General features: G+C 45.4%; 1 long non-coding RNA gene and 1 pseudogene across 1 annotated transcript; both read right to left on the bottom strand.

Annotated features, from left to right (window-relative positions):
• Nucleotides 1-7,352: 7,352 nt before the first annotated feature.
• Nucleotides 7,353-10,919, bottom strand: LOC144806223 (uncharacterized; annotated as a pseudogene).
• Nucleotides 10,920-10,950: 31 nt separating this feature from the next.
• LOC144806220 (uncharacterized) lies at nt 10,951-39,154 on the bottom strand. Its single transcript, XR_013605729.1, has 3 exons — nt 39,025-39,154; nt 19,015-19,082; nt 10,951-11,682 (listed from the first exon to the last, which is right to left on the bottom strand). It is a non-coding gene; the product is annotated as an uncharacterized LOC144806220 (long non-coding RNA).
• Between the last annotated feature and the right edge of the window lie 24,801 nt (nt 39,155-63,955).

The following is a 63,955-nucleotide window of genomic DNA, read 5'->3' as shown; positions in this document are numbered from 1 at the left end:
GCAAAGCAATGCGCAGAGACTATTGAAAAGCAATGCGCAGAGACTATTGCAAAGCAATGCACAGAGACTATTGCAAAGCAATGCGCAGAGACTATTACAAAGCAATGCACAGAGGCTATTGCAAAGCAATGCGCAAAGGCTATTGCAAAGCAATGCACAGAGACTATTTTAAAGCAATGCACAGAGACTATTGCAAAGCAATGCACAGACTATTGCAAAGCAATGCACAGAGACTATTGCAAAGCAATGCACAGAGACTATTGCAAAGCAATGCACAGACTATTGCAAAGCAATGCACAGAGACTTTTGCAAAGCAATGCACAGAGACTATTGCAAAGCAATACACAGAGAATATTGCATAGCACTGCACAGACTATTGCAAAGCAATGCACAGAGACTATTGCAAAGCAATGCACACAGACTATTGCAAAGCAATGCACAGAGACTATTGCATAGCAATGCACATAGACTATTGCAAAGCAATGCACAGACTATTGCAAAGCAATGCACAGAGGCTATTGCAAAGCAATGCACAGAGGCTATTGGAAAGCAATGCACAGAGACTATTGCATGGCAATGCACAGACTATGGCAAAGCAATGCACAGAGACTATTGCAAAGCAATGCACCGACTATTGCAAAGCAATGCACAGAGACTATTGCAAAGCAATGCACAGAGGCTATTGCAAAGCAATGCACAGAGACTATTGCAAAGCAATGCACAGAGACTATTGCAAAGCAATGCACAGACTATTGCAAAGCAATGCACAGAGACTATTGCAAAGCAATGCACAGAGGCTATTGCAAATTAATGCACAGAGGCTATTGCAAATTAATGCACAAAGACTATTGCAAAGCAATGCGCAGAGACTATTGCAAAGCAATGCGCAGAGACTATTGCAAAGCAATGCGCAGAGACTATTGCAAAGCAATGCGCAGAGACTATTGCAAAGCAATGCACAGAGACTATTGCAAAGCAATGCACAGACTATTGCAAAGCAATGCACAGAGACTATTGCAAAGCAATGCACAGAGACTATTGCAAAGCAATGCACAGACTATTGCCTAAGGGGGTGACCCTCCGAACTCTTGCCGGGGAGAGGGCGGTGTGCTGCCTTGCCCGCGGGACGACTCAGGGCCCGGAATAAGAGAGACGCGGTGGATTATTCTACCGGGACACGCCCACAAAAGAGGATGGCGGCCATTGCCCTGCATCTGAGGTGAAATCTGACCGCCTCCTGCGATTCGAGTGAACGGCGGGGTGGCCCGAAGAGCGGTTGTTGTTCCTGCTGACCCCCCCACACCTGTTTCGCCCTGCACTCACTGTACTGCTGGATGGGGGACGCCCGTGGGACTGGTGCAGACGCACCCCTTATCGCCTTCCCTTCCCTCCCCCCTTCGCCTACGACATCCTCCTCCATTTTCCGCGGCTGACGTCGACAGTCGCCTCCGAGCTCAGGCTGGGACCCCACGCACTACAATAACACTGTGCTCCGAAGGGGCTAAATGAGGGGGTGCGTCACACGCGGTCCACTGTTGGACTCACTTGCAAGGATCTAACTGCTAAGTACATGGAGAGTGTAAGACTTCAGACAGCGAAGGGGGTGAGGATTTGTACAGGTGCAAGACCAAGAATGGAACGCTGAGAAAGTAGAGAACACCGTGAAGACCCTGGAAGCTTCCTTTGAGGCACTGCTAAGTTTTCAAAGCTGGGCGCTCCAAAGAACATTATGCCACAGGTGGGCCTAGGCACACAGACCGACAAGGAGGCTGGTTGCAGGGGTGAGTGGTGAGTCGGACCGCCGCTGGATCGAACACACGAGTGATTGCGGTGGGGGCGCCTTCCGGATACCGAGAAGCCTGCACGTCGAGAGTAGTGGAACGATGGTGCGGAATAACGCCCCCAAACCTGACCCAGTTTCACGGACGGTGGTGCACTCCTCTGGTTCGGAAGATCCACTGGCCTCCTCAAATGACGGGATTGGGGTCACAGGAAGCCAAACTAGACCTTATCCTTGCTGAAATCAGAGCTTCCAGAGAAGCACTCGAACTGCGGATGGATACGATGTCAGCGGGCCTCTCGCTGCTCAAAGATGACCACAAAAAACTGTCCGAAAAAGTGGCTGAACAAAAGCTTGCGCTGGATGATCTGATTCCCCAGCAGACTGAACATTCTACACGACTAGAGGTCTTGGAACATCAACTTAAAGGTTTGCGGGAGAAGGTGGACGATGCTGAAGGGCGCTCTTGCCGTAACAATGTGCGAATTCTAGGCGTGCCGGAACGCAGTGAAGGGACAAACCCGTCGAAATTTGTGAAAGATTGGCTGCAGTCCATTATGGACCCCGGGGACTTCACTCCGATGTACAGTGTAGAAAAGGCCCACAGAGTGCCCCCAAGGCCGTCGAAACCAGGAGCCCCCCCCCCCGCGTCCACTAATAGCACGACTCCTACACTTCAAAGACTGGGATGCAGTACTGAAAAGTGCACGAGAGAAAACCCCACTAAAGTTTGAGAACAAAACGATTTCCATTTACCCGGATTTTACGCAAGCTGTGCAGAAAGCCCGGGCGTCCTTTTGGGAAGTGAAACGGACATTGCAGGAGCGTAACATGAAGTACTCACTCTTCTTCCCAGCGAGACTCAAAATTATTCATGACCGCAGGACCTTCTTCTTCGACACCCCGGAGGACGCCTCTGAATGGATGGAGGTGACCATGATGCCGCCGCAGACTCAAGGCGACTCAACGAGTGTGCCAAACGTCAGTCAAGCCAGCTCTCACACAGCTGCATCAGATACGGACACTAGTGTGCAATTGTTCCCACGCATCACGGCTCAGATGGCGGAAGATTTATGAACACTGGTGTGACAGATGCAGCTTGGTAAAGTAGCCGTGCGTCAGCCTGATTACTTAAAGGGGGGGAAAAGGTACCGAGCAACACATTGGTAATGGGGTGATACGGAGGTGTGACTTTTGGTGGACAACTGATAGTAGGGGACGTCTGGGCACACCCCCCAGGCGTAGGCACAATGGTGATTTGTTACTACCCCAGTTGGGTACTTTGGTTTGGCCCTTCACAGTTTAAGAGGAGGTGCCTTTTAGTTGGGGAGTTCAGCACAAAGGTAACACTTACACTGTATACCAGCATGATGTTCAAGTTGAACCTTAGAGTAATGTCTTGTAAGAGTAATGTTTTTTGCCATGTCGACCCCTAATAAATACAAAATCTGCACCTGGATGTGAGGGGCCTAGGCTCAGTCCATAAGAGGCATAGAGTTCTATCGCAACTGAACAGGCGCCAAATATCTATAGCGTATATACAGGAAACTCATTTGAATAGAGAGGAGGGTGTTAAGCTACTACGGAAATGGAGAGGCCAGTTATATGCCACAGAATATTCAGCGTTCTCCCGAGGTATGGCCTTCTGGATCAGGAATACTGTCCCTTTCAGGGTCTTGGAGCATAAGGTGGACAAGGAAGGGAGATATGTGTTTATAAGGGGGCTACTGGATGGTTTATGCATAGTCCTGGGCTGTATATATGTGCCCAACTCGGAGCAATCGAAATTCTTACAGGATATTAGTGGAGTAATGTCTGGGTGGGTGGCACATGACTGGGTGGTGGGAGGAGACTGCAATGCAGTCTTAGATATTGCACTTGATAGATCACACCCCCACTACATGCCACTGATAGTAGATGGCAAGCTGCGGCACTAGCGTCTTGGGCTGACGGTTGGGAACTTGTTGATGCGTGGAGGACATTGAATACGACACATAGGGAGTACACGTTTTACTCTCCGCCTCATAAATTACATACTAGAACAGACCGTATATTTTGTTCACGCACACTGTCCGGGTCCATACTGTCGGTGACCCATATGGTCAAAACACTATCAGATCACAATCCGGTGGAACTAACATTACAGTGGGGGAGGCTCCCCACCCCTGTACCAACTTGGCGCTTATCGCCAGGCTTATTGGAGGACTCGGTTCTCCGATCCACTTTACTAGATGCCAGCACCGCATACTTTGCAAAAAATGAGAACACAGCCAGTACCAGACAAATTGAATGGGACGCGTTTAAGGCAACCATACGTGGGGAAGCGATGGGCATGAAGTTTGTGGTCAAGCACCTGGTATTAGACAAATTACGGGCTGTTGAAGGTAGCCTGGCATTGCTTGGGACCGAAACTGTGGGTACGGCTGACAACCTCACTCAACTTCCAGAGGCGCATATTCAACATGCGGAGTTATTAGAGGAACTACGAGTAATAGATTACAGGGAATATACCAACAGACAACACATGCAAGCAGACAGGGCAGGGCCCCTGCTGGCGCGCTTAACACGCAACGCTCCAGAAGGTGCTCCTATAACGGAGGTGAAAGACCAAGACGGATCAATAATACGACCCCAATTAGAAATTAACAACGCATTTAAACATTATTACGCTGACCTATATGGTCCACATGCCACACTGTTGGAACATGAGCTGGAATGCTTCCTTTCAGACTTATACATCCCACAACTGACACCTACACAAAGAACTGAGTTGTCGAAACCCATATCGCTAGCGGAAATCAGACAGGCCATTAAAGGGATGCCAAGGAACAAAACCCCGGGGTCCGACGGCTTGCCGGCTGAATTTTACCTGACATACATTGATATCCTAGCCCCAAGATTACACACGTTGTACAAGGGAGCCCTAGAAGGTAACGCACTGCCAGACACGACATCACAAGCACTGATAGTGTCTCTGATAGTGATCGACCACTATCCTTATTAAACACAGATTATAAAATCCTTAGTAAGCTGCTAGCGAACCGCCTCTCACACTGTGTCGCAGACATAATACACCCAGACCAGTGTGGTTTTGTACCGGGTAGGAGCACCGCGCTGAATTTGCGAAGACTCAGTCAGTTGATGTCACAGGGTGATGGGGTGGGAGACACGGAAGGATGTATTTCCCTGGACCTTAGACAGGCCTTTGACTCCCTGAGATGGGATTACATGTTCGCAGTCCTGGCAAGATTCAGCATACCACCTGAATACATTACATGGGTGAAATTACTATACAAGGGCCCCACAGCACATGTCCGTTCCAACAAGTGTATCTCAGAACAATTTGAAATAGCAAAAGGGACTAGGCAGGGCTGCCCACTGTCGCCCTTGCTCTTCATTATCGCCTTAGAACCCTTACTGCTAAAGGTAAGGACTGTGGAGGTCGACAAGGGGATGACAAGTCTAAACACTCATCATATTATCTCCGGTTACGCGGATGATATCTTATTGTTTCTTAGAGACCTGTCGAGCCCGCTAACACCATTGCCAGAGATATTTAGAGATTTCAGGGGACTGTCGGGTCTCACTATAAATGAAATTAAATCGTATGCTTTCAGCTTTCATGGGTCTCTTGAGGACACACACCTGCAGTTTACACCGCATAGTTTCTGGATTGCGCCCGAGACTTTCAAATATTTGTGTATACAGATTTATAGGCGGGCACAGGATATGCTAGATGGTAACCTAGGTAAAGCCCTTACTACCCTGAAGACACAGGTCCACTTTTGGACCACGTTGCCGCTCTCGGTGGCGGGTAGGGTCACTATCTCAAAAATGGTGGTACTGCCCAGAATGCTCTACTATTTCACAAACATACCGATACTAATACCCATGTCCTTTTTTAAAGCACTAAACACGGTCATAACAGAGTTGGTGTGGGGATCCGGCAGGAGACGAATCAGCCTGGTAAAATTGCAACTGCCGACAGACAGGGGAGGTATGGGAGTACCGGACCTAATTGCTTATAGCTACGCGTGCCAGCTGCAGTGGCTGGCCTACTGGCTAGCGGGCCGCAACCTTCATGAGCTGAATATATCTGATGCTGATAGGGCAAGAGGAGAGATACACCGGTTGCTACTACCGCATGCCAAGGTAATGAACTCTGGCCCACCTTTGCTCAGGCTGGCACTCCAACACTGGAAGGCAGCAGTCAGATACGCTAACAAACACTCTACATACACCCCCACAATACCGCTGCTGGGGATCCCCCTGGGAACTGGTACACTAACGGAACGCAGGCTGAAATTATGGCATGACGCGGGAGTGTTAACTGTCGGGGATTTTTTCTTGGATGGCAGTCTATTATCACACGCAGATTTCACCGGGTTACACCAGACTCCAGGGGCACTGTTTCTCACTCACGCGCAAATTTCACATTACATAACCACGCATTGGGCAAGGGACGGACAGGAACCAGATACGAACACACTACTTACAATGCAATACCTTATGGGGGCGGGTAGTCACCTAACGAAGTGGCTGACCAACGGCATTCGTTTGGGCAGAGCGATATCACTGCAGCCCCTCCGGACCCGCTGGGAAGTGGACGCCGGCAGAGCCCTCGGGGACAAAGAATGGGAAACGGTACTGAAATATCCCAAGAAAATAGCACGCAACCCGAAGTTCAAATTCATTCAGCTAATGGTAGTCCACAGAGCATACCTGACTCCACATAGGCTGCATGCAATGTTCCCGGAGTCAGCGAATACATGCCCCAGATGTACCGCGGAAGACGCGGGCCTTCTGCATATGTTCTGGGACTGTCCCAAGCTCGGGCATTATTGGGTAACAATACATGAGATTTTAAAAGCTGTGGCCCCGAACAGACCTTACACGTCCCTGCTCTTCGGCGTCCTGGGTCTGGGATACAAAGAAAAGAAAAGAAGTGTTGCTACTAGATTTGTGGACCTGGCACTGTTGTTGGCTAAACGTGCAATAGCGATGAGGTGGAAATCACCTAAGCCACCGGACATTGAGAGCTGGCATGGAGAGGTAATGAGATGGGGGAAGGCGGAAGGGGTAGAACTGCAGAGAGAGGAACGCAGCGGTCTTAGGAAAACACACATCTCACTAGACTGGAACACACTACTACTAGAGTTCGACACACGCGCTACGGTGCACTTTGAGTAGGCTTTAGCGATGAACCGGCGAATCAAGGTTTTATGTCTACACCCCGTATCACCGGATACCTAGTTACTGGACAAGCCGTACACGTTCATGGTTCACCCGCAGACCAGGTTGCGGAACCTGATCTAATGATACGAATCATATGCAGTACAAGGGCAGGGGGTCGACAGTTACAACAGTGATAAAGTTATACACTCATGAGGCATTACCAGATATATTGAGAATTGTGTGTTCAGTAAGTGCTGTGGGGGGAGGGGGAAGAGTTTATGAACGTTCTTTGTAGACGAAAGAGACAGGGAGAAAATGGAAAATTGCACTCCTTTATTGCTTCTACTTTACAACATAAGATGATAACATTGTAACGAAATTGGAAACTGGTTGTATGTATATGATTGGAATATTGATACAACAATAAAAACATTTTTTTTTAAAATACTCTCTGCCGACGGAGCTGTGTCCCACTCTACTCTCTGCGGACCGAGCTGTGTACCACTCTACTTTCTGCAGATAGAGCTGCATCCCACTCTACTCTCTACAGATAGAGCTGCATCCCGCTCTACTCTCTGCGGACACTAATCCCACGAGTTAGCTGAAAATACCATTGTTAGTCCCAGTATTGTTCAGTGTTGCTTTTACAGGAAGTGTGATCAGGTGCGATTTAATTTTTTTCTTTGTATCTCTTCTTCACCAAATAAAAAACAAGAATGTTTCTTTTCTTTTAATCCACATTGTGCTCGCCTCCAACTGTGTATCCTGGTGCATCATGTTGCTTTGCTTTGTGTAGTGATATGAACAGTCTCTGGAAACAAACAGTTTTATAATTCTGCAAATACTGTTATCTGTTTTTCTTCTTTACTGCTAGTCTATCAAAAGTCCTTCACACTTTCAGCGCCCTTCTATGTTTTCTCCCTGTGTGTTCGCTGATGACTTTGTAGCTCTGATAATCAATTAAAGCTCTTCCCACATTCATTGCACTTGAATGGTTTTTCTCCTGTGTGAGTTCGCTGAGGATACCTTAATGCTGAAGAGAAGCGGAAAATACTGTCACATTCACTACAATAATAGGGTTTTTCCCCGTGTGTGCTCGCTGATGACTCTGAAGTTGTGATAACCAACTAAAGCACTTTTCACATTCACTGCATTTGAATGGTTTTTCTCCTGTGTGAGTTCGCTGATGGCACCTTCATGCTAAAGAGCTGCGAAAACTGCAGTCACATTCGCTGCAATGATAGGGTTTATTACCCGTGTGTATTTGCTGATGACATTGTAGGTCTGATAACTGTCTAAAGCTCTTCACACATTCACTGCACTTGAATGGTTTTTCCCCCGTGTGTGCTCGCTGATCACTTTGTAGGCTTGATAAATGACTAAAGCACTTTGCACATTCAGTGCACTTGAACTTGATTTTCCCCTGTGTGTGTTCGATTATGTCTTCGAAGGCTTGATAACTGACTAAAGCACTTTGCATATTCACTACACTTGAATGGTTTTTCCCCTGTGTGTGTCTACGCTGGTGTCTTTGAAGGCTTGATAACAGACTAAAGCTCTTCAAACATTCATTGCAATGGTATGGTTTTTCAACTGTGTGTGTTCACTGATGTCTTTGTAGGTCTGATAATCGACTAAAGCTCTTCACACATTCACTGCACTTGAATGGTTTTTCCCCCGTGTGTGTTCGCTGATGGCTTTGAAGCACTGATAATCGACTAAAGCTCTTTAAACATTCACTGCATTTAAATGGCTTTTCCCCTGTGTGTGTTCGCTGATGACACTGAAGTTGTGATAACCGACTAAAGCTCTTTACACATTCACTGCACTTGAATGGTTTTTCTCCTGTGTGAGTTTGCTGATGATTCCTTAATGCTGAAGAGTCTCGAAAACTACTGTCACATTCACTACAATGATAGAGTTTTTCCCCTGTGTGTGTTCGCTGATGACTTTGAAGCACTGATAATCGACTAAAGCTCTTTAAACATTCACTGCACTTGAATGGCTTTTCCCCCGTGTGTGTTCGCTGATGTCTTCGAAGGCATGAAAACTCACTAAAGCACTTTGCACATTCAGTGCACTTGAATGGTTTTTCCCCCGTGTGTGTTCGCTGATGGCTTTGAAGCACTGATAATCGACTAAAGCTCTTTAAACATTCACTGCATTTAAATGGCTTTTCCCCTGTGTGTGTTCGCTGATGACACTGAAGTTGTGATAACCGACTAAAGCTCTTTACACATTCACTGCACTTGAATGGCTTTTCCCCTGTGTGTGTTTGCTGATGACATTGTAGGTCTGATAATCGAATAAAGCTCTTCCCACATTCATTGCACTTGAATCGTTTTTCTCCTGTGTGAGTTTGCTGATGATTCCTTAATGCTGAAGAGTCTCGAAAACTACTGTCACATTCACTACAATGATAGGGTTTTTCCCCTGTGTGTGTTCTCTGATGACTTTGAAGCACTGATAATCGACTAAAGCTCTTTAAACATTCACTGCATTTAAATGGCTTTTCCCCTGTGTGTGTTCGCTGATGACACTGAAGTTGTGATAACCGACTAAAGCTCTTTACACATTCAGTGCACTTGAATGGTTTTTCCCCCGTGTGTGTTCGCTGATGGCTTTGAAGCACTGATAATCGACTAAAGCTCTTTAAACATTCACTGCATTTAAATGGCTTTTCCCCTGTGTGTGCTCGCTGATGACACTGAAGTTGTGATAACCGACTAAAGCTCTTTACACATTCACTGCACTTGAATGGCTTTTCCCCTGTGTGTGTTTGCTGATGACATTGTAGGTGTGATAATCGAATAAAGCTCTTCCCACATTCATTGCACTTGAATCGTTTTTCTCCTGTGTGAGTTTGCTGATGATTCCTTAATGCTGAAGAGTCTCGAAAACTACTGTCACATTCACTACAATGATAGGGTTTTTCCCCTGTGTGTGTTCGCTGATGACTTTGAAGCACTGATAATCGACTAAAGCTCTTTAAACATTCACTGCACTTGAATGGCTTTTCCCCCGTGTGTGTTCGCTGATGTCTTCGAAGGTTTGATAACTCACTAAAGCACTTTGCACATTCAGTGCACTTGAATGGTTTTTCCCCCGTGTGTGTTCGCTGATGGCTTTGAAGCACTGATAATTTACTAAAGTACTTTGCACATTCAGTGCACTTGAATGGTTTTTCCCCCATGTGTGTTCGCAGATGACTTTGAAGCACTGATAATCGCCTAACGCTCTTTCCACATTCACTGCACTTGAATCGTTTTTCTCCTGTGTGAGTTTGCTGATGATTCCTTAATGCTGAAGAGTCTCGAAAACTACTGTCACATTCACTACAATGATAGGGTTTTTCCCCTGTGTGTGTTCGCTGATGACTTTGAAGCACTGATAATCGACTAAAGCTCTTTAAACATTCACTGCACTTGAATGGCTTTCCCCCCGTGTGTGTTCGCTGATGTCTTCGAAGGCTTGATAACTCACTAAAGAACTTTGCACATTCAGTGCACTTGAATGGTTTTTCCCCCGTGTGTGTTCGCTGATGGCTTTGAAGCACTGATAATCGACTAAAGCTCTTTAAACATTCACTGCATTTAAATGGCTTTTCCCCTGTGTGTGTTCGCTGATGAATTTGGAGGTTTAATAACTGACTAAAGCTCTTCACACATTCACTGCACTTGAATGGCTTTTCCCCTGTGTGTGTTCGCTGGTGTCTTTGTAGTTCTGATAAGTTACTAAAGTACTTTGCACATTCAGTGCACTTGAATGGTTTTTCCCCTGTGTGTGTTCGCTGATGAATTTGGAGGTTTGATAAGTGACTAAAGCTCTTTACACATTCACTGTACTTGAAAGGTTTTTGTCCTGTGTACGTGTGCTGATGAAGCTTGAGTAGTGATGACAAACTAAAGCTCTTGCTGCATGTGTATGATTCTTCTTTCTTGGTTAGTGTCTTTGGGTCGGGTATATATTTATCTATATCCCTTGACTGTATTTCCTAATGGGCCAACATGGCTGATAAAGCACTTGTGTTTTTCTCACACACTTTATATGTGTGCGGTATTTTACACATTTGATTTCTGTTTTAACAATAAAATGCAATAGCCACCAAACATTTGCCACACTCCTAATACGTAGAAGGTGTCTTTGTAGGTGATTGTGCCTTTAGATTGGATTATGGCTATGCACGCTTGCGGGTAAAGATGTATCTTCCTTTTGGCTGGTGCAAATTAGGACAGTCTGTTGTATTGTAGATACAAGAACTCCTCTTTCCTTTACCTGTCAATTGTCTGGCTCCGCTCTGTTGTGCTTTTCTCTGGCTGTTGTGAGTTACCCAGAAAGAGTTTACAATTCACCTAGAGCACTAAATGATGGCTTGTCATTATATTAGAATACAGAGCACTGCCGTAATCACATCATACTGATCCCACGATCAAAGCTGGTGTTGGACACGTGTTTATACAGGAGGTTGTTGGTTATTGTTGTTGCCTTAATTTTGTAGAGGTAATTTCTTCGTCTCGTGGCGTGGAGGTGCACAGCTCAGCCTCTTACAATCACCGAACTGCCCTTGATGCTTCATCCGGGATCTGTCTGTTTGTGTGCAGGTTCCTCTGTCGCTGACTGCACTGATGTTTTGCTGAATACTGTAGCTCATTATTTCTTCTATTATTGAAGACTTACAACATTAGCTTCATTATAGATGGTCATTTCATACATTCAAGGATGGTTTTCTGTTGGATGTAAAGATATTTAAAATTACTAGCATCCAATGAGAGTGGAAGAAAAGAACAATAAGTGACACGCACACACTGCACAGAAGTGTAAATAAATCTACCATTATCATTCCATGTACCATTGTCCTACTGATGATGTTTCCACATGGATGTTTTGCCGTCTATCAAAGCAGCTTCTTCGATGAAAATCTTACTCAACAGTTTGTTTTCCACCATACCTACTTACCTATTTACTGTTTCTGACCTTACAATATCTCTGGCAGACATGTTGTGCTGTCTGTTGCTACATAAATAGGAAGTAGATTCAAACTGCAGGAAGAGTGCAGTGTCCTTGCAGTCAGCGGCCAGGCACGAGGACACTCTGGCGCAAACAATGCAATAACACAGGTCAGGTACTAGAAGGATTTTATGCAAACAATGCAATGCAACAATGCAATACAATGGAGAAAGGAGTTGGCCTAATGGCTAGCGCGGTCGACCTCAAATCTGGGGAACCAGGTTCGAGTCTCGGCAAGGACGCGCAACATCCTGTGATTCTGAGCAAATCACTTAATCTCCCCGTGCCTAACAAAAATTAATGTGTCCTCATGTAATGCAACTGGTGTTCGTGTAAAGCGCTCTGATACCCGATACCTTCGGGTCAAGTTTGCGCTATATAAAACTGTTAAAGAAACAAAAATGCAATAACATAGGCCAGGGACTTGGAGAATCTGACGCAAACAATGCAATAAAATGGGCCAAGCACTAGAATAAACGGATGCAAACAATGCAATAACACACGCCAGGCACTAGGAGAATCTTATGCAAACAATGCAATAATAAAAGCCAGGCACGAGGAGAATCTGATGCAAACAGCGCAATAACACAGGCCATGCACTAGGAGAATCTGATGCAAACAATGCAATAACACAGGCCAGGCATGAGGAGAATATGATCCAAACAATGCAATAACACAGGACAGGCACGAGGAGAATCTGATGCAAACAATGCAATAACACAGGACAGGCACGAGGAGAATCTGATGCAAACAATGCAATAACACAGGACAGGCACGAGGAGAATCTGATGCAAACAACGCAATAACACAGGCCAGGCACTCGGGTTGATGCAAACAATGCAATAACACAGGCCCAGCACAAGGATTGATGCAAACAATGCAATAACATAGGCCAGGCACTAGGACTGATATAAACAATGCAATAACGCATGCCAAGCACTAGGAAAATGTGATGCAAACAATGCAATAACACGAGCCAGGCACTAGGGTTGATGCATACAATGCAATAACACAGGTCAGGCACTAGAGGAATCTTATGCAAACAATGCAATAACATGGGCCAGGTACTAGGAGAATCTTATGCAAACAATGTAATAACACAGGCCAGGCACTAGGATTGATGCAAACAATGCAATAACACAGGCCAGGCTCTAGGAAAATGTGATGCAAACAATGCAATAACACAGAAGAATGTTCGCCAAGTTCAATGCGTTTGCCAGGGGCTCCAGGAGAAGATTAAAAAGAATGGGTGAAAGTGCTGAGCCCCCGCTGTCAGCACTGATGCATCTGTGACACCCTTTCTGGCAAACCCTGACACTTGCTCTCTCGGAACCCCCTAACATGACCAATAACATGGCGCCTATCGACTCATCAATCTGTTTATGAGTCCCTCACCCCCACTCCTCAATCATGACTCCAGCTCTATTCCCCGCTCCCCTGGTTCACCCAACTCAGCTTCTCCCTAACACCATAAACCAGAGCAGTTTCAACTGGACTGCTGGCCCCATCACGACCTCCTGTTTCCGCATTACTAATGAGCCCAAACTCACTAAGCTCTCTCAAGAGCTTCATCAACTTATGGTTGAGGTTTAAAGCCTAATATCCCTCACCTCCGAGCTCGCTAATTGTTGGTGTGCCACCAGGCCGATGGGTAAGAATAGACACTCCCTTTAGCAATTCAATTGTCAAGTCAAGTCAAACCAGCTTTATTTGGTGTAAAATATACAACCATAAAGCATACTAGACAGAAGGTACTATATACACATAAATAAAAACAGTTTTCAAATATTTACATCTTTTAAAAAAACAGTATTTCATAACAGGCATTACATCTTTATTCAATATGTGGTACTCTGATAATTATCAGTGCAAAAATCGCATATGTACAAAACAAGCATTTTTGTGCAAAATCCTAACATATAACACAAGGGGAAGAAAAAATGATTCATAAACATATTTGAGATTAGGATGATAGATGATATCAACATAACGGAATATTGACACAACTAAAGGCAGTCATCAGGTTTTTCAGATATTAATGCATCCAGATGTGACAAATCCTTTCTCTCCTAATCGCCCTTTGTATAAAATTAATAACAGAATAAACAGTTTTTATATTATCCATCGTACATAAAAAGTTAAAAGCGTGTTTATAATGATAAAGCCTATTGATTAAAAAAGCGGTTTTATAACAATTCTCTAGAAATCTTTATAAAAGGTACAAAACAGTAAGAAGTGCATAGTGGACTGGGGGGTCTTTCCCTCACACTGGCAGTTTGGTAAAATATAGAGCCATTTTTCCTTATTTGAGAATGCTGTTATATAATGTAGTGTGCCAAATCTTAGCCTTGTTAAGTAGAATCTATGCTGAGTGTTTCTTACCAGAGTTAAATATGTTTGTAATCCCATCACAGAGGGGATCCAATAACAACCACGTTAGACGGAAGTCACCCCGCACTTCCAATGGGATATCAGCAATCTCAACGTCTCCTCATTTGACCTCGAAGACATTTCCCTACCCCCACGCATCCTCCCGACCCATCAGGATGAAAGATACCCAATCGGACAACAATATTTACTCCCTCCTCCTTCAGTCAAATCCACATAGAGATGCTAGGCCCAATCCCAGAGTAGGTAACAATTCCAACTTCAAGCAAATTCCGATCACTCAGGCTGCCTCCGCTGTCGCCATACCCCACCTGAAATGTACGCTACTCAATTGCAGATCGGCATCTAAACACGCAGTGGATATTGCTGACCTTATCCTTACTTATGATCTTGACCTGATAGTCCTGACTGAAACTTGTCTAAATGACTCCTTCACTCCAACGCTCAACATTCTAGCACCGCCCAGCTGCGACATTATCAGATTAGATCGGCCAAACAGACCTGGTGGAGGTAACCCCTGTACTCACTGCAATAATCTCTCTGTGAAGCAAGCACAAACCGTTACTCTCATCTTGTGTGAATACCTAGGCATCAATATCCTGAGTAAAGATAGGCCTCGATACAAACTGCATGCGTTTTACCACCCTCCAGGAGATAACCTCCCATCCATTGAACAAATTATAGAAATCATCAGAAACAACTCCGGTGTATACTGCGCCCAAATCTTCCTTGGTGATTTCAACCTCTACTGGAATGACCCAAATGACCTATCAGTGATTAGCCTAAAAACCTTCCTAGCTGATCTAAACTTGATCCAAATATGCGAAAGTCCTACCCACAAACTGAGAGCGACCTTGGATCTAATTATCTCTAAAGCTAATTCCATTCAACTGGAATCTATCATTCCATGTGATTGGACAGACCACCACTGTATCTCTTTGCTCATCACTGAATCACTGTCCTCAAAAAAGGTTCACATAAAAAAAACGGACCCTGGAAAAGGAACCCTCGAAACATAAACCTGAATGAACTAACATCTATCAGCAATGATATCATTCCACCTCCCGAAGACAAGTCAGATGTCTAGGACCTTACTGATCATTACACTAATTCAATGACAAACATTCTAGACTCTATGGCACCCCTCCAACCAAAAAGAGTGCCCACCAAAGACTCCGAGCCTTGGTACAATGGTAGTCTAAACGCTGAAAGATGCAATCTAAGATTCTACTCCTCGCTTGAACACCTCCAGCAAGTGAGATCTCTAAGAATCATTTACAACAAACACATACATAGCTCAAAAGCAAACGTCTTTAGGAAATAACTAAACAATGCCAGGAATCGACCTAAATAACTGTTTGAACTTGTTAAATTGCAATCTAACAGGCAGCCCCAACCTGCCTTCTGGGTCTAATCAGCAGCCTAACTGCGAAGAACTTGCTGCCTTATTCCTGGGAAAGACGAAAAAAATGGAAAGTGACTTAAAGACTTCATTGGATCTCCTCCCGACACCTTCACACGTCAGCCCCAGCCACCCATGTGGCCTGAGCGTCCTGCACACACCCCAAAAAATATTGCCACGTGGTGTTCATTCAAATCCTTTGAGGAAATGACCATACTACAAATTCTGTCAACTTAGCCCAGGGTCATCAAGGCGCTGCGGATAGGGATCATGATCAGGGGTGTCCATAGATACAGGGCGTACAGATTCGTATTGGTAAAGAGCCAGGTCTTCAAGGCCTTACGGATTGAGGAATGAGTTTCCAGAATCGAAATTGAAAGAGGAAGGGAGTTCAACAAATTGGCCGCAGCCAGCGAAAAGGACCTCCCCCCCCATCTAGATTTCCTGAATCTAGGCACAGTCACCATATTCTTGCTGCAAGATCTTAACTGCTTACCAGGGACATATCTCCGAAACTGTTTTTTAATGTCTTCAGATCCCATATTATAAAAGGCCTTGTGCACCAAACAGAGGGCTTTAAACTCAATTGAGCCTCCCAGCCAATCTAAGGGGAGAGATGGTATCGAAGGCTGCCGTTAGGTACAGAAGGGTCAGTAAGGTGGTTTGACCTGTGTCGACCTGTTGTCGAAAGTTGTTAAAAACAACGTTTAATGCCGTCTCGGTACTGTGCTCACTTCTGAACCCATGTTGCGAGCCATCGAGCAAGTGATGATCCTCCAGATAGGTGCTAAGATGGAGGTTCAGGTGTTTCTCCAAGATTTTAGCTGGGACGGGCAACAGGAAATTGAACTGTAGTTCTTTAGTTCCGCCGGATCCAGAGAGGTTTAACCACGGCCGTCATCCAGGCAGTGGGATACTGGCCAGAAGTAATAATGGCATTAAGAACTACGGTCAAAGGAGGAACAATAGCCTCCATTCCTAGTTTCAGGATCTTCAGGGGACAGGGCTCCATAGGGGAGCCAGATCTAATTCCCCTTAACATCCGCGTCTTCTTGAAGTATAGGGGGAAAGGCGCTCAAGCGGCAATCCTTTGGAGGAGCTACCAGAGAATCTGAAGGACGCTCAGCCTTTGACCCTCCGATATTGGATATCTCCAGGGAGGAATATATGTCCTTGATTTTGTCATAAAAAAGCATGCTTTTTTATCACATAGCTCCTGGGAGACCTCGGTGTTGGCAGAGGCCGAGGGGGCTAAGAGGGAATTAATCACAGTGAAGAGTTCCCTCTGGGATTTGATGTATTCCGTCATCTTGGGATAGTAGATGACCTTTTCCTCATTAATAGCTAGCCTATATTCCTTCAATCTGAGTTTATGCAGGTCCCTTTCGGCTGGGATACGCTCACGGCACCATATTCTTTCCTGCTGTCACCATTCCTGCCTAAGGTTTCTCAACCTTTCGGTGAACCAGGGCACTGAAGGGCGTTTTCAGGCCACATAATGCTCCTTAAGAGGGGCAAGAGAGTCCAGAGCCAGCAAGAGCCAGTTATAAAAATCATCATAGATTGAGTTAACATCCAGGTGGGGGAGACAGCAATAATTGTGAAGCTTAATTAGAAGACCCTCCTTATTTATGCGGCTAAGGTTTCTCTTCATCTCCACCCAGTTCTTAAAATAGGGACCAGGGTGAGATTCTGCAATTTGCAGAAAAAATGGAATGATCAGACCAAGCGAGTGGGATGGGATCCTTCACCTCTATCCTCGGATCGTTAGAGAAGATCCCATCCAGAATGTGTCCACCGTATGAGAGGGGCTCCTCACCAGCTGAGGAATGGAGTCCACAGGAGTCCATAGTTTCCAGGAATACCTGCGTTTCAGAGCACAGAGTTTTCTCCAAATAGAAGTTAAAATCACCCAAAAGAGTGACAGTGGATCTAGCCAAATAAGGCTCAATCCGATTGCTGAAGTCCTGATTAAACATTCCTCTGGGTCCGGGAGGCTGGTAAGTGACCACTCCCACAAAACTATCAGTGGGTAGGATCTTCAAGGAGAAATGTAGGGCCTGATAGGGATCTGAGGGAGTGGTGAGGGCTTCAGAGAAGCACAAGAAGGTGTCTTTATAAAGTACTCCCAACCCCCCCTATCAAGTTTGGACAGAGCATACCCTGAAAGGATGGCCTCCTCCAGGTCAGGCTCTGAGCATTCTCTAGCCCAGGTTTCAGTAATAAATACCCAATCAGGCCTACGGGAGGAGACACAATCATTAAATTCTGCCCTATGTTTAATCAGAGATCAGGAGATACCCTGAAAAGGACTGTTTCATGGGTAAGGGTAGGGCTGACACGTTTCCCCTTGGGTTTTTTAGCTACCCCCAATGGAATGACTGTCTTACAGTTAACACACTCATATAGCCCAATGCTCACAGTTCATCGACCTGCAGTGCACATTGTTCTATCCTTCTCTCTTGAAGCTCCAAGAGCTGTCCTCTCGGGTAAACAAGGGTCTACAATAAAAAGGCCAGCGTCCCTGGCACAAGGCATAAACTTGGCAGAGACTAACACAGACTAACACAGACAGGCGTGCCTTTGGTGCGCCTGCTGCGTGCGTTCACTGCGCGTCCTGATTAAATAGCTGGGCCAGTCAGGAGCAACTAAAGCGCTGCCCATCGATATGAGACAGGAAGTGGAGTAGAGCAGCAAGAGTGAAACACTCACTTCTCTCCATACAATTGGCGAGCCGTGGTGGACCGGGGAATGAGCAAAAGAGCCCCACAAGCCCCCCTCCCCGAGATGAAGAAAGAAGCAGAAGAGTGCCTGGAAAGAATGCAGTAACCCCACACAAGTAAGCAATTATAATAGTTTTTAAAACATTCCCCCCATTAGAACGCACACAATGATTCAATAACATTTTAAAATCACAGTCACTTTCTAAACGCAGTAGCAGCGCAACAGCGTGGCACCTCTAATCAGGGTGAACCACCATCACGTGGTGTAGAGGAGGAGACAAATGTGATAAGGGTAAAGGATATGCTGGGCTAAACTGACCTAAAAAGGAACTGGATCTGCAGTGCACCCCCCCAACATGTTCCAAGAGTGGAATGTGGCTCCATCAGATTATTATCAGAAGTTTGATAACAAGAAGAATAGTGCACAGAGAGAGTCAAATGTTGAAGCTGAAGAGACAAAAACAAAACAGAGATCAAGAAAGGGAAGAGAGAAAGAAGAAACAGGGGAAAAGGAAACATAGAGTTATAGGAATCCTTACCTGACAATTGTTTGTTTTGTTCCCCCAAGGGTGGCAGCCACGCTGCACTGCCTGTCATCCCAGAATACCTTGAAAGAAAGTAAAGAAATCATTTTGCATCAGACGACAATCCCACTTCATCACATTTTACAAATAACCGTCCTGGATTTACAAAACAACCGAGCCCACGGAGAGCCAGAGTCTGACTTCAGCCTCCTTTAAACAGCTATTGCTGTGAATGTTCAACAATTAACCAGCGTGGTCCCGCATGCGGCTGATAACTGTTCAAGTTTCACAGCAACAGCTTTGAAACAAAGGTTTCGGAGTACTGGAGGTGTTTCAATCCCCTCGGTCTCTGGGACACCGTTGTTTTATTGATTAACACATTCTGCCCTCATGGGGCAAACAGTGTAATGCCCCGGTTACTTACCGGTAATCTTCATTACTCCGAGTATAGTCTTCCTCGCCACATGACTTACATAGTGAGCTTCAGCTCCACACCAGAACCCTCCAAAGCAAAAGTTAGCCTCCCATGCCTCCCATCCCCTCCCAAGATGGCCGACCCATTACCACCTGACCTCTATAAGAGGCGGGCCGGCCCAACCATCAGCCTGAAACCACCAAGCACAAACATGAAGCCGATAGCCAGACAGGGAGGGAGGGATGGGAACTCATGTGGCGAGGAAGACTATACTCGGAGTAATGAAGATTACCGGTAAGTAACCGGGGCATTACCTCCTCGTTAGTCTTCCTCGCCACATGACTTACATAGTGAGCACATACCAAAGCCAAGCGGCTTCATGGAACACACAAGGAACAGATCAGAAGGGGATGACCACGAAAGAGGGCAAACCCAACAGACCAGCACGAGTGGAAGGACCACCCAGGAGAGAGGCAACCACGAGTAGGAGAACCAACCCGGGACCGAAGACACCGGGAAGGCCGAAAAACAAACCGGACCCCAGAGACACCAAGAGTCGCCAGGAAACCGCCCCAACCGAAGGAAGGCAGAGAAAGGCACGGGAATGGACCACACGGAACCAAAAAGGCAACAGCAACCAGGGCCAGAACAGAAACGAGCAGGCCCGAACAACACACCAGGGCAGCCCAACAGGCCACACAAAGTGAGAGGGGAGCAAAAGGCCCAAGAGAGGAACCGAATGAACAGAGGACATCCCCACCACAGCGACCCAACAACAAAAAACACCAGTGGAAAGAGACAACCAGGCCGCCCAAAACAGCAACACCGCAAGGGCGACCAGAAAAACTGGGAAGCGGCACCAGAGCCATCCAACAGACAGGCAAGAGCCGGAAGAATGGAAAAGGGAGCCGAAAAAGGACAGAAGGGGGACCAACCCCCGTCAAACAAAGGACCCCCGGAAGGGACCGCGACTCCAAGGAGAGAACCAAGGCAGGCACCCAGGAAAGGAGCCGGAGGAGAACCAACCAGGTAAAGGCGAAAAAAACCGAAACCCCACAGGCCCGCCCACGGCCAGAAGGGAGAAGAAGAGGCAGAAAGAAGCCAAACGGCCAGGAACGGGAACACCTCGCACAGGGACCAAGCAACCGCCCCAGTAAGAAACACAAGAAGGGAGCGAGCCGCCCAAGAGAGCACCCAGGCGGGCAAACAGACAGCCAGCCCACAACCAGGCCCAGCCCAGCGAGACAAAGAAGAACCGATAGGCACAGGAGCGCGGCAGCAACACACCAAAGGCGTGAAGGACAGAAGGGCAGGGCGAAGACGAGCCCGAGCCACGACAAAACACCCAGGAAGCCACCAGAGCCAACAGGACCCGGGACCCCAAAACCAGGGGAAAGAAACGAGGACACACCCACAACGGAAGCGCAGCGTCCCGCCAGGGAATCCCATAGCACCGCCGGAAACAAAAACAGCCAGCAGGCAAAGGGACCCCAGGAAGCGCAAAGCCGGGAGCCCAAACGAGAAGGCCGAAGAGCCAAAAAAAAAAAAAAACGGAGACCCAAAGGAAGCAGACAGGGCCAGACGGACCCAGGAGACTCCCGAACCAGGCACAAAGAGAGGCCCGACCCACAAACCACCGGAGGAGAGGCGATGAGAACATGAGCACCCAGGGCCAGAAAAGCCGCAGCCAAAAACGACCCAGGCAAGGACAGCACCAATGAGCCAAAGAAACAAAAGGGGCGAGCCCCGCACACACCCCGGAGCACGAGGCAGGGGACAAACTCACCACAGGGACCAACAAGCCCCAGCAAGGCAGGGGAAAACCCCAGAGAAGCCAAGGAACGGCAAAACAGAAGCCAGTAGGGAAAAACGACCACAGGGAAACCACCGACCCAGCACAGACCGGGAACCCAAGCACGGCCAGAAGAAGGCACCACCAACACATGGGCAGGAGGAACCCAGCACACCCAGGAGACAGAGCGGGAAGAGTCGGGGGGAAAAGAACCAAGGAAAAGGCCAGAGGCCCCGAGACCAACAGGAAGGGGAGGATCATCGCAAGGACAGACAGGGGCAAGAAACCACCGCCAGATCACAAGACCCAAACCACGACCAGAGGAAGGCCCCACCAAGGCAGACAACCCCAACCGGACAACCCACGAATAGGACCCGGAGAGAAAGCAGCAGCGAAACCTCCAAAGCGACCCCGCAACAAAGAGGCAGGCGCCAAAACCCCGGACCGACCAGGCAGGCACCACACAAAGGAAGCAGAGACACCAAAGGGCCAAAGCACCAAGGGCACTGAAAGTCCGGAAGAGAAGGATCGCAACAAACACCCGACCCCCAGGGGGCAAGGAGAAGCAAAGAGACAGCAGGAAGTCGACAGGAAAAGGGCGCAAGAGTCGCCCGCCGAGACAGGGGGGAGTAGCAAAGCAGCAGAACCCGATAAGACAAGGAGAGCCCTCCAGGAGCAGAAACAGTCAGCAAGAAAACACTGACGCAGCCCAGAGACGGACGGAGAGACCCCAACAGCAGGAAGCCCATAACAGACAAGCCGCAGCCCACAGCCCCCGGAAAAAACCCAGAGGACGGACAACAAGGAACTAACCGGGACCGACCCCACACCAAAACAGCGGGGACAGGAGTCCACAGGACAAAAGGACCACAGGCCCAAAGCCCGGAAGGCAACACCGCAAGCACGAAGCAAAAGGCCCCACAACCCAACGCCATAGGCGCCGAAAAACAAGCAATCCAAAAATGCACCACACAAGGACACACTTAGAACAACGGCAGGGACCGAACCCCGGCCCGAGAATGGCGGGCACCACTCAAGGTACAAGACACACCACCGAGCCAAAGCACCCTGGACTCAAGCCAGACCAAGGAACCCTGCGAAAAAAGCAGAGAGAGCAACCCACCGGGAGACTCCAAACATGGAACGCCACACGAAATAGCGTGTCAACCCAGTGCAGGGACCCTGCAAAAACCTCACTGTAAAAATCCAATACCAGGAAATGTGCCGCTGAAGCGAGCACAGAGGAAACATGGAACGCACAACGAATACGCGCGTCATCCACTGGCAAACAGGCAACCCCAGAGCGCCCAGGGGGCAGCCGAAGCAAACACGTCCGAAGAGCACCCGCCGCGTATGCGAACCACACACGAGGAAGAGAGCGCAAGGGGAGCCCAGCAAAGGAGCAGGTGAAAACACCGTCCGAAAACCAAACGCTAGGGGACATGGGCACAGCAAAAGCGGGACCCGAACCCAGGCTAGAGCACCAGCAAAGCGCTGAAAAAAAAAAACAGATGAACAGTGCAACCAAATCCAAAGGGACACACAACAGCGACCCCAGAAGGAAGAAAAGCAGAGAGAACCCGCCAGGAGCAGAGCCCGTGACCACGAGGCCGAAACACAGGTCCCCACAGTGGAAGCAAGAAACCACCGAGCCACCAGCACACAGCCCCAACAGAATGCGAGAAGTACCCCCAAAGGAGCCCTAGCAGGCAGAATGAGAGGAGTGAACAAACACCGGAAAGGCCCAATGCCGCGCCATGAACAGCGAGACAGCAGGAGCGGCAAACAACCAACATGAGGAAGAGTAGCCACCACAACCACCAGGACACAGCGCCAAACCAGGGAACCAACGCAACCAAACGAGGAAGCAGAGGACCCACCAAGACAGAGCACCCACAAAGCGGAGCACAAGCAGGAGGCGACAACCAGAGTAAAAAGAAAAAAGAAAAACACAAGGCCATACACAACGTGGCACGAAGCAGGCCAGAGGAAGACGACCACACAGCCGGACCGCGAGACCCGTAGAGACACAACCCCGCAAGAAGCGGAGAGCAAATGACAAGTCCCGTGGGAATTCAGCCCAAGACCCGCCCAGGCGGGGAATCGAACCCCGGACTAGACCCTTGCACCAGGGTCCGCCGCCCTAACCAACGAGCCACACCTCCCCACTAGCAAAAAACGCCTAAAATCGCAACCAGCAGGCGACAGCAGGCCGAAGTGCACGCCTAAAGGGGAGGGGCACGGGCCGGCACGCACCGGCCCAACCCAAGGGCGCAGGGACACAAAACAATCAGGACTGAGGAAAAAGAAAGCCCAGGACCCGCCGAGGCGGGGAAGAACCCAGGACCCCTGCCAGATCAATGTACAAGGTCTGAGGCCCATTGGAAACGGAACAAACCCGTACCACGTAGCCCAAGGACAGAAACAAACCGCCCACTGAACCACCCCTCAGACGCCCACGTGACCATGCGGTTCCCGAATGACCAAGAGAAGCCGGAGGAGCCTGGCCCGCCCCCCTAGAAGGATGCGAGGAGCCCAAAGGAAGGAGCCGGGAAAAAGAGGTAACAGGCCGCGCCCGCCGCCACCAAAACGCGCCGGTATGCAAGAGAAAGAAGGCGGGAGCAGACCCCGGGGCAACGCCAGCACCCGCCGGACGGTATCCGGCAGAGCGGCACACGCCGAGGACGGCCAAAGGTAAGCCCGCGGGAGCGGGACCCAGCCTGGGGAGGGTGCCAAACAGAGCCATAGGAGGAAGTGCATCGTTCCAATTACAGAAAACGTGCTGCCGAAGCGAGCACAACCGCGGCCCCCACGGGGCCGAAAACGGCAGAAAACTGCCGGAAAATGCCCGTCCACGCCCCCAGAGCCCCAGGGACAACCGGCATTTAACCTGAGAGGACGCGGCTCCCCGAAGGAAGCAGGAGCCATAGAGTCCCGAAGTGGACAGCAGCCCATGAAAGCGCGAGGCGAGGGGCAGAAAGGCGCCAAACTAGCAGAGCCCAAACCCCGCACGCCCCCCCTAATGACTCCTTGACCCGCTAAAGCAGAGACTAACCGGGCCCAAAAGAGACCGGGGGCAGGAAGGGGGGAGGTCCAAAAGTCCCAGAGTCCGCTAGAGCAGGACCACCAACCAAGGACCCACGCTCCTGCTACAGCAGGAACACACTTACCTGAAGATGCATCTGGAGAGAATGATGCGCAGAACTAAAAAAACAGGCTGATGGTTGGGCCGGCCCGCCTCTTATAGAGGTCAGGTGGTAATGGGTCGGCCATCTTGGGAGGGGATGGGAGGCATGGGAGGCTAACTTTTGCTTTGGAGGGTTCTGGTGTGGAGCTGAAGCTCACTATGTAAGTCATGTGGCGAGGAAGACTAACGAGGAGGTAATGACCTTATAGTCAGCCATAAAAGGCAGTACAGCCCCTTAAAGGACCGCTCCCTTTGTAAAGGCCCTTGCATTTGGAGCTGCAACAAGCTTCAAAGCTATATTAAAGGTTTCAAATAATTACTGAAGGCATAAACATGGTTCCTCAGTCAGAGAAATAATTATCATAATATTTGCAGGAGAATCACATAAAGGGAATCTCTAAAGTATATGAACAGCCAGAATCAGAAATAAATCTAGCTGTAAAGTCAATAGACAGACCACACACACAAATGTGTGCTAAGATATAAGAAAACCTTTTTTTTATAATATCAAATAGCAAACTGATATAGAATCTGCTCAGTTAGGAATCAAGGAAAAGTTCTTACGTTTTTAGACAGAGAGAACACATTATTGACATGGTTCACGATGAGGTAAAAATGACAGCAAACAATGAATGTTCATGAAAACATGGCACAACAAAATATAATTTAATAAACCACACCTACAAAATGAATAATTAATTGTGACTCTTCCCCAAAAAGCCACAAGTCATTTTGCAAGGTAATTCCCTAACATAATAACTGGATCTTAATCACAGTATACGTTTCTGGCCATTCATCATTGACCCAATTTGTACGGGAACATTTGCTGACAGCTTACTAGTTGTTTATTAGAAATGCCTACAACTTGGACTCCTTTCCCAAGAGGGGTGGGTTGGGAGCTCCCGTCAGTCTGACTGTGGAACAGGAGGCACATTTATTGATTAAAAGAGATGCTGAATTCCCATTTACTTCTTCTACAAAAGAGCCACTCTGGGTGACTGTTGGGATACTCACGAGTGGTCAGCACGAGTGTTCTGGACTCGTGCTGTAGAATGTGGATTGCTCGTGCTGTGGAATGGGGGAATGATCTGTCGGCAGTTGCTGCCGGGACTGCTGTGCATCGGATGTAATAGAGGAAGCTCCTACAACTCACCGAGCGTCGTCTTCCTTTCATTGGCGACAGGACGGTCCGGTGTCAGCTGTTTCCCAGAGGTGTTGCTGAACGTCGTGGTCAGATTAATCCACTTCGAAGCAACTGCTGCGTCGAGTGAAGCTTGGAAACCTCTCCAGGGCTGACGCTAGCCGCTGTGTGCCGACTGCCACTGGCATACTTATGCTGTGGGTTCTTCAGATGGATTTTTCTTGGTGAGGAGTTCTTTTTTTTTTTATTATTGTGTTTCCTGTTTAGCCTGATGCGCGAGCCCTTAACGTCTCTCGTTGCCTTCTACACTGCTGCGCGAGCGTTCCCTGAAGCTTGCGTTTGAACGTGCTGACGTGCTGACGTTTACACTTGTTGCCATGGTTTCTGATCGTCAATCTCCGGTGCGATGCATTCGCTCTGAAGGCTTGTTTTAAAGAGACGATCTTTACAGGTTGTACACGCATTTACATCGTGTTGTCATTTTGGTGTGCAAAACGTATTGGACATTTGCTCACCATGAACTGTATTGTTGAATAAATAAAGAGAGACAGTTTTTTTCTTTCATGAGGTTTATGAAAGGCATTTTTACATCGAATCAATAGCGTGTTCAAGGCAAACACGCAAACACTTTAACATTTTTGTGGAAGACATTGTCACTGTTGTAGTTAATTACTTTTCATTTTTGGGGCAGCAACTCACCCACGCACATTTTTACAATCACCTGGTCCTCCTCCCATGTTATGTAAACAGTGGAAGGCTACATTTGAAGCTTACATAGAAGCAATTGACGGCGATACTTTCACTTCCAAAAAGAAGAAAGCGTTACTAGTGTATAATTTGGGTGTTGAAGGTAGGTCCATTTTGGAGACCTTGCCTCTTGAGGAGGTAAGGATAAGTGCAAGCACAGGTGATGATGGTGATTCTCAAGTCATTGATGAGTACGCTTCACTCATAAAAACACTTAATAAAAGATTCAGTCCCAAACGCAATATTGTGCTGGAATGGCATACATTTTTACAACGTGCACAGATGCCTGGTGAATCTATTGAGGATTTTGTTGCGGCTTTGAGAATTTTAGCTGTAAACTACAACTACAGAGAATTTAGGGATGAAATTATTCGAGATCAGCTCATTGAACGTACTTGTGACAAGAAAGTTCGAGATAGACTTTTGTCTGCTGATGATCCGGATTTTGAAACTGCTCTGACTTTAGCTAAGTCTGTTGAACATTCTCAGTTTTGTATGAAAGAGCTGAGTGCACCTGCATCATCTTCTTCACCAAATGAAGTTAATCTGGTCAGTACCAAGTCTTCTGCAAAATCATCCAAAGCTGTCAACACGGACATTCCTCGAACTTCTTCTACGTCAGTCACCAGAACAAGAAACGATGGTCAAGACTGTCATGTTATCGTTGTGGTAGTAGATCTCACCTGGGAAATTTTAAGTTCTGCTTCGCCATAAACCAATCTTGTTTCAAGTGCGGAAAGAAAGGGCATCTGGCACGTAAATGCAAAGCAAATTTGGCACAGAAGGGACCGTCACACACGTAAAAAACATAGAGGATCACAATGTGGAGTATAATGATGATGACACTTGTTATGAATTATTGATGTTATCTACCTCGTCTATGGAGTTTGAGGGTGTTGTGGAGATAGCGTCTGTTGATGAGCCTCAGAGAAGGAAATCTCCTGTGTGTCTTATCAGTCTGAATGATATTAACACCAAATTTCTTGCAGATTCTGGTTCTCCTTTTACCTTGGTTAATGTCAAGGATTTTGACACTTTAGGTGGAATTGCTTTGACGCAATCATCCATTAAAATGTTTGCTTGTGGGGGTAAAAGAGTAGAGGTCTTATGCAAATTCAAAGGTAAATTGGAGTACAAGGGCAATGGTACGTCATGTACAGTATATGTTGTTAAAGAGGGTGCCAACTTATTAGGATCCAAAACAACCAGGGTTGGCTCTAATCAGTAAGGCTGAGCCCACATAATCAAAAAACAAAACAAGAAAGGCCAATACTGATACTCTATTTAATGCCTTATTCTAACAACCAAAAGAAGTCGCCTGATCAAAAAATGGGAAAAGCTTTTTAATCGCTATTTTATTTTACAAAATGAATTTTGACCATACATATATTTAAACTTTCAACATATATTTGTCAAAAAGCAGAACATTTTATATACAAAGAGAAGAATTAAATAGAGGACACAGAACAGGGCAAAAGAGTCAACCATACAGTTCCAAACTCAATCGTATCACAGTCATACTACATACATTCATGCATTCATTCAACAATACTTAACCTAAATAGAGTAAGAAATAAACAAATGGGTTAAGTATTCGGTCTGCTGCATACATAAAAGAAATTTCGCAATAATTTGTAGAATACACTCATTAATTTTGATGTAAGTCTAATGAATTACACAAATTGGACAAACGTGTAAATAATAACAATTAGTGCGGCAACAGATCAGCACTAGAGCAATACACAAAGAGCAGACGCTGGACAGAAGGAGGCCTACGCGTTTCGAATCCCTACGAGTTGGGAGGGATTCTCATCAGGGCCAGATCGCTCTAGAAAAAACAAGAAGGGAAAACCTCTGTATTCAGTTTGTCTTTGGGAAAACAAGAAACACTACCAAGCACTACAACACCCAGAGTCCTGTGCTTACCAAAACAGTAGTTATCCAGTAAGAGAGGTTGAAGAACAGTTGTCACCTGTTGACACAAATCAAAAAAGAAAAGAAAAGAAGAAAAAATAAAAAAAACTGTGAAAGCTTCTGTTTGTTTGGGATGCCATATCAAAGAATGGGTGATATAAAGTGAAGGGCTATTACCTTTAAGTTGCGCGATGGAGTGTCCTGTTGAGCGGGTTTTTTTTGCAGGAAAAGGCGGTTCGCCTACAAAAGAATGCTCTTAATTAGTGAAGGACCTATGTTTGAAGCAAACAACTGTTTCAAAGGAGGGGAAGGCTTCTTACCGGAAAATCGGCCGACCGCGTTGAAAACTTTCGGTTCAGCTTCGTTTAAGCATTTTTGGGGCAGTTTTCTAATCGCCTGGCTGGAAGAAGAGGAGGGCAGCGGATTAATGCTTGCATTACCGTGAAAGCTAAAAGGTCAGGCACCAGAAACTGAATTCGCTGGGGCTTACCGGCAAGGGAAGTCCTTATCTTCTCTATCGGGTCCTGCAGGCGTTCCGCTCGGCACTGCTTCCTCGCGCATGCGTGGAGCATGTCCATTGGGACACCATTTCAATATTTAAGCAGAACACTGCTATTCTGCACGTGCGCACTGATTGCTAGTAGTTACGAGGTAGCATAGTTTATTCGAAAAAAATGTTGCGCGCATGCATCCTGGGGGCCACCTATTGTATATATTACGTGGTCTATTCTAGGGGAGAACAATTGGGGAAAGTGATTTTGGAATGTGGATGGAAAAAATTTGCAAATCGGCAAACTGGGAAAATGTTGAATTGCACAGGTAAGCTCACAAGAAGAACTATCACTGGGGTTCTACAGCTTATACATTTCAGACAATTCATTAAGTCCTCTAACTGCTGTATCGAACTTAACGATTAGGTATGCTTCCCGTTTGGAAAGTTTTTGATCTAGATCCCCACCACGTGGGTCCTTTTCCACATGGGAGATGACGATCCATTTAAGATCATTTAGGCGATGTTTGCACCGTATCCACTGGTTGACCAAGGGGGCAGTTTCAACTTCGTTTTTTATTCTGGATTTGTGTTGGGCGATTCTCTGGCGGATTTCTTGGTTGGTCTTTCCTATATATAGGAGTCCACAGGGGTATACAATACCATATACCACGAACTTTGATTTACAATTACTAAAAGTTTCATGTTTCCATGAGATGCCATTATGTTGGAATAATGATCCTTCTATGGTTAGATCGCAACAAAGGCACGTGCCACATTTATGATGGCCAACTATGGGTGCCAATCCCATCATTTGTCTTAAAGATGGTTGCTCATCTTTTTTCATCACGGCTCTTACTACATGATTGGCTACACTGTTTTCCTTTTTAATTGCGAACAAGGGAAGCTCCTGTAAACTCTCGTCCAAGTTTTTTATTAAATGCCAATTTTGTCCGATGATTTTTTTAAGGTTATTGGCATTAGGACAATAGGTGGTTACACAGACCTGCCGATTGAGTTTGGTCCTAGTTTTTCGCTCCAGGAGACTTTCTCTTGGTATCCATCTTACCCGCTTCATTGCGTTGCGGATCAGTTTTTTTGGGTAACCGCGATCACACAATTTAGACGCCAGGTTTTCTGCGTGAAATTTGTAGTCCTCATTGGAAGAGCAGTTTCTACGAATACGTAGAAATTGGCCAAATGGCAAGTTTTCCTTCAGGCTCCTCGGGTGATTACTAGTTGTTTACTAGAAAGTAGTGCCTTATTGCGATCTGTGGGCTTGGTAAATAATGATGTTGCCAATTTACCCTCTGGTGGAAATATTTCCACGTCCAGAAATGAGATTTTGGTTGCTGAATGTGATATACTGAATTGTATGTCTAGTGTTCTTGTGTTAAGCCAGTTGAAGAAAGATGTTAAATTTTCTTCACCGCCAGTCCAAATCATGAAGATGTCGTCTATGAAGCGCCACCAAGTGGCTACCCAAGGTCCATAAACACCAAACTAAGCCACCTGGCAGGCCAATTGTGGCAGGATGTGATTCATTACTAGAGCCAATAGCCAAGTATGTTGACTGTTTCTTAAAACAATTCATGGATTTTGTTTCTTCATATTTACAAGACACGACCGATTTTATTAATAAGTTGGAAGACGTTCAATTCAACAGTGACAATGACTTGTTAGTAACCCTAGATGTCATCCAACTTTATACGCAAATTCCTCAAGACGAAGCTTTGGCAGTACTGGAACACTTCTTGGATCTAAGACCTAGACCAGTCCAGGTACCAACAAAATTCCTAGTAGATCTAGCAACCTTTGCTTTAAAAAAGAACTACTTTAGCTTCAGAAACGAATTCTACCTCCAAGTAAAAGGGGTCGCGATGGGGTGCCCTTTTGCCCCGGAGCTGGCGGTACTCTTCATGTCACTCTATGAAGACACTTATGTCCACAACAACAACCCCTTTAGTGATCACGTAGCCACTTGGTGGCGCTTCATAGACGACATCTTCATGATTTGGACTGGCGGTGAAGAAAATTTAACATCTTTCTTCAACTGGCTTAACACAAGAACAATAGACATACAATTCAGTATATCACATTCAGCAAACAAAATCTCGTTTCTGGACGTGGAAGTATTTCCATCAGAGGGTAAATTGGCAACATCATTATTTACCAAGCCCACAGATCGCAATAAGGCACTACTTTTCTCAAGTAATCACCCGAGGAGCCTGAAGGAAAACTTGCCATTTTGCCAATTTCTACGTATTCGTAGAAACTGCTCTTCCAATGAGGACTACAAATTTCACGCAGAAAACCTGGCGTCTAAATTGTGTGATCGCGGTTACTCAAAAAAACTGGTCCGCAACGCAATGAAGCGGGTAAGATGGATACCAAGAGACAGTCTCCTGGAGCGAAAAACTAAGACCAAACTCAATCGGCAGGTCTGTGTAACCACCTATTGTCCTAATGCCAATAACCTTAAAAAAATCATCGGACAAAATTGGCATCTAATAAAAAACTTGGACGAGAGTTTACAGGAGCTTCCCTTGTTCGCATTTAAAAAGGAGAACAGTGTAGCCAATCATGTAGTAAGAGCCGTGATGAAAAAAGATGAGCAACCATCTTTAAGACAAATGATGGGATTGGCACCCATAGTTGGCCATCATAAATGTGGCACGTGCCTATGTTGCGATCTAACCATAGAAGGATCATTATTCCAACATCGTGGCATCTCATGGAAACATGAAACTTTTAGTAATTGTAAATCAAAGTTCGTGGTATATGGTATTGTATGCCCCTGTGGACTCCTATACATAGGAAAGACCAACCAAGAAATCCGCCAGAGAATCGCCCAACACAAATCCAGAATAAAAAACGAAGTTGAAACTGCCCCCTTGGTCAACCAGTGGATACGGTGTAAACATCGCCTAAATGATCTTAAATGGACCGTCATCTCCCGTGTGGAAAAGGACCCACGTGGTGGGGATTTACATCAAAAACTTTCCAAACGGGAAGCATACCTAATCGTTAAGTTCTATACAGCAGTTAGAGGACTTAATGAATTGTCTGAAATTTATAAGCTGTAGAACCCCAGTGATAGTTCTTCTTGTGAGCTTACCTGTGCAATTCAACATTTTCCCAGTTTGCCGATTTGCACATTTTTTCCATCCTCATTCCAAAATCACTTTCCCCCATTGTTCTCCCCTAGAATAGACCACGTAATATATACAATAGGTGGCCCCCAGGATGCATGCGTGCAAAAATATTTTCGAATAAACTATGCTACCTCGTAACTACTAGCAATCAGTGCGCACGCGCAGAATAGCAGTGTTCTGCTTAAATATTGAAATGGTGTCCCAATGGACATGCTACACGCATGCGCGAGGAAGCAGTGCCGAGCGGAACGCCTGCAGGACCCGATAGAGAAGATTAGGACTTCCCTTGCCGGTAAGCCGCAGCGAATTCAGTTTCTGGTGCCTGACCTTTTAGCTTTCACGGTAATGCAAGCATTAATCCGCTGCCCCCCTCTTCTTCCAGCCAGGTGATTAGAAAACTGCCCCAAAAATGCTTAAACGAAGCTGAACCGAAAGTTTTCAACGTGGTCGGCCGATTTTCCGGTAAGAAGCCTTTCCCTCCTTTGAAACAGTTGTTTGCTTCAAACATAGGTCCTTCACTAATTAAGAGCATTCTTTTGTAGGCGAACCGCCTTTTCCTGCAAAAAAAACCCGCTCAACAGGACACTCCATCACGCAACTTAAAGGTAATAGCCCTTCACTTTATATCACCCATTCTTCGATATGGCATACCAAACAAGCAGAAGCTTACACAGTTTTTTTCAATTTTTTCTTCTTTTCTTTTCTTTTTTGATTTGTGTCAACAGGTGACAACTGTTCTTCAACCTCTCTTACTGGATAACTACTGTTTTGGTAAGCACAGGACTCTGGGTGTTGTAGTGCTTGGTAGTGTTTCTTGTTTTCCCAAAGACAAACTGAATACAGAGGTTTTCCCTTCTTGTTTTTTCTAGAGCGATCTGGCCCTGATGAGAATCCCTCCCAACTCGTAGGGATTCGAAACGCATAGGCCTCCTTACGTCCAGCGTCTGCTCTTTGTGTATTGCTCTAGTGCTGATCTGTTGCCGCACTAGTTGTTATTATTTACACGTTTGTCCAATTTGTGTAATTCATTAGACTTACATCAAAATTAATGAGTGTATTCTACAAATTATTGCGAAATTTCTTTTATGTATGCAGCAGACCGAATACTTAACCCATTTGTTTATTTCTTACTCTATTTAGGTTAAGTATTGTTGAATGAATGCATGAATGTATGTAGTATGACTGTGATACGATTGAGTTTGGAACTGTATGGTTGACTCTTTTGCCCTGTTCTGTGTCCTCTATTTAATTCTTCTCTTTGTATATAAAATGTTCTGCTTTTTGACAAATATATGTTGAAAGTTTAAATATATGCACGTTTAAAATTCATTTTGTAAAATAAAATAGCGATTAAAAAGCTTTTCCCATTTTTTGATCAGGCGACTTCTTTTGGTTGTTAGAATAAGGCATTAAATAGAGCATCAGTATTGGCCTTTCTTGTTTTGTTTTTTGTACTTATTAGGATGGCATGAACAAGGTGAGCTCGGAATCATCCTTGATCCTAATCATGCAGATATGGTTTTATCTAGACGGGAAGCTAAACAGTATTATGCTAATCTTCCTGACGTTGGGTAGGTACATTCTGTCAGTGCCAGTTCACCAGTTGGGAATGATTGGATCCACAGTTATCCTGATGTCTTCAGTGATAAACTTGGCAAACTTAAGTGATTTCAACATCGCATTGTTTTGAAGGAGGGTGCTAGGGCAATTGCCCACAAAGTGCGCAAGGTACCACTAAGTATGCGTGGCGAGTTGAAACTGGAACTTGAGAGATTGTGTGCTTTGGGAGTGATTGAACCAATTGAAGGTTCTGAGATGCTTTCTCCCATAGTCTTGGCGCGCAAGGCTGATAAATCGCTTAGGATGTGTGTGGATTTGCGCGATTCGAATTCTTGCATATGGATAAATCGACAACCTTTGCCCTTACATCAATGAAATATTGTCTACCTTGGAAGGTGCCAGATATTTTTTGTCTCTTGACATATCTTCGGCATATCATCAAATTGAGTTGTGCAAAGATTCAAGGCACCTCACGTCATTTGTGACTCCTGAAGGTGCGTTCCGTTATTTACGAATGTCGTTCGGCTTGGCGTCGGCTTCTGCAGTGTTTCAACGTCTCATGGGTAATTTATTTAGGGACACTGTAGGAGTCGTGTTCTTTCAGGACGACATTCTTATATACGGCAAGACTGTACAAGAACATAATGTCAGAGTCAAGACTGTTTTAGATATTGTGAAGTCTAGTGGTTTAACTCTAAGAAGGGATAAATGCTAATTTCTTAGGGATGGTGTAGATTATCTGGGACATCACATTTCAGCTAAGGGGGTGGAACCTAAAATGAAACTTCTTGATGCCATCCAAATGCACCTGAACCCCAAAACAAGGACCAGCTACGCTCTTTCTTGGGGCTGGTCAAATATTATGCAAAGGTTGTTTCAAATTTCTCTGATAGAACTGTATGCTTGCGTAATCTTCTTTAAAAAAATGTGAAGTATATTTGGTCTGAACAGTGTGCCAAAGATTTTAATTCTTTGAAAGAAGCGATTGTGCTGGCACGCCCACTGAAATTGTTCAACATTAGGGACCAATGTATGGTTATCACTGACGCCAGTAATGTGGGTCTCGGTGCTGTTTTGATGCAGAAGAGGTCTGACAATAGGGAAGAGATTATTGCTTTCGCTTCCAGAATACTCTGAGGTGCTGAGGGGACTTATTCCACAATCGAAAAGGAAGCTTTGGCTTTATGGTGGGATGTGCAATACTTTAGGAATTTCTTGTGGGGTAATCACTTCGTTCTCAAAACTGATCACACACAATTGGTGGATCTCTTTACAACTAAGGGTGGGGGTAGAGCCACACCTCGCATTGCCAAATGGCAGTACAGACTTGGTGAGTTTAATTACCGGTTAGAGTACGTACCCGGTGTGGAGAATTGTGTAGCCGATTGTTTATCTAGGTTACCTCTTCCCATGATATTTTGGAACCGGAGTGTGAGCAGTTGGAGATGTGTGTGCTGTTAGTACTGTACTTAATACTCGTGCTGCTTTATCGGAAGCGGATTGGAAACTTGCGGTTTCTGAGGATGTTGATTTGTGTAGAGTAATTGTTTTTTTAACTCAGGGTTGGCCGGATGATAAGGTTCTTCCTTCTGAGTTAGTTCCTTTCAAAAGAATTGGTGATGAATTATCCTTAGTAGATGGAAGTTTGCGCAGGGGTGGTTTATTGGTTGTTCCAAAATCAATGTGTAAAGCAGTTTTGGATCTAGCTCATGTTGGTCATTTGGGCATTCGTGCTATGAAACAGAGAGTACATGAAGATTTTTGGTGGCCGGGTGTTGATAGGGCCATTGAACATTGTGTTCGAGATTGTGGACCTTGTGTTTTGAGTGACAAAACCCAGGTTACTTGTCCTTCTGCCATCAAACCCATTTCAGTGAAAGAATCACCTTGGAATAAATTAGCGTTTGATGTGGCTGGTCCATTCAATGATTTAGGTGGTACTTCTAAATATGCGTTAGTTTTAATTGATTACATGTCGAAATGGCCAGAAGTTAGATTTGTGGAAGGAATCAATTCTGCCACGGTAATTCATTTTTTCAAGGATATTTTTCTTCGTGAAGGATTTCCTGAGGAATTAGTATCTGACAATGGTACTCAGTTGGTTTCTGCAGAAATGCAAGATTTTTTTTAAGTGCATGGAATTAAACATATTCTCACTTCTCTTTATCATCCTTCTAGCAATGGTTTTGTTGAACGCCTGAACCGTGTGATTAAAGACCAATTGCAACTAGCTTCCATTAATGGTCTTCACTGGAAACAAGTAATTTCTGACATGCTGTGGGCTATGAGGGTTACTCCTCATGCTAGTACAGGTATGTCACCTTTTACTTTGCTCAGAGGAAGAGTAGCTGGTTCTACCCTCAATAAGGATTGGATGTTAAGGAAGGAGGTTGATGTAGATAAAATTCAGAAAGTGGCTGATGTCAGGGCTGCAGCTCAAGCTAAATACGCACATAATAGCATCAGAGTGTCTCCTATGTGTCAGGGTGACTGGGTAAGAATCAAGAAACCTATCCTTGTGCGCAAGGGTCATTCTCGATTTTCTGCCCCTGTCCGTGTCAAGGAGGTAAAAGATCATGTTGTTGTGTTGGAGAATGGGAAAATTTGGAACAAATCTCTCTTTTCCATTGTTGCCAAGTCAAAGGTTGAATTTGTAAAAGATAAATTTGGTGTAATCTCCCGTGATTCGATTCTTCCTACCAAGACTATCAGTTCTAGTGTTTCTGCATCAAATGACAATGTTGTTCTTTGTCGAGGTTCTTTAAGAACTAGAACCACTCCTATCAAATATCGTGATTTTGTTACATATTGAATGATCATTTTGTTTTTCCTTTATTTAGGTTGTTTTTAATATTGCTTTGCATTTTGTTCTGCTAAGTATTGGGTGGGGGTTGTTTATCTCTTTTGTTTAAATGAAGGGAGGGGGATGTGTTGGGATAAGCGAGTGGTCAGCACGAGTGTTCTGGACTCGTGCTGTAGAATGTGGATTGCTCGTGCTGTGGAATGGGGGAATGATCTTTCGGCAGTTGCTGCCAGGACTGCTGTGCATCGTATTCCTTTCAGTGACCTCTAGGACTGCACCAAGCACGCAATCCTTCTCCCATCTCAGGCACCGTCATTGTGTCTGATTCAGTCCAGTAGAAACTCCTAGTGTAGGAGGAAGTTGTGGAAAATCCTTATTAATCACTGAAGGATTTTGTTGAAATACTGAATTTGTTGAGAATTTGGCATTCTATTCTGCACTGGGCTGTGGGATCATCTGGACTGAAGGCATGTTCCAATATATCTGCCTTTGATTCTGCAGGCTCAGCACAGAGGCAAGTTGGGCTGGGACCATTGACTGTGACATCCCATCTGGCCATCTGATCCATGTTCCAGTTTCCCAGGTTCCTGCAAACATCGCAAGGAGCGTGTCTTATTCTGCACACTATTAGTGTTTGAGGTATTTAAATTGCCACTGTCAGTGAAACCGATACCCTGAGCAGGGCCGGACTGGCCGTAACGGGCTTCGGGTGTTTCCCCGGTGGGCTGGAAGAGTGGGGGCTGATTCTTCAGCGCTGGGAAACGTATTTGTTACTGGGGGCTGGTTTTGCTCTGGTGCTGCTATATCACCCCCAGCAACAAAAGAGGCAGGGGGCTGGTCTGTCAAAATTGTCAGGCCTGGTTTGGGTTCCCTGTCTGGCCCTGACCCAGAGGAACAACATTTCCTCCTTGCACATACTGAACATCATTACTCTGCACACCAACGCCGTGCATATCCAAATTCACACCAGCAACAAACCCAGAATCAAAATGAGAATACAATCCGCGAGAACCACTTTTGTCACCCTTCTGGATAATTTTTGACTGAGCCATCATTATTTTTATTTTGATCTTCTTCTGCTTAGTAATAAAATTGTCACTGCAGTACTTTGGTTACAACAAAATCTCATCCAGAATGTTAGTCTGCAGCCCCTCACATTTTGCTGGATATGTGAACTAACCTCTGGATGCAACGCTAAATGATGCGTCCTCTTTCACCCGGTCTTTGCCTTTGCAATATTGTCAGTAACTGCATTAATCTCTTGTACTATATAATAAAATATTTTGAGGCGCTTCACTCTGTGGCTCTTCAATTGGCCAGTTTACAAGCAACTTACACTCATTCCATAAATCTCTTGGGACAACAATTAACAAACTTAAACTCAGCTCTCGACCACCCCGCATGGATGAACAGGCCTAATCTCCACTGCATCCATCCTGGAGTGGCCCCACCTCCTTTGAACCACCCAAACACAGGACAGGCCTCACCTCCTCTACAGCCTCCTGAACAGGCCTCTCCCACTCTGCACCCCTGGACAGGCCTCATCTCCTCTACACCCCCCTAAACAGGCCTCACTCACCTCCTCTGAGCCCCCTGGACAGGCCTTGCTTCCTCTGCATCCCGCGACAGGTCTCGCCTCCTCTGCAGCTACCTCCAAACAGGCTTCACCCCCTCTACATCCCATGGACAGTCCTCCCCTCCTCTGCACCTGCTGGACAGGCCTCACCTTCTTTGTGCCTCCCCTGGACAGGCTTCACCTCTTCTAACCTCCCCCCGACAGGACAGGTCTCATCTCCTCTGCCCCTCCCCCCTCTCCACAGGTCTCACCTCCTTTGCCCCTCACCCCTTCTCCACAGGTCTCAACTTCTCTGTACCACCCAAACAGGTCTCACCTAGGCTGCACCCCTGGACAGGCCTCACCTCCTCTGCACCCCTGGACAGGCCTCACCTCCTCTGCACCCCTGGACAGACCTCCCCTCCACTACAACCCCCTGGATAGGCTTCCCCTCCACTGCACCCCCCTGGACAGGTCTCACCTACAATGCAGCTCCCAGGACAGGCCCCACCTCCTCCGCACCCCAGGACATTCCTAACCTCCTCTGCACCCCACTAGACAGGCCTCACTTCCTCTGCACCCCCCTGTACAGGCCTCACCTATTATGCACCCCCCAGCTCTGTACAGGCCTCACCTCCTCTGCACGGCACCACACCAGAGAACAGGCCTCTTCTGCAACCCCCCACCAGAAAAGCATCACCTCCTGTTCACACATGGACAGGCCTCACCTCCTCTGTACCCCTGGACAGGCCTCTCCTCCTCTGCCCCCCTGGACAGGCCTCACCTCCTCTGTCCCCTGGACAGGCCTCTCTTCCTCTGCCCCCCTGGACAGGCCTCACCTCCTCTGTCCCCTGGATAGGCCTCTCTTCCTCTGCTCCCTGGACAGGCCTCTCTTGCTCTGCTCCCTGTACAGGCCTCTCCTCCTCTGCACTCCTGGACGGGCCTCACCTCCTCTGCTCCCTGGACAGACCTCCCGGTGAAGGATTCATATTAAGGACAGAGGAGCCCAGAGTTCATTCCCCCATACAGCACCTCTGACTCCGCCCGGAGCCTCATGGAGCTATGCACAGGCCCCGAAGAGAGACACTGCTCCACTGGACAGGCCTCACCTCCTCTGCACCCTTGGACAGGCCTGTCCTCCTCTGCTCCTCACTCAGGCTCATCGGCAGGAGGAGCTGAGCTCTCCTGACGTCACCATGAATGCCGGGGGAGTGTGCGGGGGGGATCTTCATAAATTGCAGGTAAGTGAGTTAGCAGCTCTCCTACCTGAGCAGAAACCTGTCAAGGCTCTCTCCTCCTCCTGGGGGCAGATCAGGAGTCTGAGGGGGGGGCGGGTCTGAGGGGGGGCAAGGGCAGATCTGGGGTCTGAGGGGGGGCAAGGGAAGATCTGGGGTCTGTGAGGGTCTGTAGATGGAGGTAACTGCCCACCAGACAGGGCTCCTTCCTCCTCTGCAGCAGGCTGGACAAACCAGGAGAGGCAGGAAGTGATGTCACCACCGCTGCTTGTGCTGTCCCTGCCGCCGCTGACCCGGAAGAGGAAACCCATCTTCCTTTCATACAAAGTGCAGCTCAGTGGGTTTCATCAGCAGGCGAGGAGCACCCTCTAGTGGCCGCTGACGGAACTGCTGCCTCCAGACTCCAGCAGTGAATACATTTCACACAACCAAGCACTTATACCTGTAAAGACCTGGGATTTCAGATGTCACAGACATGAATGTTTTTAAGGGCCAGACAGTTCAAGTATAGGGCCTCACACTTGGCTGCCGCTGTGAAAAAGTATTTATAGCTTCACTTCAGATGAGCATCTTCCAAACACTGATGTAAAGGACTTAAGAGTATTTACAGAAAGGTGCCAACTGGAAGTGCCAGTCTGTATTTCAATGAATATATCTGAATTTCAATGAGTATATCTGTATTTCAATGAATATATCGGTATTTTAATGAATATATGAGTATTTCTGTCAGTTTTGCAATTAAACTGGACAGCTTATTTATTCTTTTAAATAATTTATTTGCAGTTTTTCAAATCCACAACGTGCTAGATAGCAAAGTAAACAGAGGTAAATACCATGGAGTTTTAAACACCAGATCAAGTACAATGTGGCATAGGTCATGTGTCAAAGCGACAATTGAAGGAACAGCTTATTTCTAATTTTCCTGTGACTGTGGCTTATTCCTTATATTTGATACGGTTTTATATCCTCGAACAAGACTGAATTGTAGGTTCTAATATTAACCCCTTAAGTGCTGAACAAACGAACTGCACCTGCGCAATGGAACGTCCAGCACTGGAGCTGGACGTTCCATAGCAGCTATGAGGTTAAGATAGCGGCCTCTTTCAGGCTTTGGTGTTTTGTTTACAGTAACCACCATCCTCTCTCAACAAAGATTCACTGACAAAAAAAAAGCAATTTATCTTTGAAACAACTAATTCCTAAGATAGAGATATCAAGTATGAACCAGAAATTTCTTACACAGTTTGCATTGCATCATAAAAATGAGTGGGTGTTACTGGTCTGAGGAACAGGGGAGGGGCATTTCACTACTCGAAAATATTCTACTCCTTCACATAGGCCCCTCTATCATAGTTAGGGTTCCCGGTTTTATGGTATTTATTTTTTTGCCATTTTTTCTATATTTATCCACATTTATTTTTGCCACAAGCAAAAGACGACGCTACAGCTAGTATTTTTCCACATTTATTTAAATTGACAATTTTATTAGTTTTCTAGTACAATATAGTATATATTGTACTAGAAAACAAATAACAAGCATTGGCATAGCCAAAAGGTCTCGCCTTTGGAAACATATAAGTATTTAGTTATGCAGCACAATATCCTTGGTGCAACAACATCAACTGTTGCATGGATAAACACTTAATAAGGTCCCAAAGGCGAGACCTATTGGCTATACCAATGCTTGTTAAGGTTTATGGTTCGATAATGGGGCCACTTTAATGTTGGTGCCAAAATAGGAAGGAAGTGCACGTGAAAGCGGCTCATGCATGAATAAATGGGACTGTGCCAGCGCTGGCATCAGGCTATCGTGCAGTGCCAGGCCTCGCTGCCACTTACTAATGTAACCACTACAGCCTGTGATGCCCACAATGCTACAGACCTAGAGTACCAGCAGGCTAAGGGATCCCTGCTCTCAGCAGCAGCGGTCCCTTCATTTAGTTAGTGCAGGCTGTGAAGCCAACTTAAAAGGGGCTCCAAATCCAAGACAAAAATAAAATTAAAACAAATACAAAGTGGTCAGGGTACCTATTGCATGCACTGGGCAGTCAGGTAGGCAGTGTAACCAGGTCCACTATAGACATTTGGGTACTTCAGAGGGAACCAGGCAGCCAGGGGCTCCTCTGGAGAGTTCAGTTACTGGACTAGTACGGGTGCCTATGAGATGGTAGTGTGGCCAGACCCATTGCAGCGTAGTACTGTGAGACAGCCAGTAGTGTCAGGTGGCAGTCATGTGGATAGTACATAAAAGCTGCAGTGGATGAGACATCGCTTCAGTCCTTGAGATGTCTGTCTTCCTGACAGACTCGAGGTTCTGACTTTTACAAAGTGGAATTGACACAATATTGATGATTTAAGATAAAGTTTATTGCAGATAAAAAAACCCGAGATGCGGTCACTAGTAACTGCTCTCTTCACTCCCTCCAACATTCTTATCACGAGCTAACCCATTCCTACAACAGTATTCTAATACAATTAAAGGTACATAACAAGACAACATACATAGATGTAACACATCCCCTTTTCTACAAAAAAAAACAAATAAAAAAAAAAACTACATTTCATAAAAACTAAGGGTAACTAAAATTCATGATGATGCATTTAAGAATGTAAGACATAGTCATTTAACCTTACAGGTTTCACTACAATACGTCCACATAACCATCTAACACCTGAAGAATTAGAAATAGTTATTTCCGCTGTTGATGGTGATCTTGGAGGAACTACAGAACTTGGTTGAACCCTTCCATGGACACCTTCACACATATCTTTGGACACAGTAATATCTTTACTCTTATTTAACCAGATGTTTCGTTCTAAGTCATTGCAAAAAGTTAACTTGTTGAAATTCCATTTGCGCCCATCATCTAACAACACACAATTTCCAAAAACTTTCAATTTTTTTTTGGGTTGGGACCATTTAGAAGAACCATCCTTTGACAAACCAACACTAAAAGATTTCACCCAATCACCAACACAAAACTCATATATGCGTTTCTTGATTTTACAATTGTGTCTACGGACATACATATCTTGGTACACATTCACTCTTTCATTAAGACATTCTTTGGAAACAGGTTTGGAAGAAGTTTTAAGCATCAATGCCGGAGTTACCTTGCTACACACAGAACGACCTTTAAGGAGATTGAATGGAGTCACCAATGTGGCAGAGTGTGGAGTATTGCGATAGCTCCAAATCATTTTCTTAACAGCAATTTTACAATCTACACCTTCTACCACTGCCAACTGTATGCACTCCTTCAATACACCGTTGAATCTTTCTACCATACCATTTTCCCGTGGACAATATACCGCAGTAGTAACATGTTTTACACCACATGACGGTAAGTAATCTTGAAATTCGTCAGCTACAAATTGTGGACCATTATCCGTAGTAATTATCTCAGGAAAACCCTCCCTATGGAACAATTCCTCGCAAAAACTAATCATAGTAGAAGCTTTAATCTCCCTGACAAATGCCACCTCAGGCCATTTGCTATGATAATCCATTAAAACTATAGCAAATTTGCCAGCAATATTACCAACACTAAAAGGACCACAAATATCCATAGCCAATTTCTGCCCCGGTTTTCTGGAAATGGAATAGAACTGATGATGGATTACTGTGAAGAGTGAGATTTGTCACTACAAGTGCACGCTATGCAATTCCTAACACACCTTTCAACATCCTTGTCCATGCCAGGCCACCGGAAATCACACCTACACCTTCTCTTCCTACCAGACATACCTGAATGCCCTTCATGAATAATATCCAACAACCTATTGCGTAAGCTTGATGGTACGATAAGTTTGTCTGCTCTCCTGACTACTCCAACAACAGGATCAAAAGAAAGTTCTGACCATACAGTTTTATACTCAGATAGTTCACAATCACTCCATGAATGACGATTGCACTCTGAAGCTAACCGTGAAATCACTTGTTTTAACACAGTATCATCTTGTACAGCTTGTTTCCACTCTTCCAAACCAATAGCACCATTACAAGCTTCATCCACCGTAGCTACCGACCAATCCTCATCTTGATCCATTACAATGTCACCATCGTTGACTGGAAGACGAGATAAACAATCAGCATTAACATTCTTAATGCCCGGTACAAACATCATTTGGAAATCATATTCCTGCAGTTTGTAAATCCACTTGGCAATTCTAGGAGTAGCTCTGCCTGCCCCTTTGGTTGAAAATATGTCCACAAGGGGTTTATGATCGGTTCTTAATTCAAAATTTGTGCCCCAAACATAATTCCTGAAATAATTTACTCCCCAAAAACAAGCTAACGCCTCCTTTTCTATGACTGAATATGATGGTTCAGCACCTTTCAGAGTTTGAGACGCAAATGCTATTGCCCATTCAAAATTGTCTTTTCCTTGCATGAATACAGCACCCAGTCCATACGCACTCGCATCCACTACAATGATTGATTTTTTGTTGGGATCAAAAGGTTTAAGTGCCACAGCATTTATGATGTCCTTCTTAATATTTTCAAAGACTTATTGGCATTCAGCACTCCACGAAACATTAGCCCCTTTTTTCATTAATAATCTTAAACAAAAGACCTTTGAGGCAAAATGGGACACAAATTTGGAGTAATACTCCGCTAAACCTAGAAAAGAACGTAATTGTTCTTTGTCAGAAGGCGATGGAGCATTCTTGATAGCATCTAACAAGATTTTCTTAGGACTAACACCTTCTGCTGACAAGGTATGTCCAAGATACTCGATTTTACTCGTGGCAAACTTACATTTATCAGCAGCAACAGTCAAACCAGCACACTGAAGCTTGAACAAAACTTAATTTAGAACTTTATCATGGTCTGTTTCACTTTTCCCCCACACAAGCACGTCATCTTGGAACACCAACATATTGGATGTGCCTTCAAGGACTCTGCATATAACTCTTTGAAAAACAGCTGATGCTGAAGACAAACCGAAAGGCATTCTAAAAAATTGGAATGCTCCCTCTGGTGTTATGATAGATGTTAAATGGCGAGATTCAGGGTGCCATTTTATCTGGTGGTATGCATTTGATAAATCTATGGACGAAAAATACTTTGCGTCCTTAACTGATGCTACCATTTCGTTAATCCGGGGTAAAGGATAAGGGTCTATCCAAATGTTTTTGTTCAAGTCTCTTAAATCAACGCACATGCGTAATTTTCCATTGGATTTTCGCGCCAAAACCACCGGACTAAGCCAATCTGACGCCTCTATGGGCTCAATGATGTTTTGTTGACATAACCTATGGAGTTCTATCTTTAACTGTGACCTTAACACCAAAGGAACATTGCGCACTTTGTGAACTACAGGTATGCAGTCGGGTTTGAGGATTATGCGATGTTCAAATTTTTTAAGACATCCCAATTTGGAACTAAATATCTCTGAAAATGTTTTATGCCATTTGGACCCTGCATCACTTTGAGTTAACAAAACTTGGTCAGGAATTTTCATGTGCCATTTGGATTCTGCATCTCTCTGAGTTAAAAGAACTTGGTCAGGATGATTTGGATCTAGAATTATTCCCAAATTCTTTTGTTCTTTCCAACCTAACAAAGCTCTTCCCTTTTCAACCACGTAAACTGTTCCTTGTGTACTCCTGCCTTTAAACAAAATATCACCAACGAAACACCCAATTATTGGTAATTTGACGCCACAGTATCCCACAGGAGTTCTTCCAGGATGAACAAGATCACATTTGCCACACAACTCCCACATGTTCTTGTCAATTATGGTATATGCCGAACAAGAGTGTGCCCACAAGGACATGTTGCAATTGTTAATAGAAGTCTCACATTTGGGTGGTTGGATATCTTCAGATATTTCATTCACCTCACTATTCCATATCGCCATAACCTCAACTTCACTATCACTACTTTGGTAAGTAAACTGATCAACCAAATTAACCGAATTTTTCCATGCACCCGGATTGTCAGATCTACACATTTTGGCAAAATGCCCAGTTTTGTTACACTTGAAACATGTGACATTTGATGCAGGACACCAAGAGTTTTCAGCTACATGTCTGCTATTACCACACCTAAAACAAAAACGTTTGTTAAAACTTTGTGTTTTGTTAGAAGACAACTTATTTTGCGGTATAGTATTTTTGTTGTTTATAGGGAATGTTCGGGGTTTAGGTTTGACAACATCACGCTTTGAGGTGAATTTGTTGTCAAAACATTTAGATGTGTTGTTAACCACAGCACACACATCACCACGATCCTTCCCACTTACATCATTACGATCCTTGCTGTGCTCTCCACTTAACTCCTTGACATAACGAGAATTATTCTCTACTCTCCTAGCTACACTAATAGTCTTTTGAAGGGAAGGATCTTTTAAATCTAATAACTTCTCTTCAATTTTAGCATTGTTAGTTCTGTTGATAAATTGATCTCTTATAATTTCTTCATGCAACTCTCTAAATTTACATGTGGCAGCCAATCTTCTTAAAGCAGCAACATATTGTTCTACTGTTTCACCCGCTAATTGAGCTCTTGAGAAGAACTTGTGCCTCTCAACAACAATGCTTGTTTTTCTTCCAAAATGTTCTTCTAACGCTCTTAACACGTCAAGATACTCATCAGACATAAATTGCTCTATTTTTGAACTATCAAACACAATCTCCTCATCAGTAGAATTTTCATCCCCTCCTTCAGTAGCTATGCAATTCCTAACACACCTTTCAACATCCTTGTCCATGCCAGGCCACCAGAAATCACACCTACACCTTCTCTTCCTACCAGACATACCTGAATGCCCTTCATGAATAAGATCCAACAACCTATTGGTAAGCTTGATGGTACGATAAGTTTGTCTGCTCTCCTGACTACTCCAACAACAGGATCAAAAGAAAGTTCTTGCCATACAGTTTTATACTCAGATAGTTCACAATCACTCCATGAATGACGATTGCACTCTGAAGCTAACCGTGAAATCACTTGTTTTAACACAGTATCATCTTGTACAGCTTGTTTCCACTCTTCCAAACCAATAGCACCATTACAAGCTTCATCCACCGTAGCTACCGACCAATCCTCATCTTGATCCATTACAATGTCACCATCGTTGACTGGAAGACGAGATAAACAATCAGCATTAACATTCTTAATGCCGGGTACAAACATCATTTGGAAATCATATTCCTGCAGTTTGTAAATCCACTTGGGAATTCTAGGAGTAGCTCTGCCCGCCCCTTTGGTTGAAAATATGTCCACAAGGGGTTTATGATCGGTTCTTAATTCAAAATTTGTGCCCCAAACATAATTCCTGAAATAATTTACTCCCCAAAAACAAGCTAACGCCTCCTTTTCTATGACTGAATATGATGGTTCAGCACCTTTCAGAGTTCGAGACGCAAATGCTATTGCCCATGCAAAATTGTCTTTTCCTTACATGAATACAGCACCCAGTCCATACGCACTCGCATCCACTACAATGATTGATTTTTTGTTGGGATCAAAAGGTTTAAGTGCCACAGCATTTATGATGTCCTTCTTAATATTTTCAAAGACTGATTGGCATTCAGCACTCCACGAAAAATTAGCCCCTTTTTTCATTAATAATCCTAAACAAAAGACCTTTGAGGCAAAATGGGACACAAATTTGGAGTAATACTCCGCTAAACCTAGAAAAGAACGTAATTGTTCTTTGTCAGAAGGCGATGGAGCATTTTTGATAGCATCTAACAAGTTTTTCTTAGGACTAACACCTTCTGCTGACAAGGTATGCCCAAGATACTCGATTTTACTCGTGGCAAACTTACATTTATCAGCAGCAACAGTCAACCCAGCGCACTGAAGCTTGAACAAAACTTCATTTAAAACTTTATCATGGTCTGTTTCACTTTTACCCCACACAAGCACGTCATCTTGAAACACCAACATATTGGATGTGCCTTCAAGGACTCTGCACAAAACTCTTTGAAAAACAGCTGATGCTGAAGACAAACCGAAAGGCATTCCCAAAAATGGCATGCTCCCTCTGGTGTTATGAAAGATGTTAAATGGCGAGATTCAGGGTGCAATTTTATCTGGTGGTATGCATTTGATAAATCTATGGACGAAAAATACTTTGCGTCCTTAACTGATGCTACCATTTCGTTAATCTGGGGTAAAGGATAACGGTCTATCCAAATGTTTTTGTTCAAGTCTCTTAAATCAACGCACATGCGTAATTTTTCGTTGGATTTCCGCGCCAAAACAACCGGACTAAGCCAATCTGACGCCTCTATGGGCTCAATGATGTTTTGTTGACATAACCTATGCAGTTCTATCTTTAACTGTGACCTTAACACCAAAGGAACATTGCGCACTTTGTGAACTACAGGTATGCAGTCGGGTTTGAGGATTATGCGATGTTCACATTTTTTAAGACATCCCAATTTGGAACTAAATAACTATGGACATTTTTTATGCTATTTGGACCCTGCTTCACTTTGAGTTAACAAGACTTGGTCAGGAATTTTCTTGTGCCATTTGGATTCTGCATCACTCTGATTTAAAAGAAATTGGTCAGGATGATTTGGATCTAGAATTATTCTCAAATTCTTTTGTTCCTTCCAACCTAACAAAGCTCTTCCCTTTTCAACCACGTAAACTGTTCCTTGTGTACTCCTGCCTTTAAACAAAATATCACCAACGAAACACCCAATTATTGGTAATTTGACGCCACAGTATCCCACAGGAGTTTTTCCAGGATGAACAAGATCACATTTGCCACACAACTCCCACATGTTCTTGTCAATTATGGTATAAGGCGAACAAGAGTCTGCCCACAAGGACATGTTGCAATTGTTAATAGAAGTCTCACATTTGGGTGGTTGGATATCTTCAGATATTTCATTCACCGAACTATTACATATCGCCATAACCTCAACTTCACTATCACTACTTTGGTAAGTAAACTGATCAACCAAATTAACAGAATTTTTCCATGCACCTGGATTGTCAGATCTACACATTTTGGCAAAATGCCCAGTTTTGTTTCACTTGAAACATGTGACATTTGACGCAGGACACCAAGAGTTTTCAGCTACATGTCTGCTATTCCCACACCTAAAACAAAAACGTTTATTAAAACCTTGTGTTTTGTTAGAAGACAACTTATTTTGCGGTATAGTATTTTTGTTGTTTATAGGGAATGTTCGGGGTTTAGGTTTGACAACATCACGCTTTGAGGTGAATTTGTTGTCAAAACATTTCGATGTGTTGTTAACCACAGCACACACATCACCACGATCCTTCCCACTTACATCATTACAATCCTTGCTGTGCTCTCCACTTAACTCCTTAACATAACGAGAATTATTCTCTACTCTCCTAGCTACACTAATAGTCTTTTGAAGGGAAGGATCTTTTAAATCTAATAACTTCTCTTGAATTTTAGCATTGTTAGTTCTGTTGATAAATTGATCTCTTATAATTTCTTCATGCAGCTCTCTAAATTTACATGTGGCAGGCAATCTTCTTAAAGCAGCAACATATTGTTCTACTGTTTCACCCGCTAATTGAGCTCTTGAGAAGAACTTGTGCCTCTCAACAATAATGCTTGTTTTTCTTCTCTAATTTTCTTCTAACGCTCTTAACGCGTCAAGATACTCATCAGACATAAATTGCTCTATTTTTGAACTATCAAACACAACCTCCTCATCAGTAGAATTTTCATCACCACCTTCAGTAACTTTTAAAGTAGAACCACTTGCACGGAAAGCACGTATAGGCAAAGTTTTTAACACTTTCCTTCCTTCAACACCAAGACTATGTTTTAACAATGCTAATTTGCGTGATGGAAGAAAAACTTCCCCACCAATGGCTTCTAAATATGTTTCAAAGGATTCTTTCCAATCCTCCCATATCATAGGAGGAACACCAGGATCTTGTAAAAATTTCGGAGGAGCCAAAATGGTATTTGTCTTCATAGTGAAACCTAAAAAAATCTATGGTTGGCTAAACGCAATGACTAAAGAGCATAAACACAAACTATAAACTATAAAAGATAACCATGTCCAATGTCCAAAAGAATTACCAAAGAAACGAACACAATAAAAGTAGTCACCGTTGTCATTGTATCTTCTAGTTGTATTCAAATATATATAAAATAATAAACTAATATAACTAATGTAGTCACCGTTGTCATTTGTCACTTTCTTTCTTTAATGAAATCTTCTCTTTGTAGCAGTTTCAGATGCTTGTCTGTGTCTAGTTATCAGGAAACGTGTATCAGAATGCATTGTACAACCCACAAAGCCCGGCAGATCGACAATGTGATGCGCTGGTGTTAAAACATCGAAATGGAAGACATGAGCATGAGAAAACGTGCTCTGGGTTTTTACTCACACTCTATAATCCCGTCCTTTCAATACCGTTTCTTTGTAGGTTACTAAGCAACTCAAAGATTACTCAAAATGGCCGTCACGTTTTCTTTTACGTCCATTACGTACAGCGCACACCACGTCCTATGTTTTATACGCGTCTGTACGTCATGCAAATCATGACATTTACTGCTAGTTACAATGAACGCTCCTCCCAACTGCTGCTCGTGCGATCTCAGCTTGTGATGTGGCTCGAGAAATACAACTGAAATACGGTAAGTTTAAATCACCACAAATGAGCCACAAACTGCTTCATATCGATCATATTTTCAACACGAGTATATACATCACACAGTGTTGTTCTCTAGAATAAGGCAGCTCACAGTTCCGCAGTTATTTATAGAGATTAAAGATTGAAAATAGTTAAACAGTTGCGGATCGGCAGTTACAGCAAATTCAGTGCACGATGCCACTTCACATGCACTACTCAAGATAGTTTCCAACTCACCGACATGTGCATGTGAATACTGCTAATCGTCGCGTAGCTTTAAAAAAAACAATTTGCTTTATCTTCTTTTTTTTTTTTTTATCCGTTCCATCACCGATATGAAAATCCAAACTGTTTTCTCGTCTCGGGGGTCAAATGGATCCGTTTCTCCCTCGTCGCCACTTTTATAAAGTGGAATCGACACAATATTGATGATTTAAGATAAAGTTTATTGCAGATAAAAACCCCCGAGATGCGGTCACTAGTAACTGCTCTCTTCACTCCCTCCAACATTCTTATCATGAGCTAACCCATTCCTACAACAGTGTTCTAATACAATTTAAGGTACATAACAATACAACATACATAGATGTAACACAGACGGCGCCCAAAAGGCGCGCGAGACAGCTCCCACACTGTAACGAAACCAGCTGCCTCTCCCCGGAGTTTAGTCCCTTCTCTCTGTCTATTCTCATGGAACCCTGTCTCGCCTATTGAATGTATGAAGGATAATTTCAAATAATAAAGCGCCAATATGCTGGTGTGCCAATTTTCTATGCAGCATGGCAATTGTGTTAATCAAATAACAATGTTTTCCCCCCAAAAACCTGAATGCACATTCCCCAGAGCAAACATAAATAAATTGTGTTTTCTATCAAACTGTTTCAAAGATTAAGAGACAAACTGATTCCGAAGAAAAATTATTTGTGTTGCGGGTCTCGCTATTAGAATATCAAAACCACAAAGGCAGTCACTATGGAAATCGCTAAGAAACAATTGATCTAAAGGGCATTTGCAATTTAGCTCTACCTGGCGGGTCTGATATCTGCGTATGCGAGAAGGGAGAGTGTCGAGGTGAGATTTAATAGTCCTTAGTCTTGAAAGAAAGCCATTATGCCGCTGTACCAATTTTTGTATATTGCAAAAAGGTTTTTATAGGTGTAAGTGCGACGGAAAGGGAGCAATTTTAGGTTGCTGCAAAACAAAAAATCTTTAAGCTGCTGTTTGCCTAGGGAAGGAGAAGTTTGGTCTAAAGATGAAAAATGATGGCATTGGACCATCGGAAAGTATGTTCAAATCTCGACCTTGACCCAACATCATGTGATTCTGGGCAAATCATTTAATCTCCTTGTGACAAAAAAGTTTCATAGTCTGGTTCTTTTGTAAAGCTGTCTTATACCTGTGGGCCAGGTTTGCCCTATAAAGAAACTACATGTTAAGAATAGTTGCCAAATGCTTTCTAGGAGATGCAGTTTGGGTTCCTCCTAGTGCTCTTGTTGAACTACAGTGATGCAAGAGTATGGCAGGAGGCATGGTGTCTTTAAACCTTCCCCCTCCCGCTACCAGTCTAGGAGACGCAGGTCCTTCAGCAGATCGGAGGGGTGTGGTTCTGAAAATCTGGACCCTGTTGTTATCCCGATATCGAGGTCCTTTTCCGTGTCACAAAACATCCACATACCATGACGAATTTGGTATCGACAAACCGATAATGACTAGGACATCATTCCTGTGCATTTGCATCATAATCGAAGATTGCCAACACCCCTAAATCGTAGTTTCCGTTCTGACCCCTTAGACTCCATTTTGTAAACGACATCCATCTTACGTCTTGCCCTCATGATAAGTCAATTAAAGGTCGAGCTTGATCCAAAAGGACACGTCCACCTTCCCTGACTTCCCCCTGACCTGTCCCAACTGACTCCACTGCCTTTGGCCAGACCTGTTTGGGCGGCTCCTCGCCCAGTGGCCGAATACGATAACATTAGTGCATAACATTCCACAAACCATTCACTACATACAGACCATGCTTTCTGCAAACACGCACCTGTCCACGTTCCTTGTTTATGGCCAGTTTTATGACTAGGAGGTGCCCTTCTTTATTGAGGTTTCATCGATATCTGATGGGAGTTCCAGGCCTAACTGGGTAATCTATCAACGAACGCGACATCTAAAATGTGGGCTTGCTTACATGACTTCGCTCTTTGTATTATTGTAGAAATATGTGTACAGCCATATCATAAACTCAAGAATTCTTGCTTGGAGCTATATACTGTGTATATAAGGAGAAGGCTGGCTCTGTAAAAACGAACAGTCTCCCGAGAACCTACTGTCCGTGAGGTGTACTTCTGGGACACGTGTTACTTGGTAGCTGCCAATAAAACCTGATCTTTGACTGCGATAGAAGACTCATTGTTTCTGTGGTCCGGAACAAGGGAGAACTCAGAGGTCTTCGGGTGTTATCCCCTGGCACCACCGGGTTCCTAAAAACCCGGCACCTCAGTTGGCGCCCAACTCGGGGCGGTATCAAGCGGCGACAGTCCAAGCCAGATGTTCGTGAGGAGCTTCGTGTGAAAATTCCGGAGGACGGCCAGCCACTTCAGCGACCCCTGTATGTCGACGTGGTTCCGAAGGTCTTTGCTGCGAGGTTCCCCGCGTCCCGACGGCTACGAAGGACTGCTACCCTGACTATCGCCTTGTTTTGGACCCAGTGATCCTTGGTAGAGCGAAACGATAGACGAGTCTTCTAGCGACGTCACAGATCTTCAAATACTTCAGTTAAGTATAAGTGGAGCGTCTCCCAGTCCTTAGTTTGTCCTTAGTTTTTGGTATCCTTGAGATACGCCTTGATTTGGTACTTGCAAGCCCCAAAGCCGAAGGACTCGTGTATTCACGAGAAATATCGTAATAGATAATCCTTTGAAGTTTGAAGCTAGACTAGTGAGCGAAGATGCCTGGTTTTAGCAGACTTGGAAACTTGTTTTGTCTTGGTTGTAGTAAGGACTCCCGATTAGAGGATTCTTGTCCGGTTCCTCCGATTGGAACTCCAACGTATGAGCTCTATGTCAAACACGGCGTAGGTCCTATCGCATATAACGAAGTATGGATAAAATACACCCGCAAGGATGGTGTTTTAAAATGGCCCCAATATGGTAGTTTTGACTCAGAAATATTAATGTTAATGTTAATGTTAATATGGATTTGTTGAGCGCACGTACGCCCGGGGGCTTCATGGCGCTGTAGGAAGGAACGTAGCGCGACGGTCACAGTAGAAATGAAGCAGCTCAGCAGTGCGCCTGAGAAAAGAGCCAGGTTTTCAAAGAGTGTCTAAAACTGAGGATGTTGTCACTCAGTTTTAGTTGAAGGGGGAGGGAGTTCCAGAATACAGCTGCGAGATGGTCAAAACAGCTGCCGCCAAGGCGTTTCCTCTTGTAGGGCGGAACAATTAGAAGCGATTTGTGAATGGACCGGAGATTGCGGGAAGGGTTGTATCTCTTAAATAAGTCTCTGATAAATAGAGGACCTGAGTTGTGCAGGGACTTAAATAGAATGCACCCGGCTTTGAAAGCTACACGCTGTTCAACAGGCAGCCAGTGCAGCTGTTTCAGGCCGAGTCTGACAGACTGCCTTTTAGAGAGGTTCAAGAGAAGCCTTGCTGCCTGATTCTGAATCAGCTGGAGGCGCTTTAGCTCTCCAGTTTGAAGCCCAAAATAGAGACTGTTGGAAAAGTCTAATCTGGACAGGACCAGGGAGATGACAATCTGTGTGAGGGCAGGCGGAGAAAAGAAGCAGGCAATTTTCTTAATTTTCTTCAGCTGGAAAAAGCTGGATGACACAACTGCTCCTACCTGTTTTTTTAGGTAGAGGTCCTCGCTGATAAAAATTCCCAGGCTCTTAACCGAGGATGACTTTGATGGAGGGGCTCCCATGCTAGAAGGCCAGAAACTGGGGTTCCAACTAAGTGCACTCTGTCCAGGCAAGACCAGTTCGGTCTTGCCTGGGTTAAGCTTCAGATGATTGCAGTTCATCCAACTCAGGATGTGGGACATGGTGTTTTGGAATTCTACCACTGAGTCCTTGGTGTTGAAGGGAAAGATGAGCTGCAAATCATCTGCGTAATTGAAGATGGTGACTTTAGCTTTCCTAAGAGAGTACAAAAGGGGGCGTAAATACAAGTTGAAGAGGAAAGGTGACAAGGAAGAGCCCTGAGGTACTCCACAGATGGTAGGTATAGTGGGGGCAGTGAAGGAACCTAGTCTGACAGATTGAGTACGGCCAGTGATGAACGAGCGGATCCAGCTCAGCGCAGGGCCCCTGAGACCTGCCTGCTCGACATGGTCGACCAAGATGGTATAGTCGACCGTGTCGAACGCAGCTGAGAGGTCCAGTAACACCAGAGCCTGGTGGATCCCCTCATCCGCATTCCGCCTCAAAGAATTCTGCACCGAAAGAATAACAGCTTCAGTAGAATGACAAGGGCGGAAGCCGGCCTGGTTAGGTGCAAGAAATTCTGATTCTTCCAAAAATTTGGAGATTCTGTAGCAAACATGAGCCTCCAGTAGTTTGGCGCAGTAAGGCAGCAAAGATATGGGCCTATAGTTAAGCGGATCTTGCGGATTGGCTCCAGCTTTTTTTATCAGGGGAATAAGGAGGGCCTTTTTAAATTTGTCTGGAACTTTGCCCTGTGCGAGCGATCCATTCAGCATTGAAAGTATCCCCGCAGGAATGCTAGTTCCCACTTCTTTCAGAATGTGAGGGGGACAGATGTCATCAGGAGAACCTGATTTAACCTTGGCAAGGAGTTTAGATAAGATGGAGCTGTCAATAGGGGGAAACAATTCCAAGGTCTCAGAATTGTAAGAAGTGTCAGCCAGAAGGAGGGGGGACTGAGTGGTGGGGATACTTTGTTTTATGGTGCAGATCTTGTCGAAGAAAAAGGAGTTTAATGAATTGCAAAATTCCTGAGTGGGGGCCACCGGGAGAGAGGTTCTATTGCTGCTAAGGTTTTCCACAATGTTGAACAGTTCTCTTGATTTATTGTGGGCGGTAAGGATTTTTTTCGAGAAATAGTCTGTTTTATGTTTATGGACGAGTTTTTGATAGTCCTTTCGGGCCTTGCAGTAGTTGGCTCTATCTTGTTCAGAGTATGCTATTCGCCACTTACGCTCCATTTGACGGACTTCCAGTTTCAAAGTTTTCAACAGGGGTGTAAACCACCTGTGAGCGTCATTGGGGCGAGAGCGGGGAAAGTTGGTGCAAGGGGCGTGTGCGTCAGCTGCCTGAAGTAGCCACCTAGAGAAGGCTTCTTCGATCTCTTCGATATCCTGATCTAATGGAGGAAGGGAAGTAATTAAAGTGTCAATAAAAGCGGGAATGTCGACATTCTTCCATATTCTGGTTTTTCTTCCTTTCTGAGAAGGTGGCCTCCTGCTCTTTTCGGTAATCATGGTAAAGTTGATCAGAAAGTGATCCGACCAAATGCAGGGCGTGATGGAATTGATAGCCAGGGAGATGTTCTGAGACCATATTTGATCAAGGCTATGCCCTTTTTCGTGGGTTGGGAGGTTTATCTGTTGGGTAAGGTTCATGTCTAAAAGAATCTCTTTCAGCGCTGCTGCCTGAGTATCTAACTCATCCGAGTCCAACCAGAGGTTGAGATCGCCCAGTAGCACGATTTTTTTATGAGAGAGTATTAGAGGGGCAAGCTGTTCTGCTAAAGACGCCGCGAACGTGGGCATGTTTTGAGGGGGACGGTAGATGAGGATCATAAGTAAAGATCCGCTATTGGTGTCCATTTTAAAAATCAGGTTATCTGATCCTATGAGGTCGAGAGGTGGTAAGAGAGAGACTTTATGGGAGTTATGAATAATTGCAGCAACCCCTCCGCCCCTTTTGTCAGCAGGTCTATCAACATGCAGAATGTAATAATTGGAGGGGACTGCTGCTAAAATGTCAGGTAGAGAGTCGGCATTAAGCCAAGTCTCTGTAAGGAGTAGGATGTCAGGTTGCTTGGCTTGAAGCAGAAGAAAAATGTCCATATGGTGTTTAACCATGGACCTAGTGTTTAAGTAAAAGCATTTGAGAGTAATCTCTGAGTCAAGGGAAGGTAAGGGAGAAAAAGAGGGACTAGGCCTTGCGGCTTTATCAATGATGAACTCGGGGTTCAGGATGCCATAAGCGGCGGCGCGCTTTAAAGCGTAGGCGGGTGGGGCGGATACCGCATTAACTAAGGGTCTGAGTTGCAATAGCTCCAAGGAGGAATAATTATAGTTTTGACCAGGGGTTCTGGCCCCAGGCCTCGGTCGGCCGTGGACGGGCGCAGACGGGCTTGACTTGTGCGTGACTTCGGCGCGAAGTCGGCGCTCCCGCTGCGCTCGTCCGCTGCGCTCCTGAGTACACATTGGTTTTGTAGCCTGCCTCCCGGGAGAGCTAGACCGCTAAATCCGGTCCAGCCCCACCCAAGATGGCGGCTCGCCTCACCCTCCACGCAAACGGCACCAGCCGCGATGGAACAGGGCGGGCTGCAAGAATAAAATCAGTACAATCGGTAGGAAAATGAAATAAATGGTTTTCACAATTTTTAAAAGAGCATAAAATATTTTAAGAGCGCTGGCTCTTAAATTAGAGACTTAGAGGTCAAATTGTTCAAGAAAAAAGCCCGGCCGGCGATGTTTGACTCTTTCCGCCTATGGCGCAAAGAAGCCAAACAGAAAGAAATAAAATTAGCAAAAAGGAATAAAAGAGGTATGTCGATGGTGCAAGCTGCCGTTGCATACAGAGATAACGAGGAAGAGCAGGAAAGCGAACAAATGCTTAGGAGCAAGAAACTAGCAGTAGATAAATGTTACCCCATGTTACCAAATAAGGGACAGGGTCACGAGAAAGGATTCGAGAAAGATCCATTAATGTCCCACTTATTAAATTCGCCACCACCCTATGCACAAAATGCCACAGCACCTCCGCAACTTTTAGTTGCACCTCTGGTAGCTGTTATACAGGCTCCTTTACAGCACTCACCAGCTGCTCTTCAGCTGGCTCCTGTTTCTCTGGTGCAGCCTCCTCAAGGCTCACCGATCACATCTACTTCTCCTACTGTTCCTTCTAAAATTTCGCCTAGCGCACCTTCTAGTCTCTCTGATACTCGTTCTACGAATGTTTCTGCTTCTGCTCTGCGTGACTCTCTTCTACTACCAGTTATTCCTCCACTTTCACCTTCCGTCTGGCATAAAATGGCCAGCATTGTTACTAACTTTCCTTCACCACTTTTTCGGTCGCCTAAAACGACCCCTAATACGGAATGAAGACAATTACGAAGCCAAATGCCCGATTATCAGGAAAGGGAATCATTGAATAAGCTAGCAAGGAATTGGGCTATTGACACCGCAAGATATGATGTAGAGTCTGTCATGAACGTTTTCCGTCAATGGGATGAACCAACGCAAAGATACGTGTTTGAGCAGATGTGTGTTTTCCTGTGTGAGGATTTGGAAGATGATGGTCAGAAGAGCAACCCGCAAGAGTTGTGTAGTGTACGATTTAAGTTTGGGGAGGGTATGATTGTGGGTCCCGACGTTGAAAAAGCAGTTGAGATATTATTATCACATCGAAGTACGGGTGGTAATTCTGGGTCATCCTCTGAAAGTGGTACATCTAGTAGGAAAAGAGCGAGACAGTACCCCATGAGAGAGGTTCCTCCGGTTTGGAGGGAAGGTGACGCAACTGCAGTTCCACCGGTTCTGCCTCATTTCCAGCGCGTATGGGTACATGTCCCCTGGAAAAGATCCGAAGTTTTAGCACTCAAGCAGACACTACCCGATCCCCGTAAAAACCCGACTGGGTATTATAAAGAGTTGTCCCAAACTGCAAGCTCATGTATAATGAATTTAGCGGATATAGACATGTTGTTTGGGAACGTTGTTCCACATCCTTTATGGAGTAAAATTCGTCATACGGATCATGACCAAGAATTAGGTGACTCGTGGGCGAACATTGCGACTACAGATGCTAGACAAGTCGGTGGTTTCAAGCCTGAGCCGTTAATAGCTGAACTTCCCGATAGAATTGTTGCGTACATGAAGACAATTATGCCTGAAGTACGCGTAAACTGGGACAAGCTATCTGCATGCAAGCAGAAGAAAGACGAGAATGTATCTGACTTTTTCACGAGATTCGAGGAAACTTTCACCGATCATAGTGGTCAGGATATGGCTACCGAGGGTGGCCAAAGATTGTTCGTAGACAAATTTGTACATAATTTGCTTCCTGAACTGTGCACTAAACTAAAAGATTCAGAGAGTGCTTGGGCTGTCTCTACGTCAGCGCAGATTTTAGCAACAGCTCAGTACTACGAAAACAGGCGCAAAGACGAGCTAGATAAGGCAGACAAAAAGACGAAAGATTTAAAAACTAAAGTTCTTCTCCAGCAGGCCTATCCGCCTCGTATGGCTAGTCAGCCCAATTATCAGCAACAACCGCAGTATTCGAGAAACGCGCAAGGAAACGAGTTTTCCCATCAGCGTGTTCCGTATGGCCCGAATCAATGTGCGTATTGCAAGGAAGAGGGCCACTTCAAAAGTAATTGTCTGGCTCTTGCGCGACGCTTAAACGGTGTTTTAGGTGTAAGGGGAAGAGGTGTTCAACATGCCCCTAGAGGTAGGGGCCGTGGAAATTTTGCCCAAAACACAGCTTCTTTTCCGCCTCAGAATTCCATGAATAGCTTTGACCAACAGAATAATACATCGTCCAGGTCAGCTCAGTACTATGCTGACGACTATTACACCGAACACGACAATGAGGGTAACGATTGCTAGGACAGCCATGGACAAAGAGAGGGAGTTGTTTCAGTTCCAGTAGATCAGGATGGACCTTATGTCGAGGTAATTACCTCAGGAGTGTCAGAGCCATTTCTGCTGGATACTGGTGCTACAAAAAGTTCTATTATGCACTCGAAACTTCCTGGCGCACCTTTGTCTGGCGAAATGAATGTCTCAGTAGGCTTCTCTGGCGCCCCTGTTAGAAATCCGATCTCTAGTCCTATATCCCTTTCTGTTGGCCCCTGTGAATTAGAAGCACCCCTCATTCTTACAACAGGTTGCGGTGAAAATTTGTTAGGACTGGATTTGCTAAAGAGGTTGTATGCGACTTTGTACTTTTCTCCCTCGGGAGTACAACTTACTTTGGGGAAAAAAGTCATTTCTCCAATGTATTTGTCAAAAGAAGATATTCCAACTGAATTGTCATCTCTTCCGGATATACTCTGGGCTAATGGTTCTAATGATGTAGGTCGTTTGGAGATAGCACCGTACGTTATAACTTTGAAAGCCAACGTTAGATTGCCACGTATTCCTCAATACAAAATATCTAACGAATGTGAAAAGGCGTTGTTAAGGATCGTTTATGATCTGATCGACAAAGATGTTATCGAAGAAACAACAGGTAACGTTTGTAACAGTCCAGTTTTACCGGTCTTAAAATGTACTGATCCTTCACGACCACCTGTATACAGGTTCGTGATCGACCTCAGAGAAGTGAATAAGGTAGTTATACCGCAGTTTCCAGTTGTCCCCGACATTACTGCCTTATTGACAATGGTTCCAGTTTCAGCAGCTTGCTTCTCGGTGATTGACCTGAAAAACGCTTTCTTCAGCATCCCAATTGCTGAAGAGAGTAGAGATATTTTCGGCTTCAATTTAGGAGGACGAAGTTTCCGCTTCAAATGCGCTCCTCAAGGCTACTGCGAAAGCCCATCAATATTCAGTCAGGCTCTGAAAACACAACTAGACACAATTATGCTGCCAGATGGGTCAACCTGAGCCTTGCACTGACCTGGGAGGTCACTTTTGGGGGTTGAGGACAGCTGCAGACCGAGCGCTGCTCCTCCGAGAAACCGGACCTTGTTGCCAGCCTGCATTCCGATCACCGCGGCGAGGCGGTAGATCAGAAACTACATTACCCAGCACCCTTAGCGCCCAGGAAGGCGCGCATCCAGCATCCTGCCCCGCCCCCGGAGGTGCGCTTAAGGACAGCGCGAGCCCCGGGGGAGCGGGGAACCTGAGCCTTGCACTGACCTGGGAGGTCACTTTTGGGGGTTGAGGACAGCTGCAGACCGAGCGCTGCTCCTCCGAGAAACCGGACCTTGTTGCCAGCCTGCATTCCGATCACCGCGGCGAGGCGGTAGATCAGAAACTACATTACCCAGCACCCTTAGCGCCCAGGAAGGCGCGCATCCAGCATCCTGCCCCGCCCCCGGAGGTGCGCTTAAGGACAGCGCGAGCCCCGGGGGAGCGGGGAACCTGAGCCTTGCACTGACCTGGGAGGTCACTTTTGGGGGTTGAGGACAGCTGCCGACCGAGCGCTGCTCCTCCGAGAAACCGGACCTTGTTGCCAGCCTGCATTCCGATCACCGCGGCGAGGCGGTAGATCAGAAACTACATTACCCAGCACCCTTAGCGCCCAGGAAGGCGCGCATCCAGCATCCTGTCCCGCCCCCGGAGGTGCGCTTAAGGACAGCGCGAGTCCCGGGGGAGCGGGGAACCTGAGCCTTGCACTGACCTGGGAGGTCACTTTTGGGGGTTGAGGACAGCTGCAGACCGAGCGCTGCTCCTCCGAGAAACCGGACCTTGTTGCCAGCCTGCATTCCGATCACCGCGGCGAGGCGGTAGATCAGAAACTACATTACCCAGCACCCTTAGCGCCCAGGAAGGCGCGCATCCAGCATCCTGCCCCGCCCCCGGAGGTGCGCTTAAGGACAGCGTCAGCCCCCGCGTCGCGGAACCGCGCGTGGGCTAAGCCCGGGCAAAGGGCGGGCCCTCTGTGGCCCTCAGAGGCACGAATAGGTCGGGTCGGGCCACCCCACTTGGCTGCTACGAGGTTGGAGGTATTTTATTAATTTTTCTATAAACTCTGACATTGTACTGTGTTACCATCATGTCCATATGGGAGGAGCTGAACGCCCTGTGTGGTACGAAATACTCCCAGATTGTATCTACCCCCCCTACAGTGGGTAGACATGCTGATGACTTAAACAACGAAGACAATGAGAATATTGACAAAATGTGCACTAGTCCCTCACCAAAACCCTCCTACCCGTCAATAATACCGCCAACTGAGGAGGCGAACAAAACACCTGTCCCAGTATCACCACTTCAATTGACTCTACTGGCACAGATTGAGCAACTGTTAACAACTGCACTATCACCCCTGATCACTAAAATCAATAATTTGGGAGATAGGCTGACTAGCATCGAAAATAAATTATTAAGGAACCATATCTCAACGGAAACAACAGCTACACCCATTGACCCAACTCTTCCCAGTAACATTGACAATTTCAAATCTACGACACTTACGACAGCTCGAACTCCTGAACCCCTTATCTCTCTACCTAATTCAAGAGGACGGAACATTATTTCTAACCCCATACCTGTACCCCACAGAGCTCCTAGGCGTGTACATAAAAGCAAGAATTGGATCAATTTACCGCCAGAAGCTGCCCCTTACGTGTCTGTTCTTTCTGGGGTCCCTGCACCTAATCAGGGTAAATTTGAAACTCACCAGGACTTGTTAAATAAAACCATCTCCTGGCTTCAACAACACAGACCTTTGCCACCTGCTCTAGATGGCGGCATCTTGAGAGTTAGGAGGGTGGGGTGGCTTGGTACGTCACCCAAAGACATCCCGGGCGACCTTGTTCTAATTAAATTCAAGACTTCGAACACTGTCCCCTATTTGCGATCCTCCCAACCTAAAGAGGGAGATGGCCCCATTCGCATCTGGGACTTGTACGATTTTTACCCCGGCCCCCGACCCCATCCGTCCCTAAGGCAAACGACATGGAACCACAATTCTTGGTAAAAGGGGATGTCATATACCCAGTGCTACCAACACACTACCCCTTTTCCTGATGTTTGCATGCACCTTTTTATATAGCTGAATGGACAAACTAATTTTACTTTGTTTTTAATAGTTGGTTCTTCTTTTTATCTTGCTAATGATTTGTCGAGTCATTTATACATGTTTTGTATTTCTTTGCTGCTTTTATGGTTTCAAACAAAAACCGAATAAAGCTTATTTGATTTGATTTGGGTCAACTTTGATCCAGTACGTAGACGATCTACTGATCGCCGCAGACACTGAGGAGATTTGCAAGGAAGCTACGTTGTCACTATTGCGTCACTTATGTGACATGAAGCACAAAGTCTCCCTTTCAAAACTGCAATTTTGTCGACAAAAAGTGACCTACCTAGGTCACATCTTGTCGAAGGAGGGAAGGAGACTGACACCAGAAAGAATACAGGCAATTGCAGAACTAAGTGCCCCAAGGACACAGAGAGATGTTAGAGCCTTCTTGGGCATTACATCGTACTGTAGACAGTGGATACCGAATTTCTCACTACTAGCCAAACCTTTGCTGGCACTACTCCGCAAAAACACGCCTAATCCTATGCCTTGGTCTGAAGATTGTCAGACGAGTTTCCACGAGTTGCGTGATGCATTATGTTCGGCACCTGTGTTGGGAAACCCCAACTACAGTAAGCCTCTTACATTATATGTCCACGAAAAAGAAGGTTGTGCATTATCAGTCTTAACGCAATACTTTGGGGACAAACAGCGCCCATGCGCGTATTTTTCGGCAACTCTAGATCCTGTGGCTAAAGCCCTACCGAGTTGTCTGAGAGCAACCGCCGCAGCAGCTGTCTGCATTCGACAGTCTGCTGGATTAGTCATGAATAACACTCTGATCGTTATGGTTCCGCATGCAGTAGACATTTTGCTAAATAGGACAAAGACACAACATCTTACTAGCGCTCGACTATCCAGTTACGAACTTACACTGCTAGCAAGTCACATCCACATAAAGAGGTGTGGTACACTCAACCCCGCTACGCTACTTCCCATCCCAACAGAAACAGACACAGACAAGATTGATAACCATGACTGCTGCTTTAGGACAGAAGAAGAGACAAAAGGGAGAGTAGACTTACAGGACACTCCCTTTCCCGAATGCAATGACACTTTATGGGTTGATGGTTCATGTTTCAAGTTGCCGAATGGTGATACGACTACAGCATATGCCGTAACGACATTACACACCATTATAGAGACTGCGCGTATTTCCCACGATTCTGCACAAGCCGCAGAACTTATAGCGCTTACCAGAGCATGTGTGTTGGCGAAAGGAAAGCGAGTGAATGTGTACACTGACAGCCAATATGCCTTTGGTGTGGCTCACAGTTTTGGGAGATTGTGGCGTGAACGTGGGTTCCTTACGTCCCATGGTGCAAAGATACAACATGGTAAGCTAGTTAATGAGTTCCTTGAGTCACTTACCTTGCCACTACAAGTCGCCATCATAAAATGCAGTGCACACAAAAAGATTCAGGATGATGTTGGCCGCGGGAATGCATTTGCAGACGAGGTTGCGAAAGAAACTGCAAGGAACACAATGAGTCGGATGTATGTTATGGGTCCCGCTAGATGGATTGCTGATGTGGGAATGTGTGAGGACACCATTGAAAGCGTGAAATCGATACAAGCCGAGGCCACTGAGAACGAGGTGAATGAATGGAGAGAAAGCACAGGTAGATTAGATGCGAATGGTTGTTGGGTCGAACTATCAGAACACCAGCGATGGCTATTACCTAATGCATACGTACTTGCAGTAGTAACGATGGCTCACGGAATTACGCACATCAGTTCGAAAGGAATATGTAAACTATTGGCCCCAGTATGGCAGAATAGCAATATCCCAAAAAATGCAGAGAATGTGGTCAAAAACTGTATGGTGTGTTTGAAGTACAATCCCGGTAGGGGAACCCCAACTCCAGCTGGTCATTTTGCGCCTCCAACGTATCCGTTCGAGGTCTTGCAGCTCGATTTCATCCACATGAAGAGGTGCAACAATCTAAAGTATGTGCTCGTTGTTGTTTGCGCCTTTTCGAGGTGGGTGGAAGCGTACCCCCTTAAGGACAACACCGCCTTATCAACTGCCAAAGCCCTTGTCAAAGAGTTCTTCCCGAGGTTCGGTATGCCTAGAATTGTCTGGAGTGATAACGGAAGTGAATTCGTAGGATGCGTGATGAAGAGAGTGTGTGAGTGTCTAGGCATCCACCAAAAATTCCACGCTGCAAATCACCCCCAATCAGCTGGATTAGTAGAGTGCTACAATGGCACTCTAAGACTCAAACTAGCCAAGATCCAAGCCAGTACAGGTCTTAAATGGCCCGACGCCTTGCCTCTAGCACTCTTGTCAACCAGAATGACTGTCCATTCCAGATTAGGACTTAGCCCCCATGAGATAGTGTTTGGCCGCCCAGCCAACGTCTGGGGCGTGCCAAGACCAAAGAAACTCAGTGAAATAGAACACCCC

The sequence above is a fragment of the Lissotriton helveticus genome (assembly GCF_964261635.1).
Source record: "Lissotriton helveticus chromosome 1_1 unlocalized genomic scaffold, aLisHel1.1 SUPER_1_unloc_54, whole genome shotgun sequence".
Classification (NCBI taxonomy): Eukaryota; Metazoa; Chordata; class Amphibia; order Caudata; family Salamandridae; genus Lissotriton; species Lissotriton helveticus.
Note: the sequence above shows the minus strand (reverse complement) of the source record. Positions and strands in the feature narration are given on the sequence as shown.